A 72,089-nucleotide genomic window follows, 5' to 3' on the forward strand; every position below is an offset into this window, starting at 1 on the left:
TTATTTATTTATTTATGGCTGTGTTGGATCTTTGTTGCTGCGTGTGGGCTTTCTCTAGTTGAGGCGAGCGGGGGCTACTCTTCGTTGCGGTGCGCAGGCTTCTCATTGTGGTGGCTTCTCTTGTTGCAGAGCACAGGCTCTAGGCGCATGGGCTTCAGTAGTTGTGGCACACGGGCTCAGTAGTTGTGGCTCGTGGGCTCTAGAGCACAGGCTTAGTAGTTGTGACGCACGAGCTTAGTTGCTCCACGGTATGTGGGATCTTCCTGGACCAGGGATTGAACCCATGTCCCCTGCATTGGCAGGCAGATTCTTAACCACTGCACCACCTGGGAAGTCCTTCCATTGAGTCTTGCTCCTGCTTGTGTCCCCAGAGTCTAGTGAGGAGCGTGACACCCGGTAGGCTCTCCTTGGATGTTTGCTGAATAAACAAAGCCAGAGATAACTAACATTTATTTAATACTACCTGCCAGGCAATGAGCAAGGGTTTCAACATTATTGCATTTGACCTCTCACAGCAGTTCTACAAGTAAACATTATCTGTGTTTTGAAAATGAGGAAACGAAATCAAAGAAGTAACTTGCCAAGATCACTCAGCAAGGGAAAGAGCTAGGACCTTGAACATGTACTGCACTGCCTTCCCCCAGTGAGAAATATATAATGCTTTTTCTTCATAAGAAGTATAACATTTCTTTTTTCAACAATATCCCTGTTTAGTTAACAGTGTCTTAGAGATACCTCCCATGTTATCCCAGGGAAGGCCAGTATTGCATAGTGGTTAAATTCGTAGATACTGAGAGAGATTTCCTGGATTGGACTCCCAGCTCTGCTTTTTACCATGAATGTGATCTGAGGCAAGTTTTTAACCTATCTGCACCTCTGTTTCTCTGGAAAATCAGGAGGACAAAATTAGTTACCTATGTCATAGGGTTACCTCAAGGATCAAATTAGTTACTATATATAAAGCATTTAGCTTAATACCTGATATATAGTTAAGTGCTATAAAATTTTGCTTGTTCTTTTTATTACTGCATTGCCTTCCACAGAATGTGTGTACTATAATATATTTAATCATTCCCCATGGAAATTTTGTTAGCTGCATATTTTTGATATTATAGACAATGCTTCAAAGAACATTTCTGTTTGTATCTCCTTGTTATATGTTTGTCTACACATTAGTTCAACGATTAGAATTATTGAGTTAAAGGGTGTATGTATGTTAAAATTAATTTTTATCTATTATAGTGCATATACAGCACAAATATCAAAATATGCAAAAGATCATGCAATAAAATTACTTCTTCCCCTTCTTGCTCCCCAGCAACCAATTAGTTCCCCTCCCTTAAGGCAATCACACTTATTCATTCCTTGTGTATACTTTTAAGGATATTAATATGCATATGCCAGTACAAATATGTGTGTGTATATGTATGTGTGGATGCATGCATATGGGCTTTAAAAAATATAAATGATAGTATTCAATACATACAGTTGTGCTCCTAAAGCCTTTTTCACAACAATATATGTTGGAGAGCTTCCTTTGAGGAGAGTTACAGAGTTGCTCTTCTTTTCTAAAGACTGCATAGTATTCCATTGTAAAGGTGTACCATAATGTATTTAATCACTCTTGTATTGGTAGACATTCAAAGTATTTCTAATATTTTGCTATTACAAACAGTACTATAATAAACATCCCTGTCTTTTCACCCACATGCATTTTTAAAATGAAACACTACAAACGGGCCTAAAAATGGCAAGCTGCACGTTTTTTGGGGGTGGGGAGATGGCTGCGTTGGGTCTTTGTTGCTGTGTGCGGGCTTTCTCCAGTTGCGGCGAGCAGGGGACTACTCTTCCTTGCAGTGCGCGAGCTTCTCATTGCGGTGGCTTCTCTTGTTGCGGAGCACGGGCCCCAGGCATGTGCGGGCTTCAGTACTTGTGGCTCGAGGGCTCTAGAGCGCAGGCTAGTTGCTCCGTGGCATGTGGGATCTTCCAGGACTAGGGTTCGAGCCCCTGTCCCCTGCACTGGCAGGTGGATTCTTAACCACTGCACCACCAGGGAAGTCCAAGCTGCACATTTTTAAATGGTGCTTTATCTGTTTGTTAAGTAAATTTACCATACTTTACAAAAATGTTTTCCTATTATGGACATTTAGATTTCCTCTAAGTTTCCGGTATGAACAATAAACTTCAAAGAATATAGAGACGTCTTTCTCATATCTTCAGCACTACTTAAAATTGTAAATTCATTTCTTTTCATTACTCCTGGAAGGAACTAAGTAAGGAAAGTATGTATTTTTTCTGGCAATTTTATTCTCCTTTTAATTTAGTGAGAGATTCATCAGCCTTCTTGATACCAGAGATGTTGATTATAGGGCTTTCAAATTTCTTTTGTACTAACCTATACTTCTGATGCCTTTCAGGGCCTAGAGTCTGGATTGTAAATTCATTCTCTGGCTGATTCCTCCATCATCATCATCATCATTACTCTCAATTTTATAAGTCTATTAAGAGCCTTATAAATAATATCAGATGTTTAATTTTCATCTATCCTCCCAGGTCCCAGTTTCCTGCCTTAATTTATCTAATTTTTGTCTTATTCTTTTCTAAGATTCTTAGTACTTCTCATCTCTACACAAGTGCCTTAGTGAAAAACACACGGATTTTAAAAAAAAAGATCTGGTTTTAAAGTATGGGTCTGCCACATATTTGCTATGTGACCTTTGCTAAGTTACATTCTCTGAGCCTATAAAATGGGAACATATAATATCTATCTTGTGAAATTAGTATTGAATCACATATATAAAGATAAATACATGTATCAGCTCCTACACGCAAGGCTCCTCCTACACTTCACATTCATTATGTCTACTCTTAGAGTAGCCGCCACAGGAGAAATAGGAAGGCCAATACCGCAGACTATGAGAAAATCAAGGAGATGATAGTATGAGATGGATGTGGTGTAGAAAGTCACCAAACTAAGACCTGAGATTTGAATTAGAGGAGCTGAGAGTTGTGGGTGTTGGTAGGTAGTGTTCAGACAGACCAAAAAAGCACGTATAAAGGCGCTGAGGTCAGAAAGAGCTTGGTACAGTCAAGAAATTATAAGAAGTAGAGACATTTAGGACCATACAGAATAAGGGAGAGAATGAGAGCAGATGGGGCCCACAATGGTATTTTGGGAGGCCCTATTGTTGGCCTATCCAATTTCCTTATCTTCTTCTTTCCCAGTAAAGAACCCCTAATTGTATTGGTCAGACAACTGAAGAGCCAAGCCCGGTGGAGTATATTATGAGTTTAAGCCAGTTAGAGTACCCTCATTATCCTCTGCTGGTGACTGGTTTAAGAACCATAATGGGGCCCAGTTTAGACAAATAGGATATAAGGGGAAGTCTGCAGAAGAAGGCCCCTAAGAAGTGTTTTCCTCCCACTTTAAAAGGAGAAGGAGCTAATAGAAGGAAACTCTATCTTTCCTTTCTGTTTTTGGAGATGGTTGTGTGTAGATGTGATTATTGGAGCACTTCCTGCCATCCTTCTGCCATGAGGAAGACACTACTGATACACTGGGGATGGCAAAGGGCTGAGACCTTAAAGACATCTTTAACTGCTGAGCCAACTCTGGAACTGCTTCGCTCTGGACTAATTTACATATTAGATAATAAATACCCTTATTGATTAAGGCGCATTCAGTTGAATTTCTATTCCCTGCTGCTGAAGGTATTCTACTGATTATAGTTGTGGAAGGAGTAAGATCATGGAGAGCTTCGTAGATCATGCTAAGTATTTGAAATGTAATCCTAAGGGTTATGGAGAACCATTTAAGTCTTTTGAGCATGGAGTGACACAAGATAGGATATCTTTTCAAAAGGTCACTTTAGTTGCGATGTGGATAATAGATTGGACAGTGGCAATTGTGGATGCAGGTGGAGCAGATAGGAACTATTGCAACAGGTCACACAAGAGAACACAGTGGTTTAAAGTAAGTGGTGGCTGGCCATGGGAATAGAGAAAAATGAAACAATTCAAGAACTGTTGAGAGATATATTGGAGGCAGAACTGTGATTGGGATTGATTGAATGTGAGTGAAGACAAGGAAGAAATCAAAGATGGCTCCCAGGTGTCTGGACTGAGCTACTAGGTAGATTATGATGCCATTTACTAAGAGAGGAATAAACAACTGGAGGTAGAACAGGTGGGAAGTCACAATAATGAGTTCATTGTTGGCGGTGTTGAGTTGAAGGTGCCAGAAGCAACCAGGTGATTATATCAAGCAAGCAGGTGGGCATTTGAGTGCCTAGAGGAAAGATAAAGAGTTTGGAATCTAGATGGTAACAGAATCTATGTGATTTTTGAGATTCTTAGGTAGGGAATGAGTGATCAGAAGGGAAAAGATCCCAAGACAGAATCCTACGATCCCTAGCACTTAGCTTTTCCATGGAGCAGGGGAGTCCAGTGAAGGAGACTGAGAAAGAAGGGCCAGAAAGAAAGAAGGAAGGCCAAAGCATGTTTCTACAAGGAGGGAGCAGTCAGCACTGACAAATGCAGTTGAGAGGTGAAGCAAGAAAAGGACTGAAAGGAGTCTATTCGATTTATCCACATAAAAGCCACCCACCACTGACACTGATGACGAAGCAGTTTTTGGACAGATAAAGTGGTCAGCTCAGAACCCAGGTTAGATGGCATAATGATGGAGTAATTAAGAAATGAAGACCTAAAAAGTAGAGAATCAGGTCAAGAAATTTGGCCTTAAAGAAGACATAGTGTAGGAGCTGAGGGAAATGTGGGACCAAGGGAAGGTTTTTGTTTATCTTTTACAGGTAGCAATAGCTATCTTTCCTTCACTCCTATACCCAATTCATTAGCAAGCCCATTTAGGCTTTTGTCTAAAATATATCACAAACCTGTCCATCTCTCACCTACTACCCAGATGACTCCCTGGTTTGGGTCATTATTATCCTCACTTGGATTCATTCAGTAGCCTCCTAACTGGTTTCTCTGCTTCCATTCTTATTTTATTCCTGTCTTTTCCAAACCACACAGCAGTGGAATTAAATCAAACATGGCACCTGAAAAAAAAAAAAAAAAAAACATGGCACCTGGAATAAAACCCAAGCTCTTGGTCTTGCCCTGTAAGACTGGGTATGATCAGGACCGTCTCCTACCTCATCTCATGCCATTTACACCCCTGGTCCCTCATGCTCCAGCCCCACACCCTGGTTTTTGTTGTTGTTCTTGCCTTGCTCACTGTTCCCAGAGCTTAGCAAGCTTCTTCCTAAATCTCTGAGTGGCTGACTCCTTTTCATTATTCATGACTCTACTCAAATGTCACCGCATCCAAGAAATCTTCCCTGACCTTCTTACCCTCCCCGCCCCCATCCTCACTCCCTGTTTTATCTTCTTTTTGGCTCTTATCAGCTGAAATGAACTTGTTCATTTATTTATTTATTGTTGATTACTTATGTCTTCTCATTAAAAGTAAAGTCTGGGGAAAACTGGGTGAAGTTTATAGGCTTATTATGTATCATTGTTTGTGTGTATTGCATACGCATATTATATATTACCATGGATTTTTTTTAAATAAAAAGAGCGTGGGGCTTCCCTGCTGGCGCAGTGGTTGAGAGTCCGCCTGCCGATGCAGGGGACACGGGTTCGTGCCCCAGTCTGGGAGGATCCCACATGCCGCGGAGCGGCTGGGCCCGTGAGCCATGGCCGCTGAGCCTGCGCGTCCAGAGCCTGTGCTCCGCAACGGGAGAGGCCACGACAGTGAGAGGCCCGCGTACAGAAAAATGAATAAATAAATAAAAATAAAAGAGCATGAATTTATATATCCAAAAAAAATGTTTTTAAAGTAAGTTCTGTGAGAACTGGGATTTTGTTTGCTTGTTGGGAACTGTGTCCCCATCACCAGAAAGGAGTCTGGCATGCAGTGGGCATTAAAGCCTTATTAAATGCGTGAATTAATAAATGCTATATTTGGTCATAAATATTCAAAAGAGGATGGAGGGGGAATACAAACAACAGCAGGAGATTCTAAGGCGACGAAACTGGACGGGGCGGGGGTCGGGAGGGTCCTAGGATTTTAGAATCCCTGTCCTAGCGTTAGGATTCGAATCCAGGTCCCAGAACTCTTTCCACTACTGCATGCTACCTCTCCATTTATGCAGTGTTGATTACATGACGGAAGTGGTGATTAGCACTTTCTTAGGAGACGCTCGTAGATCATCTTTGTGGCCTATTATGATTACAACAGTGCAGGACCCATAGGACAACCACCTTACAAATGGGTGTTCTCTGACTGCCTTCAAACGGGACCACGCCCTCACTTTCATTCACTTGCTACAGTGGTTCGCAAGGAGGAGGCGGGCGATTGCTTGGAAGACTCACTGCCCGCCCAGGTCCTCAGCTCTGCAGTTGAGGTGTCAGGTTTCAATCCTCCCAGGGCCACTGGACGTCGCGGCGTGCCCGGTGCGGCGGCCGCCTCCGCCTCCAAGCCTAGACTTAGGCAGCGAGCGAAGGCTCACTTCAGACGCGCGGCCGCGCACTCGGCCTGCCGCAGACCGAGGCTGGGTCCCGCGGCGGAGGCTGCTTCGGGGCTGCGCTGGCTGCGCGCTCTGGGCGGCGGCGATCGCGGCTTGGCCGGGACTTACTTCCTCTACCGCAGGACAACAAAACAAGCCGGCTGCAGGCACCGGGCTCTTGGCAACGGTCTGGGCCGTAGGCGCAGCGATGGGCTCCGTGCTGAGCAGCGATAGCGGAAAATCCGCGCCCGCCTCGGCCACCCCGCGGGCCCTGGAGCGCAGGGGGGACCCCGAGCTGCCCGTTACGTCCTTCGACTGCTCCGTCTGCCTCGAGGTGTTGCACCACCCCGTCCGGACCCGCTGTGGCCACGTGTAAGTGCCAGGGGAGCTGGGTTTGCGCGCCCACCCCCTGGGGAGGGCGATGTTAGCGGAGCCGTTGGGGATCGGGGGGTTCAGAAGCCGGCGCTTGAAGGAAACTGCTGCAGGGAGAGACCTGGACCCGTCGAGTGCGGACCACGGGGAAAGTGCCCTGTCGGAAGGTGACACAGGATTTCAGGAGGAGAAAACAGCAACAAGCGGGCCCTGCAGCCGCCGTAGAGCCGCCTCCTCCCGCAGCCCAAGTGCGGAGTCCCTGGGACGGGAATTCCGGGCGCGAGAGCCGCGGGGAGCAAGGGCTTGCCGGCTGAGGAGAGTGCGCTTGGCTGCAGAAGCAGCACCCGCCTGGGCCCAAGGCAGGGGCTCCCGCCGAGCGCAGTTCCCGCTCCACTCGGTTAATCGGGCGGTGCTTCCTTCTCCGCCCGGAACCGGGGTCGGTTTTGTTTTGCTGGCTCTGTGCACGTGTTCTAGAACGCCCGCGAGGCTGGGCTCTTGAGCAAACAAGGATCTGTGCAAACTGTCCTTCCATCCCCACCTCCCTTTCCCAACACAGACGCCCAAACCCCTCAAAGATCAATCAAACGGGAACGTGTAAGTGACTTGCTGTAGTCGTTAGAGTTGAACAAGCCGCCAGGGCTGGGTCTGCGGCTTGAACGTTACCCCCAAGCCCGTAAATGCAGCAGTTAAAAACACAGCCAACCGAGTGAAGGAGGTTGCAGACTACCTGCCTTACGCACAGCCTCCCCACCGCGGTAGGAAGTAGAGATAAAAATAACTGTCTTAGAAACCACGTACACACCAACTAAAACTCGCTGTTAGCGCACATCCGTGGTAGTTTCTAGGAAGAGTTTAAAAACAAAATCCCTTTATAAAATTGGCACGTCCTTAACGTGTGCCTGAGTAGTAGTAGGGGTTGGATCTGTGAGTTTGTGTTCTATTTGCTTAAAAGCTTTCTTCCCGTGGATGCGTGGGTGTGTGACTGTGTGGGTGAGATTGGTGGGGGGCGGGCGGGGGAGGGGATTGCATAGAGCATGAGTGGAAACCCACTTACTGTCTTCTCTGGACCGCTGACTAACTAGTTTGATGAAGCCCCGAGGCAGTAAGTGCTTTCTGGCTTACCAGGAAAAAAGAAGTGTCATAAATCATGAATGCAAGTGCACAAACCGTCTTTAAAAGGACTTAGGTGGTCCTTGACACCTATAGCTTAGTATCTGAGAAGCAGTTTTCAATACTGAAAAGCCCCCCAGAGAGCCAGGGAGAAAAATCTGCAGCCCACACAATGTTTAAAGAAAAAGTGTCCCTGGGCATTCTTTTGTGGCCATATTTTCAGGGCCTGTTGTTTCAGCTCTGTACTTTAAACTCAAGGCTAATTTAGCTCCTGTCTGATTACTGACGTTGTTTCCCAGCTGTCCAGATGTAGCTCATTGACGTAATTCCTCAAGGCCAAGATGGAAGCTAAGATGTTATTGTGTTATATGAAATACATTGATTAGTTCAGAGCAGTAATAACCTCAGGATACCTAGCCTACATTTAAATTTAGTCTGTATTAGTATTAAAACTTTTAGGTTGCACCAAAGACACACAGTGGGCCTCAAGTCTTGGAAGATTTTCTTCAGTAGAACTGAACTGGGCAGCTTTGCTATTGGAGATTGTTATCTGATTGTTTTCCCTGGTTTGGATTTTGAATGCTATAACTTTGTGCAGTGTTTTGCTTCTGCTAAAGAGAAATATAAATTTGCAAAATGTTGAATCCTTTGTTTAATCTTTTTCTTTGTTAGAGTGAATAGGAAACCAGCAACTGGAAAAATAGTCGTGAAGTAGCACAATAAGGGCTGGACAAATTGCCTTCCCTCACTTTACTGTTCTTTGTTTTGACAAATCTATGTCCATTGTTCTGGCCGGGGGCAGAATTTCCATATTCCTACTTTTGGCAAATTTACTTGGGCCTCTTCCACTTTGTAAATGTTAACTGGAGTCCCTTCTGCTTTTGGGGATGGTGAGCCTTCCTAACACCGTTTGTACTTCCTAAATGAATTACTCTCTTCCATTGAACTTAAATTGGAAAATGAGGAAATGCAAATGAAACCTCTATATTATCCCATACTTAAGCTTATTTCCAAACTTGCTGAACTAGGTTGTTTATGCCAATTTCTGTTTATAAACTAGTTTCAAGTCAAGCAAGTATAATATGGCAACATACCTTGAATGAATATGTATATATGTATTGTGATGCAGTAAAACTGTGAGAGCTTCATAGCCACTAACCAGCTGTGTAATCACCACTTTGGTTAATCTTTTTGAATCTCAGCTTCTTCATTTGTAAAATAAGGTGAGTAATGGAATTTTTATGAGTATTTAAAGTGTAAAAGTAGCCATAATATAGGCTAAAAACATTTCTTTTTTTGTTGTTGTTTAACTTTTATTGGAGTATAGTTGATTTACAATGTTGTGTTAGTTTCAGGTGTCAAAACATAGTTTCTATTTCCATCGAAGTCATTCTGTAAAGCAAGCAAAAACCCATGAACAGGTTTTATTTCTTTAAAAAATAATTAATTAATTTACTTTTGGCTGTGCTGGGTCTTCGTTGCTGTGCGCGGACTTTCCCTAGTTGCGGCGAGCGGGGGCTACTCTTTGTTGTGGTGCACGGGCTTCTCATTCTGTTTTCATTGCGGAGCACAGGCTCTAGGTGCTCGGAGTTAGGGAGTTGTGGCTCTCGGGCGCCACAGCGTAGGCTCAGTAGTTGTGGCGCACGGGCTTAGCTTCTCTGCGGCATGAGGGATCTTCCTGGACCAGGGCTCGAACCCGTGTCCCTTGAGTTGGCCGATGGATTCTTAACCACTGCGCCACCAGGGAAGCCCCCAGGTTTTATTTCTTATCTCTATGCTTCTTTTGGAATAAAACTGGGCCACAAAAGATAAGTCTATGACATTTCCAAGATGTCCCAGATAGCCTTACTTTTAGCTTAGTTCTTTTTTCATTTGGTGGACTTTAATTTAAGAAGTTCCATTTTAATGTCTGTTATTTCAAACTGACGTTATTCATATCTCAGTATCAGTTGTAAAAGTAGATTTGGGGGAAAAGACTTCCTACCTCTGCCTTTTTTCTATTAACAGTGAGCTGGGAAAAGAGGGAGTAGATGAGTTGAAACTGCATAAGGGAAACTAAAACGGAATCTGATTTACATTTAAAAGAAATATTCAAGAAATTTGGTATGGTATATATCGAGGGAGACAAAAGTCGAAGACAGAGATACAGGGGGACAGAGTTTAGCTCAGGAGGAAGTTAATGAACTCACAATTAAGCCTGTTGAAAGTACACTAGTCTGATAGGGAGACATCTAAATGGAAATGTCCCAGAGGCACTGGGAAAGTGGGTTTAGGGACACAGCTCAAGGCTGGAGCTAAGGGAGTTACCAGAAAGGGTCAAGAGGTTGAGAATGGGCCTAAGAGAGCTAAATACAAACCAGAGCAGACCATACAGTACAAAGAGCCACATCGCCATAGACCTGAGTTGGGTTGAGTTGCTCCAAGTCACAGAATTTGCCATTTTTTTAAATGAAACTGTTGAAGATAATTCTGAAGTGCTTTCTGGTAAATGGATTAAAACGTTCCATTTGTGGTAAAGTATGAGCATCAAATTCATGGTTCTCTAAGTAGAGTCTGAGGGTTTCCTGATGTGTTTTAAACTGACCCAGAAATAGACATCAGTGCTTTCATTCTTTTTTTTTTAATTTTAGTATATTTTATTTTATATTAAAATTTTTATTGAGGTAAAATTGACATATAACATTATATTAGTTTCAGGTGTATGGCGTAATGACTCAATTTTTGTAAATATTGCAAAACCACCAAAAGTCTAGTTAACATCTGTCAGAATACATGGTTATAAAATTTTTCTTTCTTGTGATGATAACTTTTAAGATCTACTCTCTTTTTTTCCTAATTAATTAATTTATTTTTTTTTGGCTGCGTTGGGTCTTCGTTGCTGCACGCGGGCTTTCTGTAGTTGGAGTGAGCAGGGGCTACTCCTCGTTGCAGTGCGCAGGCTTCTCATTGCAGTGGCTTCTCTCGTTGCAGAGCACGGGCTCTAGGCACGCGGGCTTCAGTAGTTGTGGCACACGGGCTCAGTAGTTGTGGTGCATGGGCTTAGTTGCTCCGTGGCATGTGGGATCTTCCCAGACCAGGGATGGAACCGGTGTCCCCTGCATTGACAGGCGGATTCTTAACCACTGTGCCACCAGGGAAGTCCCAAGATCTACTCTCTTAGCATCTTTCAAATAAGCAATACAGTATTATTAACTATAGTCACCATGCTGTATATTACATCCCATGACTTACTTATTTTATAACACAAAGCTTGTACCTTTTGACTCCCTTTACCCTTTTCACTTACAAAGCCCACAGTGCTTTCATTCTTACAGGAGGTATGCAATCCCAAAGACTTCTTTTTAACCTAAGATTAAAGCTACTTATCCTATTATTTATTATAGATATTTATACATATTTTCTATCAGTGAGGATTCTCCAGAGAAACAACCAATAGGTTATATATAAATATATGGAGAGAGAGAGAAAGAGAGATTGATTTTAAGGAATTGATTTACATTATTGAGGATAATCACTCTACTTGAAGTCAACTGATTATAGATGTTAACCACATCTACAAAATACCTTCACAGCAACATTTGCTTAAGTGTTGAATTAAACTGAGTACTATAGGCTGGCTAAGTTGATACATAAGACTAACTGTCACATCTTTTCAACAGGCTTTTAAGGGTTATTAAAATCTGGTGATAAAACCAAAAATTAGATCATTATCAGGCTTCACTAGAAGACACTTCAGAATTCTCTTAAGAAGCCTGACTATCAGGCAGCATGCACACACCTACATGTTGCTCAAGCAAACAGTAGGAATCCACAGTTTTCTTAAAATTAAAATCATTGTTCATTTAGCTTTATCATTTTAGTTTGCTGTGGGTTGTTTGGTTAGACCCACCATTGCATGGAGTGCATTCGTTTTTTGATCCAGCCAACGTGGCCTGCTCTGTGCTGAGCACACAGACACAAAGGCTCATCCTTTTGGAGTTTGCATTCTTATGAGGAAGATGGACAATAAACAAGATACAGGTGTTAAGTATGTAGTTTGTTATATAGTGTTAAGGATTAAACAGAATCAGACAAAGAAGTGAGATAGGAAGTATATGGGAGTTGCAATATTCGGATATTTAGAGAAGTGCATCTTAAATTATCTGTTGTGAAGAACCTCTGAAGTGTTTTGTTTTAATTTCCAGCCCACCACAGACCAATAATTTTATAAAATAAAAAATGTATTGTAGAAAAATGAAATTAAAAATACCAAAGATAGGGAGTTCCCTGGCAGTCCAGTGGTTAGGGCTCAGTGCTTTCAGTGCCGTGGCCTGGGTTCCGTCCCTGGTTGGGGTACTAAGATCCCACAAGCCATGAAGTGTGGCAAATAAATAAATATAAAATACAAGCCGTCATTTGAAAAATTGTTATTAGATTCAACAGCATAATATTACTCTGTCAGATTCCTATACAGTTTTCTAAATATTACTTCTCTCAATTTCTATTCTTAATTAAGCATGGACTCTTAATAAACAGGGCCTGATTTTGTACAGTGTTGGTCCAGAGGAAAGCAGGAGGTGAGGAAGCTAGTTTGACTGGTGTGGGGACATTTATAAGAAGTTTGCCTTTTCCTCTGAGTGAGGATTTTGAGCAGATTCATGGCTTGAGCTGATTTAAAAGCATCTGTCGGGCTGCTGAGAATAGTCTGTAGCGGGAGGAGCAAGCTGAGGAGATTGAGTTCAGAGGCCACCGTGGTGATCCAGGTGGGAAAGGACAGGACTAGCATGGGGACCGTGGAGGTGGTGAGAATAGTAGGACTATAGACATATCTTTGAAGGTGCCGGTAACACGATGGATTTGTTGAGGAGTGTGGAAGAAAGTAAAGAATCAAGGATGGCTGCAAAGTGCTTGGCCTTAGCGAAGGCTGGAGCCGCTCTGAGATGGGAGAGACTAAGAGGACGGGATGAAGATCATGTTTAAGTCAAGAGTTCAGTTACTGACAAGCCAAGTTTCAGACAACCGAGTGGAGCTGTTGAGTGGACAATTGGATATGTGAGCTTGGAGTTCAGAGGAGCTGGGCTGTAGGTAATAAACTTGGGAATCATAAACATATACTCGATATAAATCCATGGGACTGGATGAGCTCATCAAGAAGTTAAGTATAGTTAGAAAAGAATAGAGGTCCAAGGACTGAGCAGCGGTGCCCACCGATATTTAGAAGCTGGGACATGGGGACTTCCCCAGTGGCGCAGTGGTTGACTCCACACTCCCAATGCAGGGGGCCCGGGTTCGATCCCTGGTCAGGGAACTAGATCCCACATGCATGCCGCAACTAAGAGTTCGCAGGCTGCAACTAAGAGTTTGCAGGCCTCAACTAAGGAACTCGCCTGCCGCAACTAAGACCCGCAACCAAATTAATTAATTAATTATTTTAAAAAGAAGAAGAAGAAGAAGCTGTGACATGGAAGCCAGAAAAGCAGCAGCCAAAGGAGAGGAAGGAAACCCCCAGGTGTCCTGGAGGCTGAGTGAGTGCAAGAAGTATTTTCCGGGGAAGAGCGACCCGCTGAATCCAGTGCTGCTTTAAAGGTCAAGTACGTGATAGAGATGGAGAGTAGAGAAAGCCCTTTCATGAAGTTTAGAGGCAAAGGGAAGAGAGAAATTGGGCAATAGCTGGAAAAAGAAGTGGGATCAAGAGAATTTTCTTTTAAAAGAAGAATGGAATCTTTTGTATGCTGATGGAAATAAACCAATAGTGAGGGAAATTTTGATGCATAGGAGAGAAGAGAAAATTGCGGGGCTAGGATTTACAGTGGGGGGCTTGGCCTTAGGCAGGAGAATGAACAGTTCATCCATTTAAGAGAATGTAGAATATTTAAATGGGCACAGATGCAAGTAGTTGAATTGAAGTAGTGGGAGCTCGTGGCAGGTTCCCATCTGATTGCAACTTATGTTGACATAATATTTGACCTGTGATTTGATTTTTTTTGAAGTATAGTTGCTGTACAATATTATATGTTACAGGTGTATAATATAGTAATTCATAATTATTAAAGGTTATACTCCATTTAGTTATAAAATATTGGCTATATTCCCCATTTTGTACAATATATCCTTGTAACTTATTTTATACCTAATAGTTTGTACCTCTTAATCCCCTACCTCTAAAGTGCCCCTCCCCCTTCCCTCTCCCCACTGACAACCACTAGTTTGTTCTCTATGAGTCTGTTTCTTTTTTGTTATATTCTCTAGTTTGTTGTATTTTTTTAGATTCCACGTGTGATATCATACAGTATCTGTCTTTTTCTGTCTGACTTATTTCACTTAGCATAATGCTCTCCAAGTCCATCCATGTTGCTACAAATGGCAAAATTTTGTTCCTTTTCTATGGCTCAGTAGTAGTCCATTCCTTTTCTTCATCCATTCATCTGTTGATGGACACTTAGGTTGCTTCCGTATCTTAGCTATTGTAAATAATGCTGTTATGAATGTTGGGGTGTGTGTATCTTTTCAAATTAGTGTTTTCATTTTTTTCAGATATATACCCAGGAGTGGAATTGCTGAGTCATAGGGTAGTTCTATTTTTAGTTTTTTGAGAAACTTTCATACCATTTTCTTACAGTGGCTGCACCAATCTACATTCTCACCAACAGTGTACGAGGGTTCCCTTTTCTCCACATCCTCTCCAACATTTGTTATTTGTGTTCTTTTTGATGATAGCCATTCTGACAGGTGTGAGGTGATATCTCATTGTGGTTTTGATTTGCATTTCCCTCATGATTAGCAATCTTGAGCATCCTTTCATGTGCCTGTTGACCTGTGATTTGATTTTAAGATGAAATCATCCAGGCCCCTGATGCTAAAACAAATGTATATAGAATGCTTCCTCCTTCTAATGTACTTGGATAAGCATCACTTAAAATAGGATGATTGGAGTCTTTTGTACCATCAAGACCCAAAACTCTTGAGAGCCGTTGCTCTAACAAAGGAATGCTACTTTCCACCTTGCCACTCCTTTAAGGTCTGGCGCTTAGTAGGTGTTAAGTATTTTGAATTAATGAATGACTCTAAGACAAAATTTGGGGGACTCCCCTGGTGGTCCAGTGGTTAAGAATCCACCTTCCAATGCACGGGACGCGGGTTTGATCCCTGGTCGGGGAACTAAGATCCCACATGCGTACCGCAACTACAGAAGCCGTGTGCTCTGGAGCCCGGGTGCCACTACTGGAGGGAAGCCCAAGGGCTGCAACCAAGAGCCTGTGCATTGCAATGAGAGATTCGTGCCTCAACTAAGACCCGATGCGGCCAAAAATTAATTAATTAATTAATTTAAAAATAATAATAATAAGACAAAATTCGGGGCTTCCCTGGTGGTGCAGTGGTTAAGAATCTGCCTGCCAATGCAGGGGACACGAACAGGTTCAAGCCCTGGTCTGGGAAGATCCCACATGCCGTGCAGCAACTAAGCCCGTGCACCACAACTACTGAGCCTGTGCTCTAGAGCCCACAAGCCACAACTACTGAGCCTGCATGCCACAACTACTGAAGCCCGTGTGCCTAGAACCTGTGCTCCGCAACAAGAGAAGCCACTGCAATGAGAAACCCGCGCACCAAAACAAAGAGCAGCCCCTGCTCGCCACAACTAGAGAAAGCCCATGTGCAGCAACGAAGACCCAACACAGCCAAAAATAAATAAAAAATAAATTTATTTTTTTAAAAAAAAGACAAAATTTAGATACTTTGGTGAGCACAACTTTGGACAACCATTTCATAGTGCCAGCCAGCTGGTGCTATGGAGTTTGAGTCATAGATAGGAGTCCCATGATAGTTTTTGAACTCCTTTTTATAGGGCTACTCATCTGTGCCCGTATTACCGAGAATTTTAGAAAGATGTAATAAGCTGGCCTGAAATTTGCCTCATCTGGTGGTTGGACTGCTCTGTGTTACTTAGCAACATTAGTGTTGTCGTAGGCACATTAAATATTAGTGATCTATTAAATTACGTATTCTCCAACAAACAGAACCTAAATAATGTTGCAGACTGAGTTGTACACCAGGATTCTCTTTAGCACCTGACTACTGGTCCTAGGACCAGCAGCATTGCAGAATCTCAGCCCCCAACTCAAATCTGCTGAATCGCAATCTGCATTTTTACAAGATGCCCATGTGATTTATATGCATTTTAAGATTTGAGAAGTACAGCCTCAGATAACCCTATGTAATTGACAGTAAGATACTGCAAGTTGAGGACAGTGTTTGACGGTTATAGAGAGGCACCCCTCTAAGACTGTAGATTAAAGGAAATAAAATTTTCCTTAGGGGGCTAAATATAAAAATCAACATGTAAAGGAGTGTAGAGATATGCAGAGTCAATTTTTGGAGGCTGAATGATTCCCAGGATGGACTTTGAGCATGACCTAATTGAATACATAAACACCTCCAAGGAAATCTTGAGGGACAGTGGCTAAAGGCCTGTGCTCTAAGAATAGCTGCGCTTGGGACTGTCCAGGCTGATCGATCCATCATTGGATCACTGAAGAGGGAGACTGGTTGTGTGTGTATGTGTGTGTGTGTATTGTCCTATACTGGAGTATTTTAGCCCGAGACTCTCATCCTCCCTTTGAATAACAATTGCAACTCCCCTTATTCTATTTATATGTTCCAACTCCCCAAAGGAGCCCAAGATTTTCATTCACCTTCATATTGGCCTGCCCACAGTGAGGCAGCCCAGTGTTGAGAACATAACGAAAATGTTAGACCGACCACACGTTGCCAAGGGCTTCTTCCAGAACCACATTTAGGGACCACCTCTGGCTACTTATTTTGCCTGTCTAGCCCTAGGCCCCATGGAGTCCCTAATACAGCCCTTTCCTCTTTAATTCTCCTATACTTAGGGTGCAGTTTTCCCCCTTAAGATTGTGTGCATAACTTTACCCAGTGTCCTCAGCAACCCTTTCCCCATTTTCCTCCGATACCTTGCCGCCCTTTCCTTATATGAGTTTTATTGCTAACCACTTAATTAGAGAAACAGAAAGGGGTTAATAAAATAAACAATGGGGGTGGGATAATTAAGTTCCCAGCTGGTTTTAAAGTTCTTAGAGTCATTATCTGGTTCCTGATTGATGTCATCAGAAGCTGCAAACTCAGCAGGGGGGAGGCAAGGGGTGTGAGTGAGCGAGGAGGATGGGTATCTACCGGAAGGGGCACCGACCCATGTGGCCACGTGGGAAATGAGTCCAGAGTTGCAGGAGACTTAGCTTTTCAAGAGAAGCCAGAAATTTGAATTTGTGTGTGAAATCTGATTTTAAAGCTATGACCACTTGTGCTTCCACTGCAGGGGGCACGGGTTCTATCCCTGGTCAGGGAACTAAGATCCCGCATGCCACAAGGCATGGCCAAAAAAAAAAAAAAAAAAAAAAAAAGGCAACAACAACTCATTCAGAATTTTTGAAACATTAAATCGGTCTTTTAAAAAAATGCAGTTGACTTCTATCTTTTCCCTACATTCTCCTAATTCTGATCATGTCTGTTGGATTCGTCATTCTCAGCCACCTTATGGAGGGGGAGAGGGGGACAGACAAATAGGAATTTCTTAGCTCTGGGGTTTATGTTCATTTTTACCCCTTGGGTTCTTCCAGAAGGATACAACACTTATTTATTAATGGGAACATTGGGCCCTGCCCAGAAAATTCCCCTTTGGCCCATTCCTCATAACTGATTTAGTTATTTCAATCTACTAACCATTTACTGAGTAGCTACTCTGTACCTGGGGCTGTGTGGGAGGGACCCCTACAGGATTCTGAACGGTTCTGTGCTGTGTGTATTTCTGTGATGCTCATGCAGTGTTGTTACTGACCTGTCGTCACTGGGGCATTTTTTGTTTAGCTGGGTTGCGTTTTTCTGCTTTATTGAGGTGATACAGTACATAATTGTATACAATCATATAACCACCACCACAAACAAGATCTAGAACAGTTAGTTCCATTACCCTAAGAAGTTCCCTCGAATCCTTTACAGTCAATCCACTCCCCAAACTCCTGGGCCCCAGGCAACCCCATCAGCTTTCTGTCACTGAGCTTTGGAGTCATACAGTAAATAGTCTTGTATTTGACTTCTTTCACGTGGCATAATGGGGCATATATTTGTTGTCATTTGGTATATTGTAAGCCCTTTTGCCTCTGCTTCCTAAATCAATCGTAAATCTGACTGTCCACTTACACCGTCTGCTGCTCCTTTGCTGGGCTAAGCCACCATCTTCTCTTGAACCAACGCTTACAATGGAATTAACACTGGTCTCTGAGCCGTGACTCTCGTACCTCTGTAATCCACTCTTCACAGAGGAGCCAGTGATCTATATAATGTAAATCAAGTTGTATCACTCTCCCACTTAAGACCCTCCAGTGCCTTCCCATCACGCTTAGCTCTGGCTTTGTGGTTGCTCTCCTACCTACCTTACTGTCCCACATATTGCCAGTTACCCTCCCCTGGGCGCCCTGCATTTCAACCACGCTGGCTTTCTGTACCTCAGCAAAATGGTCCCTGTTTTCAGCTGAGAAAACCATTCCCAGATCTTCCCAAGACTGATGCCTTCAATTGTCATCTGAGGAACCACCCATCTTACTGCTCCCTCTGCCCCACCCACTCAGTTTTTGTTGTCAACTGTTTTATTCCTCTCAGAGCATTTATCGTTTGCCAGTCTTTTTGTTTACCTTCTCATTTCCTCTCTCCTCCTTCTAGAACTCTTGAGAGCAGGGACCTCGGGCACTACCATGGTTTCATCTCTGGCATGTCAAACTTGGCAATCATAAGCTATTAGTGAAAATTTCTTTAGTGAATGCATGCTTGTATGGTTGGGTGTGGGGAGACTTGTGCATGTTTTATAAATCTTCATTATAACCATGCAATAACTGTTCTTGCTAAAAGCCACACGAATTCATTTTTTTACAGTTTTGTTTTCTCTCCCTTCAGCCTTATATTATCTTTCAAATTGTTCTGTGCTCTTTAAATTTATTTAAATAATCATAAATGCAAAGTAATCTTTTCCTCACACTGAATTTGGATGCTCTTAAAAATATCATTTTAAAAAATGTTTTTCTCTTCAGATCACATTCTATTAAATATTTCAGGTCTCTCATCCTCCAAGCATTTCCCTTCCCAGTTTTCCAACTAAATTTTTCTGAAAAGTAAAGAAAATTTAAGTCATAGTAAGGTGGTTAATTTTCCCTAACATTTTATTATGAAAAATGTCAAACATACAGCTAAGTTGAAAGAACTGTACAGTGAACAACCATATATCCATACGTATTTCTACAATTGTTAATTTTACCGTATTTGCTTTTACCTCTCACTTTATCACATACCTATCCATCCATCAGTCCATCTTATTTTTTTTGATGCATTTTAGAGTAGGTTACAAACATCAGCACACTCTACCCCTTCTCATATCAGCATGCATAATATTAACCAGAGTTCACAATTTGTTTATGGGATTTGCTAAAGGTAAATTACACATAGAGTGAAATGCATACATCCTAGGTATAACATTTGCAGAGCTTTGACCAATGTTTAGCCCAAACCCCTAACAAGATATAGAATAGTCTCATTACCCCCCATATGGTTCCCTTATGCCCCTTCCCAGCCATCCCCGTCCGTGTACCCCCATAGGCAATCACTGTTGTGTTATTTTTTTTCCCTATCATAGATCAGTTTTACCTATTCAAAAATTTCAAATAAGTGGAATTACACAAGATGTACTTTCTTGTGTCTGGCTTCTTTTTTTAAATTTTATTTTATTGAAGTATAGTTGATTTACAATGTTGTGTTAGTTTCTGGTGTATGGCAAAGTGATTGTTACATATATTTATATATATTCTTTTTCATATTCTTTTCCATTATGGTTTATTACAGGATATTGAATACAGTTCCCTGTGCTATACAGTAGGACCTTGTTGCTTATCCATTCTATATATAATAGTTCGCATCTGCTAATCCCAAACTCCCAATCCATCCATCCCCCACATCCCATCCCCCTTGGCAACCACAAGTCTGTTCTCTATGTCTGTGAGTCTGTTTCTGTTTCGTAGATAAGTTCATGTGTCTGGCTTCTTAGTATGTCTCTGAGAGTCATCCATGTTATGGTGTGTGTCAGTAATTTGTTCTTTTTTATTGCTGTGTAGTGTTCCATTGTAGGAATGTGCCATGGGTTGTTTATTCATTTTCTTGTTGATAAATATCTGGGTTATTTCCAGGTTGGGTCTACTGTGAAAACATTCCTTCTGAATACAGATGGACATATTTTTTAACTTCTCGAGTAAAACGTGGGCTTGGTACTGCAGGGTCAAGGGGTGCCTGTAATTTTGTTTTATCAGACACTACCAGACCAGTTATCCCAAGTGGTTGTAGGTAATTAACTTTTTAAAAGAATTGTTTATTGTGTAGGTAATAAGGTTATATGGTTCACACTTAAAATTCGACAGTGAAAATACCCTTCTTCTACCATATACCCCTTTCTCTCCCATTCCCATTTCTCCAACAGGTAGGTAAATGTTCTTATTCTCTTTACCCTAGATGTTTTTACACATCTGCAAACCTGTAAGAAGCTCACACTCTATACACACTTCTACACTTTGCTTTCTAAGAGGTTTTAGTTTAGAGTTATCTTGTCTCTGTGCCCTGTTGTATAATATATATTAACTAAAGCTGAGTAGCCCTGTGAGGATTCTGATTAGACAATTCAGAAAATGATCACTTGTATACTTTTCATGCCAAGGTGCTAGGGTAAGGATGGTAGATGCTTCAGCTCTCATGACTTGAATTTGATAACTGTACCTTTAAGGAGAGAATGTTCCCCTCAGATCTTTTGAACTAAGCAGTTCTGCAGTCTTGCTTCTGCACCCCAGAAATTGAGACTTGAGGTGCAGCAGCATCCAGTACCTTTCCATGGTAACACTTCTAAAGCTGTGGTTTTTATATACTCATAATCAGTAAGTTCAATCTGTTCCAAAACACCTTGATCTTGATGTGTTTTCTCCAGTTCATAATCACTTCTATTAAAAGTACGGTTAATTGACTAATCTACCGGATTTGAAACTAATATTCTCACATAATGCAACGACATCTATATAATGCTCATTTGAGAGTTTCATGCCACAGATAACACCACTGTACAGACTTAGTCGGGGGGGGGTTATAGGGAGGGACTTGATTTTTAAAACGCCTCAATAAACTGATATAGCCACTATGGGGAACAGTATGGAGGTTCCTTAAAAAACTAAAAATAGAACTACCATATGACCTAGCAATCCCACTACTGGGCATATACCCGGAGAAAACCATAATTCAAAAAGATACATGTACCCCAGTGTTCATTGCAGCACTGTTTATAATAGCCAGGACATGGAAGCAACTGAAATGTCCATCAACAGAGGAATGGATGAAGAAGATGTGGTACATATATACAATGGATTATTACTCAGCCATAAAAACAAACAAAATTGTGCCATTTGCAGAGACTTGGATGGACCTAGAGACTGTCATACAGAGTGAAGTAAGTCAGAAACAGAAAAACAAATATCGTATATTAAGCCATATATGTGGAATCTAGAAAAACGGTATAGATGAACTTGTTTGCAAAGCAGAAATAGAGACACAGACGTAGAGAACAAACGTATGGATACCAAGGGGGTAAGGGTGGGGTGGGATGGATTGGGAGATTGGGACTGACATATATTCACTACTACATATAAAATAGATACATAATGAGAACAGACTGTATAGCACAGAGAACTCTACTCAATGCTCTGTGGTGACCTAAATGGGAAGGAGTCCAAGGAAGAGGGGATATGTGTATACGTGTGACTGATACACTTTGCTGCACAGCAGAAACTAACACAACAGTGTAATGCAACTATACGCCAATAAAAAAATTTTTTTAATGCCTCAAGTATGCTACTTTTCATGAATACTAGGAACTTCCATTGTTGTGGTTATCAATCATAGTTACAAAAACATGTATGAAGTATTTATAAAATAACAGCAGAGGGGCTTCCCTGGTAGCGCAGTGGTTGAGAGTCCGCCTGCCGATGCAGGGGACATGGGTTCGTGCCCAGATCCAGGAAGATCCCACATCCCGCGGAGCAGCTGGGCCCGTGAGCCATGGCCGCTGAGCCTGCGTGCCCGGAACCTGTGCTCCGCAACGGGAGAGGCCACAACAATGAGAGGCACGCATACCGCAATCAATCAATTAATCAATAAACTAACTAACAGAAATGTACCCTAGGTAAAGCCCACTGGCTTATACAGCTACGTCAGTGATCTCAAACCTTTGCTGCCTCTGCTTGTCACTGGGAGGAATTAAAGTGTCTTTAAGAAGACTACAGGGACTTCCCTGGTGATGCAGTGGTTAAGAATCCGCCTGCCAATGCAGGGGACACAGGTTCGAGCCCTGGTCCGGGAAGATCCCACATGCCGCAGAGCAACTAAGCCTGTGCGCCACAGCTACTGAGCCTGTGCTCTAGAGCCCGCGAGCCACAACTACTGAGCCCGCAAGTCACAACTACTGAAGCCCGTGCTCCACAGCAAGAGAAGCCACCGCAATGAGAAGCCCGAGCACCGCAACAAAGAGTAGCCCCCCGCTCGCCGCAACTAGAGAAAGCCTGCGCACAGCAACAAAGACCCAACACAGCCCCAAAATAAATAAATAAATAAATGTATTTAAAAAAAAAAAAAGACTACAAATTTTGAGCCTCTCCCAAAACAGTTTGATGATAAAAATACTACTGTCTTCTGGCTCTGTGACTTGGGCAAGTTTTTATACCTCTCTGAACTTCAGTTTGCTATCAGTCAGGATGAGGAGAAAGAGCAGCATTTAGGATTGCTGTGAGAGCGAAATGAGGTAAAATGAGCTGATGTGTATCAGTGCCTACCACGGGGCTTGGCACCAGTATATTTTGTTTGTGTGTCTTGCGTGTCCCCTGCATTGGCAGGCAGATTCTTAACCACTGTGCCACCAGGGAAGTCCCTTTGCACCAATATTCATCTTCTGTTTGTATTAGCATAAAACTCAAACTGAGAAAGGGGGGAAGACTTTTAGCTGACAAGGAACACAGTGTTATCTGCTTGCTCCTAAATTATGTAAACAAAGAATTCCTGTCAGAACCACAGGTGTTGTATTAGAAATGTTAATTATGAGTTGAGCATTTGGACCATTTGTAATAAATACCCTTCAAAGCTTACACTTTGAGAACCAATTCTTAGGAACTAAAAGAAATGCAAGGACAAATGTGCCTTAGAACTTACAATTAATCACCTGAGGCAGATAGAAGTAAAATACAGCAGGGGAAGAACCTAGGGGTAAGGCAGGAATAAAGACACAGACCTACTAGAGAACGGACTTGAGGATATGGGGAGGAGGAAGGGTGAGCTGTGACAAAGCAAGAGAGAGGCATGGACACATATACACTACCAAACGTAAGGTAGATAGCTAGTGGGAAGCAGCCGCATAGCACAGGGAGATCAGCTCGGTGCTTTGTGACCGCCTGGAGGGGTGGGATAGGGAGGGTGGGAGGGAGGGAGACGCAAAAGGGAAGAGATATGGGAACATATGTATATGTATAATTGATTCACTTTGTTATAAAGCAGAAACTAACACACCATTGTAAAGCAATTATACTCCAATAAAGATGTAAAAAAAAATACAGCAGGGGATTTAGGTCTTTTGATTCTGAAAGTATTGCTCTTTCCAACTGGGGTAGCTGCGGTTGTGGAAAGATAGGTCACTGAATTCTGAGTCAGGAAACCTCAGCTTAAGGTCAGCAAAGTCCAGGCACTTTCTGTAGCTGTGACCTTGCTGATGTAACTTAACCTCCACGTACCTCAGTTTCCTCATCTATAAAGGAAATAATGATCTTTCTTAGGGGTTTATTAAGGTTAAATGAATTAAGGTATGTGGAAGTGTTTTAAAATTTTGTAAATTAAAAAAAGCAGTGTATCAAATTTGAAATTATATCAAAATATAAAGTTACCAAGCGACATTAATAACAAAAACACCCAGGAAGAAAAGGGTAGGAACCTAGGCAGGTCTAGGGTTCTAAATAAAGAGCAGGATAGTCCTATCAAGTTGTTGCTGAATCAGTCTTTATGTCACTCTGTTTAGTATTCATCTCCCAGAGAGAGGGTTTACTTAGTGTGGCCGACATTTGGCGCTCTGCCTTCAGCAGGGGATTATGGGCACCCGGATTGAGGTCCCACCAAATTGTATCTCATATAAGAGGTGTAGTTCTGCAGAGCAAAATCAGGATGCTGTGGCCAGAAAAAGGGGAAATGGGTGCTGGGCAGGCATCAACATCAAGCAGATGCCTCAAGAACAGTGCAGACGTAAGCATCCTCTGTGTGCGTATAAGAATTTTATAACAGAGGCAGAAGAGAATACTTTTAAGAATCAGTAATGGCTGGGCTTCCCTGGTGACGCAGTGGCTAAGAATCCACCTGCCAATGCAGGGGACACGGGTTCGAGCCCTGGTCCGGGAAGATCCCTCATGCCGTGGAGCAACTAAGCCCATGTGCCACAACTACTGAGCCTGTGCTCTAGAGCCCGCAAGCCACAACTACTGAGCCCGCGTGCCACAACTACTGAAGCCCGCGTGCTTAGAGCCCATGCTCTGCAACAAGAGAAGCCACCCAATGAGAAGCCCGTGCACCCCAACGAAGAGTAGCCCCTGCTCACCGCAACTAGAGAAAAGTCCGTGCGCAGCAACGAAGACCCAATGTAGCTAAAAATGAAAATAAATAAATTTTAAAAATAAAAAGAATCAGTAATGGCTAATATACTAGGAATTTTGTTTGTGAAACGTCATTCAGCTGTATGTATACCTATGATATATGAACTTTTCAGTATGTATACTTAAACAGCTTAACTTTTGCCATGTATAAATATTCGCAAATATATATTACATGCTGAGTTAAGAGCTGTCAGCTCATGCTGATGTGTATAACCTATTGAAATGCTCACTTTTACTTCTGTGCACATGTAGCCTTCAGCAGCTCCCATAAATAGGTCAAGATTTTCTGTGAATTCTGTTGACTGTGTTAAGATTTTATCATGATCATCTTTAAGTAAACAGAGAATATATTTCTTGACGTGGAGGACATTCCTAAAGCGGTAGTTTTGATTAGATAATTTCCTGCATCTGAGGATGAGTTTTAAATTATTTTATGAAAACTTTAACGTGTTTCGTATTTTTACCTCCTCAACTTGCTGCTATTTTCTTATCTAACACACAGAATCTCACAGAGCAAAGACCTATTCCCCCCAGCCCCACAGATTTTAAGGTAAAATCGGATTAAAGAAAAGAAAGAACACGTTAGATATCCTTTGAGTTATAGGGGGGTTTTTTGAAGTATAGTTGATATACAATGTTTTGTTAGTTTCAGGTATCCAGGAAAGTGATTCATTTATACACACACATAAATATAGATATAGATATATTCTTTTTCAGATTCTTTTCCATTATAGGTTATTAAGATATTGAATATAGTTCCCTGTGTTATACAGTTGGCCCTTGTTGTTTATGTATTTTACATATAGTAGTATGTATCTGCTAATCCCAAACTCCTAATTTGTCCCTCCCTCCCCCTTTCCCTTTTGGTAATCATAAGTTTATTTTCTATGTCTGTGAGTCTGTTTCTGTTTTGTAAATAATTTATTTGTATCATTTTTTTAGATTCTACATATAAGTGATACCATGTGATATTTGTCTTTCTCTGACTTACTTCACTTAGTATGATCATCTCTAGGTCCATCCCTGTTGCTGAAATGACATTATTTCATTCTTTTTTATGGCTAGCAATATTTGAGTTATAGTTTTCATTCTGTTTGTAGGAAGGCTGTTTCACCACTTTGTCACCTTCTGTTTAAATGCGTGCAGCACACGTGGTGAGAACATGTGGCCCCAGGGAGGTCTTGCAGGGAAGGTAAGAGACTCCTCAGCAGCTGTAGGACGCAGATGGAGCTTTCGTTTGGCAGAACAGCTCTTAGTGTACAAGGTGTCATTAAAATACGGTTTCCATAAGTGAACACCTAGTGGTGGCTCCTTTATCCTGTTAAGGAAAGTGATGTGTTCTTGGTTTGTGTCCTGTAGATTCTGCCGTTCTTGCATTGCTACCAGTCTCAAGAACAATAAGTGGACCTGTCCTTACTGCCGGGCATATCTTCCTTCTGAAGGAGTTCCAGCAACTGATGTAGCCAAGAAAATGAAATCCGAGTTCCAGAAGTGCACTGAGTGTGACACCCTGGTATGTGACCCTGCCTTTGCTCATAGTTACCGGCGTAGAACTCTGAGAAAACTGTTTTGCAGCCAGTCATTTCACCTACGCCTTTGACCTCATCCTACCCCGGCTTTCCAAAGTTTATTGTCTCAGCCTCTCCTCTTCCTTTCCTCTGGTTCCCTACGTATGGGCTGCTGGACAGCAGTCACCTGATGCCCACCATCACCTAATTTTTCAAACCAAGGCTTTCATTGACCACCTCCATTTCCTCTCTTCCCATTACTCCCATGACCCCCTATTATGTGGCCTCCATTCCTGCTATGCTGTTGCAGCCCACCCAATGAATAGCTTTATTTTCAATTCCAGTGGCACAATTCCACCTCTACTGTTCTGGGCTTTGCAGTATTTATCTCTGTTGACCACTTCCTCCTTGTTGCAGTTTTCCTCCGTTGTTATTATGCTAGCCTGGTTAGATCATGTGAGGTCTTAGAAGCTGTGACAAAGATTCTAGATTTTATCTTAAACGCAATAGTGAGTCACAGAAAAAGTATAAGCTTTTGATCAGGTTTATATTTTTAAGATGTCACTCTAGCATGTGAGTGGAAAATGGTTTGGAGGAAGCAAAAGCAGGATTGGTGAAGCCAATTCAGTGGATTTTAGGATAGGTGTTAAGGAAGCTGGGTTAGGGTAATAGCATTAGGTATGGAATAAGAAGTTGTTTCAAGGTGTATTCTGGAGAGGGATTGAAGGAAATTGATAATTAACTGGATGTGGAGGTGAGTGACAGTGAGGTATCAAAATGCTCCCCAAGTTTCTGAGACGAGTAGGTGAAGGTGCTAATATGGCAAGCAAATTTAGAGAAGAATCCACAAAGTTAAGTCTTAGATACATTAAATTTGAACTGCTAACAGAAGGATATTTAGGTATTACCAGTCTAGAGATCAAAAGAGAGATCGTGTACTGAAGATCTAAATTTCTCTAGAGAACCTTTCTTGATTGTTCATCTAAAATATAGCCTGTTACACTTTCTCTTAGCAGTCTGTGCTTTCTCTTCATAGCACTTATCACCATTTGTAATTATGCTTTTGTGAATTTTGAAATTTAATGTCCATTATCCATTATCTCCACAAGATTCCATGAGGGTAAGGACCATGACTATTTTATTGACAGCTGTAAACCCAGCACTTTGAAGAGTGACTGGCACATAATAAATGCTCAATGCATTTTTGAATATTTTTGTAAGACTCAAAAATCTATTCGTGGCTGCCTGATTCTGGAATCCATGCATGGTCTTTGGAGTCAGACATCCTGGGATTAAACACTAATTCTCTCCCTTACTCTTTGTGATTTGGGGCAAGTTATTAATCTAAGTTTTTGTTTGACTCTTTTAAATTGAGGGAAAAGGTAATGCTCGTGTCACAGAGTGGTTGTAAAGGTAAACAACAAAATGTAAGTGGCTTTTAGCACTGTGGAACATAGTGAATGCTCAAAATCAATAGCTTTTCACATTCTTAATTTTACTTTGATATTTTGCCATCATTTAAAATTCAACATGCACAAAATCAAACTCAGCATATTATTTTGTCTTCCAGTTCTTTATCCCATCTTTGGTACCTGTCAGAAATAAGAGTATTCTCTCAGTTATCCTGGGTGGAGATCCCCTTCCTTTTGCACCCCCCTGCATTTCTGATTATTCACAAGTATTTTGATCTTTCCTTTGAGGTATTTCTTGTATCTGTCTCTTCCTTTTGTCAGGAATACTGCCGCTCCTTCTGTAGCCATTTTCAACTCTTCTTACTGTTCAGAGTCCTCCTTACCTCCCTTCCAAGAGCCTGGCTTTAGTATTCCAGTCCCCAGTATCAAACGGTTTCCTCTCTGCTTATCTTCACATCTTTTGTTTGTTTGTTTTTCCTCCATTAGATGATAAGTACCTTTAGCGCAAGCTCAGTGGCTTCTGCTCCTTCTGCCACCTCTGACAGTGGCTTTCACAGTTTTGTGTCTGGGGTAGATGCTCTATGCATTTATCAATTCATCTGTCAGGACATAGTCCCCAGATGGCTAATTTATATGAGGAATGTGTCTCTTTGTTGATCAAGGAATATAAAGAAGAAGAAAGAAACTTTTAAGAAAAGTCATAAGGAGATGAGAGAGCACTGATGTGCAAAGTTGGATGTTAAAAGTTGTAAAACAGTCTGTTGGGTTTTGTTTTTTTTTTTAATTATTTTATTTATTTATTTTTGGCTGCGTTGGGTCTTCGTTGCTGCGCGCGGGCTTTCTCTAGTTGCGGCGAACGGGGGCTACTCTTCGTTGCAGTACGTGGGCTTCTCATTGCGGTGGCTTCTCTTGTTGTGGGAAAAGGGCTCTAGGCACGCGGGCTTCAGTAGTTGTGGCATGTGGGCTCTAGGGTGCAAGCTCAGCAGTTGTGGCGCATGGGCTTAAATGCTCCGTGGCACACGGGATCTTCCCAGACCCGTGTCCCCTGCATTGACAGGCGCATTCTTAACCACTGCACCACCAGGGAAGTCCCAAACAGTCCGTTTTAAGACAGATGCCTAGATCGGCCCTAGCTTTTACGTCTTTTTAGATGGATAGTTATAAAGCAAGGATTTGTTCTTACTTTTCCATTTGCTTTTTTTTTTTTTTAAATTTATTTATTTGTGGCTGCGTTGGGTCTTCATTGCTGTGTGCGGGCTTTGTCTAGTTGCGGCAAGCAGAGGCTACTCTTTGTTGTGGATCGCAAGCTCTAGAGTGCAGGCTCAGTAGTTGTGGCACATGGGCTTGGTTGCTCCGCGGCGTGTGGGATCTTCCCAGACCAGGGATTGAAACCGTGTCCCCTGAATTGGCAGGTGGATTCTTAATCACTGTGCCCCCAGGGAAGCCCCCCATTTGCTTTTATTTTTGTCTTTTGTGACAGTTATAACTGTTTTCTTGACATGGTAGATTTCATGTCTGAGGTTTAACTTCCGTAGCTTGGGCAAAATGAAGCAGGGTGGGTCGGCCACCTTACAGCTGTACAGAGCTTCCTTTAAGCACAAGATCTTATCAGAGTTTCTAATGACACATTTAGTAGAGTATGTGTTATTTAGCAACAGATCCCTCATGGTTAGGAAATCTGAATGTATATCTGGAAGGACAAGGGCTCTTTATTCTGCCTTGATAAAAATGGACTGCAGTAGCTGTCCTTTATGTTTGCTCTTAATGGGGCCATTAAGTATACTGTATATTGTGAATTCATGTAATACTACTGGATGTATCATAAAGCCATGGTATTTATATCTTTCCCTGAAGCACAGGGTTTCTTTTTACTTACTCTGGACATCTCTAAAATCCATCTATTTATTCTTTTTACCTCTCTTTGTTTTTCTTTCTCTCTTTTTACTTTTTTTCCTTTCCTTCCTTTTGCTCTTTTTCCCCTCCCCTTTTTCTTCCTTACTTCCCTCTTTCCATCACCGATTTAGGTAATAGTATCCAAAAAGAGTAAATTTGATTTAATATACATCTTTGCCCTTTAAAAAACTTATACTTTGTAGAAGAACCAAATTCAAGAACTCAGCTTTTGGATCTTCTAGTTGTAAGAAAATTTTAAAATAGTGTTTTCCTTGGGACTTCCCTGCCAGTCCAGTGGTTAAGACTCTGCGCTCCCAATGCAGGGGGTGGGGGTTCAATCCCTGATCGGGGAACAAAGATCCCACATGCCACGTGACACGGCCAAAAAAAAAAAAAAAAAAACTATTTAAGATAGTGTTATTCTTGATAATGCCTTAAATTGGTTGTACTATTATCATAACTGCATCCTTTTAATCAACTGACCCCACACTATGACCTTATTTGAAATAAGGAAAGCAATACAGCTGGGTCACAAAAGACTTCATTGACTGAAATGAGCCCCTTTTCAACAGTGAGCTTATTTTAATCTGCTTCTATATAGGTTTGCCTCAGTGAAATGAGGGCACACATAAGAACATGTCAGAAGTACATAGATAAGTATGGACCACTACAAGAACTTGGAGAGACAGCAACAAGGTTTGTTTCAGTACAATTTAGTTTAATGCTAAATTTGATATGCTTATAGAGAACTTAATGAGCCAGAAAGCTTAACATTTTTGTCCTGAAAATATGTATGCAGTTATGTTTTGGCTTCTAACCATAATACCTATTATTGGTAATCATTTGTTAATGGGAATAATTACAAAAGAATTTTGTTCTCTCTGCTTTAAAAACTTTGTATGGGGAGAGCCAACTGAACACTGGAGAGATTGTGGAAACTTCCTCAGACAAGTTTATATGGAGGAAGATACAAAAATAGAAAACAGAACTGTTCAATTTCTGCTAGGCTGTATTTTGTGACTAATAGAGTCGTGAAGTAGATGATGGTTTAGAGGTTGTTGTCTTTACTTTTCCATCACCTCCTCTCAGTTCCCCCAACTCATTCTCTCTCATTTTGCTGGTTTCTCTTTAGAAGGGACGAAGTGACATCTCAGTATGTATTCTAACAAGAAAGAACAGGCGTGGGGCAGGCATTCTGAATCCTATACCTGTTTTCTGGGTAATCTTATATGGGGCTGGAGGAAGGATGGAGGTGGCTAGTAGGTGTAATGGAGGATATTGATCATTAATTATTTTTTCTTAAAAAAAAAAGAAAGAAAATTAAGTTATTACTCTCCTGATGGGCAGAGGAATTAAAAAGTTTGGCATCTGCCTCTGCTAAAGAAATAAAGAAATGATTTGTGTTCTCCTGCATAGGGATGATGGTTTTGAAACCATTAAATCTTCTTATGAACGCAGCAATCCAAAGAGGTATTCAGTATAATTTCTTCTTTTCTCCTGAAGATAAATGTTAGTTCTGCTTATTTTTAAAAAACGCATGTATAGCCCAGGGATAGATACCCAATATTTTGTAATAACCTATAAGGGAAAAGAATCTGAAAAAGAATATATATGTATGAGATATATATAACTGAATCACTGTGCTGTGCACCTGAAACTAACACAACATTGTAAATCAACTGTACTTAAATAAAAATGTTTAAAAAAAGAAAATATACTACTCAGAATGTAACTTAAATTTCCTAACCCAAAAGTCTAAATGATCACCCCATTCCTCTCGTTTTACTAGAGATTACTTTGCAAATGTACCTTTTATTATAGGATTATACCATTCTGTTAAATTGTAAGTGAGTATTTTAGCTCTAGGCAGAGTATGAATTCTGTATGGTTTGATTGTAAGGTTGATAGGCTTTATGAAAATTTTAAAATATACAAAACCTAATTTAAATACTAATTTCTCCTGCTAGTTAGAATGAAATAATAAAGAATTGAAATAACAGAAAATGAGAAGCGTTGTTGATTAATCAGTATTACAGGATAGATTAATATTTGCATTTAAGATAGAAATCTTTGCTTTATGGAAGAACTTACTACATAATTCAAATTTTAAAAATTCTTATGCAGGGAGCTTGTCCAGAATACAACTCTTGGGGAACAGGAAGTTATATCTACAATGGAAAGTGAGCAAAAAATTCCAAGTCTCCCTATTGTCCCTAAGAATTTAAGGCAGCACTGTGCAATGGAAACATAATGCAGAGCACATATGTAGTTTTAAATTCTCTAATAGCCATACTCAAAAAAGTAAAAAGAAACAAGTGAAATTAATTTGTAATATATTTTATTTAACTGAATATAGCCAAGGTCTTATCCTTTGAACATGTAATCAATATACAAATTATTGAGATATTTAACTTTTTTATGTATATATAAAGCCCTCAAAATTGAGTGTGTGTTTTATACTTCCAGCATATCTCAGTTTGGACTAACCCAGTAGACACATACCGAATGACTAGTCCGTTGGACAGCACAGATGTGAGGGACAGATACTCCTAGGTGTGCATAAGGATGTAACAAGGTAGTTGCAGGCCATTTTCCATTCTTCACTGGATGCTAATACTGTGAGTTGACACCTTTAGTTATATATGCCAGTGTTGTTAGATATGCTGCTAGTAGGAGAACAAAGTAACACCCCATTCAGATGTTACCTGATTTAGGAAAAGGAGGAAGTAAAAGAGACAGAAGACGTAACCTAGGCACATCTGGGTGGTTTGTTCCTCTGTTTCTCAGTTAATGGGGTGCTCAGATTGTACTTCTCTTCCAAAGAAAATAAAGTGCTTCAAGTGCACTATAACTGATTCTCTATCCTGCCCCTGTGAGGTTACAAATTTACATTTCTCATGAGAAAAAATTTAGGCACCAAGATTATTATCAGGATTGGAAAAAGAACATCAACTCAGAAAGAATGAGGACTAGAAACTAACTTACATTCTATTTTTTTACCTCTAGTTAAGTGACTACTGTCTAATTATCAACAATTTCAGTAATGTTTGTATTCTATGTAATTTCCAGGTGTGTATGTCCATTTTGTCAGAAGGAATTGGATGAAGACAGCTTGCTGGATCATTGCATTACTCATCACAGATCAGAAAGGAGACCTGTGGTGAGGATTTCTGTTACTATACATTGCTGCAGTGTCTAAATTTGATACACATTAGAAAACGTGGAGTCCTAACCACTGAACCGCCAGGGAGTTCCCCTTTTAATTTTCATTTTTGTATAGTTGAGAGGTAAGGCAGGGTGATGATGGATACGTCATCGTTTACTTAGCCATTTTGCTATTTTAGAACATTTGGATTGGTGACAATTTTTAGGATTTGCATTCACATTCTTGTACGTTTAAACTTTTCCTTCTAAAGTACTTTTTTCCTAAGAGGAAATTCCTTAAATTGATATTTCTGGGACCAAGAGTGCAAGTTTTTATTAACTCTTGCAATGTGTTCTAAATAGTTTGAGTCAATTTATACTTGTGTCAGCAATTTATGAGTAAACCACTTTCACCTTAACCTGGGCAAGATTGTGTACATTTATTTATTTATTTAAAAAAACTTTTTTTGATTTAGGAGAGTGTCTTGAATTACCCAATAAGAGAGTTTTTTACACAGTAATATCCTGTAGCATATTTCTAACTCAGAGAAAAAGGACAAAATATGATCAACAAAATCAGAGTAGAGGCTGTTCTTATATGGAAAGAAATTATAAAATGATGGTATGAACACAAATGTATGGACTTTTGAGTGTTGTACTTATAAGGGATAAATTATGCGTACACTTATTTTTAACTTATCCAGGCTTAACAGATGTAAAATGATACCTTGAAGTTTTTTTAATTTTATTTTAGTTTTATGTTGTATATGTGTACATGTGTATATATGTGTACGTGTGTTTTTCATATATATGAGTTTGGGGTTTTTTTAATTTGTTTTAAGGTTTGTTTTTTTTCCATAAAATCCTTTCGGAAAGTGGATGAAGTTGAAATGTAAGTATATTAGATAGGTGATTGATGGAGAGATAGCTAGATAGCCCTTACGACAATCCTATGAGATAGATATGATTCTTATCCCCATTTTACAAGTGATAAACTGAGGCTCAGAGAGGTTAAGTCTTACGAGCTAAGTCTCATAGCTGGTAAATAAGCAGAGCTACAGTTTGAACCCAGTAGTCTAGCCTCCAGGGCATAGACACTATGCTCCACTAGCAAGTTCAAGACAAAAGTCCTCCCACAGCACAGTCAAAGGAATTTGTTATTTATCCTAATGGCCCAGAGGTTTGGTTCTTGGAATGGCTAGCTAAGAGCTTGGTATGTGTTGGGGCAGCAGAGGAGGTTGTCATGGGCTTTTCCTGCTCAAGTTGCTCTGTGGGAGGAACTGGGCTAAGGAGGTGTTTTATGATAGGTCCCTGGGGAACCGTCCTAGAGGAAGCTTGAAGAAAGCATTAGGATGGCATAATAGTGACTACCATTTACTGAGTTCTGGGTGCCTCTTTGCCTTCTAGCAACCCTATGAAGGAGATATTATCGACACAGTCTGAGCCCTGACCAGTAGTGCCCGGGGTGCTGCTCTGGCTGGAGGAACACTAGGCACTCTGGACCATGGGCCGCATTACAGCATCCCTCCAGGGAGGGCCCCATATTTGTCCATCCATTGATACTGTGTACGTGCTCCACAGAAGTCCAGTCCACATGCCGCTCAGTTTGGCCATCAGATTGAAGGTGGCCCATGGAAACTGGGTCTTCTATGATTTAGAGGTCATAGAGGTCACTGAAGAAAGCCGACATAAGGACAGAGATAAACCAGGAATCGTGGAATTTAGTAGTTAAAATGCCTAGGCTTCGCTGGGGCAAAGTGAGAGTAGCATGGACATATATACACTACCGAATGTAAAATAGTTGGCTGGTGGGAAGCAGCAGCATAGCACAAGGAGATCGGCTCGGTGCTTTGCCATGACCTAGAGGGGTGGGATGGGGGGGTGGAGGAAGGCTCAAGAGGGAGGGGATATGGGGACACGTGTATGCATATGGCTGATTCACTTTGTTGTGCAACAGAAACTAACACGGTATTGTGAAGCGATTATACTTCAATAAAGTTCTATTAAAATAATAATAATAATTTGTATATCTGGAGTTATATACAACATATTATTAAAATTAATCCCACCTGTTTCCTTTTAGTTTTTGTAATGTGGCTACTGAAACAATAAAATTATGTGTGTGGCTTCTGTCACATTTCTATTGAACAGCAATGCCCTGGGGCGGGGGGAGGAAAGCCTAGGCTCTGGAGGAGATAAGCTTTGGTGCAAATCGCAGGAAATCCCATTAACCTCTTTGCCTCTGTTTCATCCTTTGTAAAATGGAGATGATGATGATGATGATGCCTTTTTCACAGGGCAATAGCAAATGAGTCAGGTGGTGATGCTGGGTTACTACCATTTTTGCAGCTGTATCAAATCAAGGCTAGAGCAGATTTCTCAGAGGAAGCCAGGTACTCTCACAGTTGGGGAACCCAAGCTGGGAGAGGTGGAGGAGGTGAAGTAAATTTTACCACAAGACCAGGATGCTATCAAGGCCTTCAGGCAGGAACCGATTGCTCAGAAAAGCCATGGTTCTGTAATACACCAGGGCTGTGTAAAAGTGGTCTCTGGAACAGAAAACCTTCAGGTTTCCTGTGTTAGTGTTTCGTGCTTAAGTGTAGAAGCTTAAGACACATGCACTCTGAAGCATCTAGTGCCACTAGAAGTCCGGAAAAACCCTGTGGTTAGAAAAAGGCTGGATGCAGATACTGTGGCAGGGCTGGGGTCACGTGCTTAGGGATCCTCTGGGGGCACGTAGGTGAAAACACCTGGTGGAATCCTTGGATGAGGAGGGCTGAGTCCAAGGCTGCTTCTGGATTGGTGTGGAAGTTAACAAGGAATTATTGCTCTAAAGGACTGAATTGCTGGGTTTGCCTTCAGATAAGATCAGTGACATCATCTGACTTACCAGATGTAAGAAGTTTCAGGGCGGTTAGAGATTTGGGCAAATGATTCTGCCTTCCAGATAGAATTAGATAATTCAGAGATCCAACCACAAGCAACTAATCTTTTCTTTCTGAGTTGCTGAAGCAAACAGGGGTAAGTAAGTTATGAACCTCAAGGAATTTTGACTGTTCTCATGTGCAACCTTCAGAACAGCTCCTTTTTGTCACACAGTAATTATATTCTGCCATGTTTTTTTCTTTTTGAAAAATTATATCTATGGAATATTGGACTCAAAAAAGGCACATGACACACACAGCATGCTTCAGATTGAATTATGAGACCACTCTTGAGAGAAATTTAATATTTTATCTTATAAAGGGAAGACGTTTCAGCAAGAACCACACTTTCTGGCTCTTCTCGCTTTCCAGTGTTTTCTTTCACTGGTTGGTTCTTTTTTTCGTGTGCTTCCTACCCCCCCCAACCCCCCCCACCGCCCCACCCCCGCTCTGCCCGGCATGTGAGATCTTAGCTCCCCAACCAGGGATTGAACCTGCGCCCCCTGCAGTGGAAGCGTGGAGTCTTAACCACTGGACCGCTAAGGAAGTCCCCACTGGTTGGTTCTTATTTATCCTTTAGAACTCAACTTAAATTGCACTTCTCTGACACCCAAATTAATTTCAGCTCTTGCTTTTCTCCCCTCTTTTTTCTCACTTATCACAATTCGTTAATTGTGTATTTGTGTCTGTCTCTCCCTCCAAATTATTAGGTTCATGAAGCCATAGAACTTAATTTCTTTGTTCAGCACTGCATGCCCAGCTCTTGGCAGAGAACCTAGCACATAGTAGGATGTAGTGATATGAAAAATAGGATATTTTAAAAATCATATTTCCATTCACACAGGTTCAAAGGTAGCCTTACTTTCTGCCTTGATCCTGAGGTTCATTCCTTATGGGAAGGGACAGGACTTCAGTTGGTTTGGAATTAAAAGCTGTAGTGACAAGAGCCTGAGCCGTCATTCCCACAGCAGTTTATTTCCGTGGGTATTCAGAATATCTGTGGCTGGACTGGGCAGTGGGAGCGTATATGCATAAACGTGTTAGAAGGAGAAAATCTTCATTAGATATGCTTCCAAACTCGTACTAAATTAGATGTGTCATCTGGTACCTTAAGTTTGGTTGCATATTTGTCTATAATTATTTTCAGTGCATGTCTCTTTTGGCATTGGATTCCGTTATCTTTAATTTCTTCCCCAAATGGTATTTACCATTATATAGAAAGTGTCCTGTAATTGGCTGAGTTGCTGTGGGAGTTAATCGAAACCACGGATAGAGCTGGGTGTCCATTGTAATAGATGCTCCAAAGGATTGAGGTTAGTGGTAGCTTCTAATATGGTGGCTGTTATTTGCCCATTGCGTTCACTGTCATATAAAGTCCATGCCGAGGTTAGACCAACATCCTTTTTTTTTTTTCAATTGAAGTACAGATGATGTACAATATTATATAAGTTACAGGTGTAGGTATACAATATAGTGAGTCACAATTTTTAAAGGTTATACTCCATTTATAATTATTATAAAATATTGGCCATAATCCCAATATGTGGGATATATGTTGTAAAATATATCCTTGTAGCTTATTTTATATATAATAGTTTGTACCCCTTAATCCCCTAGCTCTTAATCCTCTACCTCTATGTTACCCCTCCCCTTCCCCTACTGGTCACCACTAGTTTGTTCTCTATATCTGTGAGTCTGCTTCTTTTTTGTTATATTCACTAGTTTGTTGTAATTTTTTTAGATTCCACATATAAGTGGTATCATACAGAATTTGCCTTTCTCTGACTGACTTATTTCCCTTAGCATAATACCCTCCAAGTCCATCCATGTTGCTGCAAATGACAAGATTTCCTTTTTTATGGCTGAATAGTATTCCACTGTGTGTGTGTGTGTGTGTGTGTGTGTGTGTGTGTGTGTATCATATCTTCTTTATCCATTCATCTGTTGATGGACACTTAGGTTGTTTCTATTATTAAAATATTTCTTGGTCTCAGCTCTGTTCTCACTATGTAGGGGTCTCAGGGTAGATGGAGTGCTATTTTGGGATAGCCATGTTGTCAATTAACCAAGATAGCTAGAACGTAAGGAAATCATTAATTATTATAAAGCAATAATAATTTAGATGATGTAATTTTATTTAAAATAAGACATTAAGATTAATTGAGTAGAGCAGAATTTTTAAATGGCCTTATTTATAGAAGTTGAGCATATTGAAACTGGGACTCCCCCCTCCCCAATCAAATAATAAGACAGAAAAGAATTATGTAAAGATCTCATTTAAATTTAGAGAAAAACATCATCCAAGCTGATAAATTAGACACTGTTATAATATGAAAAGGACATTGGATTGTCTAGTAGAGGCCTAGATTCGAGCTCTGATACTTGAAGTGGTGTAGATTTAAGCTAATTTTTTTCCTCTCTGAAATTGGGTTCATCAACAAAATAAAGATGATAATTCACTGGGTTTCTGTGACAATCAAGTGAGAATACCACCTCATTTATTGCCTAACATATACTTGGAATTCAGTAATGATTCTGCATCTCATTTTTCAAAATGAATACACAAAGAAATACGATTTAAAAAAAAAACCTATGTTAAGACGTAATAAAGTGGTATATATTAAAAGAAAGAGTCATTTATATTAGCCATTTGAGAATTACAAATTAAAACCATGATGAGATACCACTACATGCCTATGAAAACAACTAAAATAGAAAAATGTTGACAGTAACTAATGCTGATGAGAATAAGGAAAAACTAGATAATTCACTCATTGCTTGTGGGAATGTAAAATGGTCCAGCCATTTACAAACAAAATAGTTTGGCAGTTTTTTACAAAGTTAACTGTAACACTAACCCAGCACTCACACTCCTAGAAATTAATCCTAGAAAAATGAAAATATGTTTACACAAAACATCTATGCGCACATGTTCATTGCAGCTCTATTTGTAGCAGCCCAAAACAACAAATGTCCTTCAAAGGTAAATGGATAACTGTGGTACATCCATACCATGGAATACTACTCAGCAGTAAAAAGGAAGGAACTATATTGATGCACTCAACAATTCGGATGAATCCCAAGGCCATTATGCTTAGTGAAAAAAAGCCAGTCTCAAAAGTTCTGGAGAAGAGATCGGTGGTTGCCAGGGTTTGGGAGAGAAGAGGAAGTTAAGGAGCAGCACAAGGGAGTTCTTTGTAGTGAGAGAACAGTTCTGTATCTTGATTGTGTCGGTAGTTACATGCATTTCTATATGTGTGATAAAGTTTCATAGAACTATACATACATACCCAAAAAAATGAGTTCATGCAAAAAATGGTGAAATCTAAGTCAGATGTTGTCTAGTTAATTGCCGATTTCCTGGTTTTAGTAATGTACCACAGTTATGTAAGAAGTTACCATTAAGGGAAGCTGGGTTATTGTGACATGGTACCTCTCTGCGTTATTTTTGCAATTTCTTGTGAGCTTATAAATATTTCAAAATGCAAAAGTTTTATTAGAGAGCCATTAATGGCTATTAAATTAGGAAAATATGTATAAATACTAACACCTGATGCTGGTATTATTATTTGATGCTGGTGTATTATAATCTGTATTGCTGGTGGCAGTGTAAAACTATAGAGTAATATATATTATGAACTGTGAAGTTCGTAACTTTGACCCTCTAATCTCCATTTATGGTCATGTATCCTAAGAAAATAATGCCCCCAAAAGTAAACAATATAGATACTATAATTTGTAATAATAGAATATCCACATACCAAGAAAATGTCAGTATTCCAAGAGGTAGGTAACTAATTAAATTATGGCACACCTACTGACTGTAATATTGTTTAAATGATAAAGTGATAGGGACTTCTCTGGTGGTACAGTGGTTAAGAATCTGACTGCCAATGCAGGGGACATGTGTTCGAGCCCTGGTCTGGGAAGATCCCACATGCTGCATAGCAACTAAGCCCGTGTGCCACAACTGCTGAGCCTACGCTCTAGAGCCTGTGAGCCACAACTACTGAGCCCTCGTGCCACAACTACTGAAGCCCATGTGCCTAGAGCCCGTGCTCTGCAACAAGAGAAGCCACCACAATGAGAAGCCCGCGCATTGCAACAGAGTAACCCCCGCTCGCCACAACTAGAGAAAGCCCTGTGCACAGCAACAAAGACCCAATGCAGCCAAAAATACATAAATTAATTTTTTTAAATGATAAACATATACTTTTATATACAAGAAATGCATGTGAAGAAATAAGTGCAATTTTATTTCTTTATGTTGCTTTAATATTTATACAATTCTAAAACAATACCAAGGTATGGCCAATAGATTCATAAAATTAAAATTCATTTTGTTGAATGGTTATTTAATTTTTTAATTCTGACAATAATGATTATTTAAAATTCTGTCTTGAACTCTTGATCTTGTTTATTTCCAGTTCTGTCCACTTTGCCGTTTAGTACCTAATGAGAATCCAGGCAGCTTCAATGGCAGCTTAATAAGACATTTGCAAGTCAGTCACACTTTGTTTTATGATGATTTCATAGTAAGTATATTTTCTTACTTTTACATTATGTTTTTATGCTGTGTTTAACTTACCTTTCTTAATCCAAGTGAGTAAGATTGTAGAGGAAAAAATGTATGTGTAGCTAAAATGTTAAGTATTAGCATTAAGTAGAAAATCATAAAAACATGCTGTTTTATAAACTGTTAATAGTAAAGTAGTTACCTGCCTTAGACAAAATCATTTCCTTTGTGATGTAAATAATTAGCCATTGTGTAAAGACCTAGATTTCACTTTCACATTATTTTAATTTCTACTCTAGTGCCTCCCAATATATGTTAATAGTTATAATTTTTATGAAGTTAAAAACTTATATAGCTGAGAGGAAATCATATCGGTAAGGAAATGGCTCAGAGAATTTGCGTTCATTTTATAATATACTGAATGGCTAGTAACAGACATGACATTATCAGTGTAGCGAGACACACGGGCTCTATTTTTAATTTAAATTCTATAAAACACAACTCTCGGGCTTCCCTGGTGGCGCAGTGGTTGAGAGTCCGCCTGCCAATGCAGGGGACACGGGTTCGTGCCCCGGTCCGGGAAGATCCCACATGCCGCGGAGCGGCTGGGCCCGTGAGCCATGGCCACTGAGCCTGCGCGTCCGGAGCCTGTGCTCCGCAACAGGAGAGGCCACAACAGTGAGAGGCCTGCGTACCGCAAAAAAAAAAAAAAAAAAAAAAAAAAAACCACAACTCTCATGTTTATTGGACTTTTTTAAACGTTAGAAAAATTTATTATGAAAAAATTTTAAACATATACAGAAGTAGGATAATATAATGAACCCCTGTATACCCATCAGCTACCCATCAATAACTACCAACTCATGGCCAATCTCATTATATTAAGGATTTTTTTAAGATGAAAGAAAAATGTGGTATAGTATGAATAGTTCTAATACTTACAACCGTAGTTTCTGTTATCAGAAATGGTAATAACAAGCAAAAGGTTAACATAGCCTTTTTTCTATGCATTGTCATGTGAGAGTAATGCTTTGTCCCCTGAGTCCCTTTCAGCAAAGGGTATTTGCCTGTCATGAGCGGGAAAATCACTTATAGCCGTGTTCTGAAATAGTACATTTTATTGTTACGTTTATCTAAATACATGAAATGTTAAGGGTTAAATTTGAATTTGCATATAATTTTCACATGATTTTGACTATTTTTATACAATTTCAAGATGGAATTTAATAATTGTTGAAGATTGTCATTGGAAAATTTTCTCCATGCATTCTGATCTGCCCACTATGATTATCCAGGTTCAACACAGGGAACCTGGGTTCTGACCTGGGTTTCAGTAACAGCCCTGTCACAGCTGTGTGACCTTAGGCAAGGTATTTAACATCGGAGCCTCTGTTTGTTCATTTGTTAAGTGAGGAGAGCAAAGTACATACTGCTTCCAGAAGCTCTTGTGGGAATTAAATGAGATAATGCATGTAGAGTGATTTGCAGTTAGGGCACAGATGTTAGGCAAACTGGAGATGGGGAGAGGGTAAATGGGAATATCAGGACCACTTGAAGAATCAAACAAACCACACTACAGAGGCTTCATGTTCTTTCCTCCGTCTCTCAAATAATGTCTTTTCTGGCCACCAAGACACACAAGCCCGCAACAGAGCCATGTGTTCTCATTTTTCATAACACGTAGGGGTTCCTCTTTATCTTTGCTCCATAAGACGTTCTAAAAGCCAGGTTGATTCCATGCCTGTCTTGGCTGTTCATGTTCAGTCCATTCTTCTCAAGATCATTCAAAGTATGACCCAGGGCTGGTCAGGAAGAAGCCACTTTGATGAGAATACTTTACACCCACTCAAAACCATATTCTTGGATGTGGAAGTGAGGTTGAAACAGTGTTCTTTGTTTTGATTTTTTGTTTCCTAAACTACCAAGTACTATGCTAGGCATTTAATGCAAATCATCTCATTTTATTCCTTGCAGCAACTTCTGTGAAGTGAGTACTGTATCATTATCCTTGCTTAGCTATGAAATATCTGATGCTTAAAGGTTAATAAATTGCCTCAGGACAACCTGGCATTGAGTCCAAATCTTGTGCTCTGCTGTGCTTTATAGCTTTCCTTTGGATTTCATTTATTTGCTTTTATGTCTTAGAGTGGACTTCCAATAAAGATTTTATTTTATTTTTTTAGTTTTTTGGCGAAGAGGAGATGGATTGCAGAGGATGGGGCTCTTAATACTTTTTGCTCTATTTATAGAATGTGCTGACCTAAAGTTTTGAATTCCGTTTCGACCATAGGGAAGCAAGGAGAAAGAGCGTTTTGTTTTCAACCTTTTTTTTTTTTCAAAACTAGATATTCAGTAGTACTGCTGGGATTGATGAGTCCTATGGGAATGTCTTAACTTTACGTGTCTTAACTATTACATGTCTTATCTATGGGAATGTCTTAACTATTACATGTTTATGTGGAGCGTAGCACTCTGACAGGATTCGTACTGTTGACTAAAAGCTACTAGTTAGATCAGATAAAAACTTTAAATTCCAGATCAAAACTATTTTACTATGACTGTAGCTAGTTAATTGATAGGCAGTAAAAATGAAATAGAAAATGCACAAGCCCCAAAGCAAAAGTCCTGGGTTCTATGAGTTTTTGTGGAAACTTGGACTAAATTCAGGGCTTCACTTTGCAAAATGAGGCATTGTCTTAACTCTCATCCTCCAATTTCTGAAAACTGTCATCTCTGACTGTATGTTTCTAATTATTTTTCTTTATTGTAGGATTTTAATATAATTGAGGAAGCTCTTATTCAAAGGGTTTTAGACCGGTCACTTCTGGAATATGTGAATCACTCAAACACCACATAATTGTATTAAAAGAAAAGGGAAGGAGATCATACAATTGCACCATTTTTTTCAAGATGCTGCTTGAAGAATTGGAGGGAAACTGTCAATGTTTGATGGGCAAAAAAGTGTACAACACAGTTATATGTTTGTCCATGTTTATTGTTATACTGCATTTTAAAACTGCTTTCATTTTGGTGGTTTAGGTCTGTTTTACATTCTTGAGTTTCTCAGACACTTAACAGCAAAAAAAGTCTCCATCAGCCATTAATACATGGAAGAGAACATAAGGCTGAGTATGTGGGTGAAGGATCTATATTTGCAAATTGGATGACATTGTGTGTAATGCTACATATTGATAACTTCCCTCATGGTTGGTCAAATAACTAATCTTTGTTCTATGGTGAGTGAAACAAAGTGTGGTCATTCAAGGAAATGTGAAATCTCTTCTAGAGTTCACGTTCTAACCGCTAATAGAATAAAAGGAATAACCTTGTATGGAGTAGGAAAGGAAAATTTTGGCAGTTGACAACATCCATTTAACCAAATTGTATAACATAATACTGTAATAAAATAAATTTCATGTTAGGAATGTATACTTAATGCTTTGATTTTTTATAACTATGCACACATAAGAATTTGATTTTATATTTTTCAAATATTTGTAGCTTATTATTTAGAAATATTTCTATAATACAGGCAACTTCTTAAGAACCGTCAGCTGATATTTACAGTAGAAGTATTCACATCCATAATTTTTAGTGGAAAATCCTAAGGGCTTTGATTTTTTTTAATTTTATCTTTTAGGAAAATTATAAAATAAACAGAAATACTGAAAACCAAACAGAAAATATATAGCTTATTACATTCTCATAAGGAAACATTCTTTTAGAACTCTGCCAGTCACCTTCGATGTCTTCTATGTGTCCTGTCACAGTTAACAAACCTCTTCCCACAAAAGTAAACACTACATTGATTTTAATAGTACTCACTTCCTTGCGTTTCTTTCTTAGTTTATCCCCCAAGTGTGTGTCTCTACACACTAGCTTTTAATCTTTCTGGGTTTCTCCTTCTTTCTTTTCCTTAAAATTTACCTACAGAAGAACCTGGTTTTATAAATTTCCCACTGTCTATATTTTGTTAATTGCATACTCATGGCACAATTCAGCATGTTCTTCTATCCTCTGGATATTGACACATGGATCCAGAGATCTGAGCAGACTCAGGTTCAACCTTTTGGCCAGACCATAGATCATGGTGTATTCTTTCAACAGAGGGCGCAGAATGTCTGGTTCCCTCTTGGGATGTCAGCTGAAATTGATACTCAGTGTCTAGATCCATTGATTTGTTGTGGGTTGGAGAATATTCTATCATTTCTTTTTCATTTATTAGTTGGAACAGTTTTATAAAGAGGTGTTTCCCCATATCTACTATTTGGTTAACCAGTGGTCAAGTTCATATAGGAAAGGGAAAATAAACTTGAATTTTCCCCTTTATTTACCAAATTTCAAGATAATAAACTTGTTTTCTATCATCCTCTGTAGATCACTTTTTTAAAGTGTTGTGAACTCATGGATTCAAACATATTTGATAGGCTTTAATCCATTTCACATATTGCCTTATTAAAGCCCAAATTGTCCTATCTTTGGTCATTGGGGGCCTTATCAAGTTGACTCTGAGTCCTTTTGACACTACTCTAGCAGTCTTTACCGGCTTCCTTGTAGTCTCGTATGACAGACTATTCCAGGCTCAGCTTGGATGTTTCCTGCCCCAGACCTGGTATCAGCCATTTCTCTTAATGAGCCTGGTTACTTTCAGTGAGAAATAGTGCTTCAGAACTGTAATTGTGACTGTTAAGTTCACTGTGGCTATATTGGTCTTTGTTTCTAGGAGAGAGCTAGGAAATATCCTTTTTTTTAAGATAAAACACTTATTCATGAGTTTATTTTGATACTTGCAAATCAAATTAAGTACTACAGGGTTTTTGCCTAGTCTTTTCTATTACATTTGTGTCTCTTGTTTTTCTCTACTGAGAATCCTGGTCTTCAAGGACACAGGAATATCCCACAATTATTTGTTTCCTTCATCTACTTTATGCATGCAACAGTCTCAGAATAATAATACTAATAAACCATCACCAATATGATAGCTGGTACAATTAAAAATGTTTTTCATTTGTTCTCCCTAATCTCCTATTTTTTAAAGTTGTACTATATCAACATTTTCAAGGAATTCCCTGGCGGTCCAGTGGTTAGGACTCTGTGTTCTCACTGCCCAGGGCCCGGGTCTAACCCCTGAACGGGGAGAACTAAGATCCTGCAAGCCGCATGGCGTGGCCAGAACAAAAAAAAAAAACGTTTTTTTGTTTTGTTTTGTTTTTTTGCGGTACACAGGCCTCTCACCGTTGTGGCCTCTCCCATTGCAGAGCACAGGCTCCAGATGTGCAGGCTCAGCGGCCATGGCTCATGGGCCCAGCTGCTCCGCGGCACGTGGGAACTTCCCGGACCGGGACACGAACCCGTGTCCCCTGCATCGGCAGGCGGACTCTCAACCACTGCGCCACCAGGGAAGACCAAAAAAAACGTTTTTTGAGAACCTATTGGTGTAACATACAATACTCTCTTCTATCCCCCATTTAGCTTAGTTCTTCAAGTACCTATATGTTTAGTGCTTGCTACAACTCCTTATTTGATGGCTCTGTTTTTCATATTTGGCTCTCTAATGACAAATCCAGGACATAAAGTAATATTTCCATCTTGAAGGCAAGCAAAGAAGCTACGAAGATGCGTGATTTCAGCTCCTGAGGATAAAGTGTTACTTGGTTGTGGTTAGCTTCTTAACTGTAATCGTCTATAAACATCTTTGTTCCTTACGCGTAAATGTAGTCATAGCCATGTTCCCCAAAATTTTCTATAGTAAATTATCCATTACTTCTTAAAAACCTTGCTTACCATTCTGCCATCCACCGCAAGGTAATCAGAAAAACGTAAAGCTGGGTGAAACCTAGGGGCCATATTTCCTCCCTTTTAGATACTAGTTTCAAGCTTGCTTTTCACAGCTGCTAACAAGTAACAACAGATTTTTAGTTTCACCACCTCTCTTCCTACAGTTTGGATGGCTCAACCAGTAAAGCAAAACCTATTGGACAACAAGGGCAAAAGGAGAGGAACTTTTAAGAGGTAATCATTAGATTGAAAATATAGTCCCGGAAGAATAAAAGAATATATTTCTGAGTATTAGTACTCACTATCCAGAAAATAAATTTTTGTTAATTCCAAGCAATACAAAAGGCATCTTTAAATCTGTAAAACTTGAAAAAAACTTCAAAACTGTATTTTGAGTAAAGCTTTAAGTCACCTGCCACTGTTAAACCTCAGTGCAGCAATTCTACATCCTGTCCCTGGATATCCCTTATGATAATTTTGGCCCCTATGAGACAAACCAGGTGCTGGCCACCTGAATTATTTTGCCTTTTGAATTATTTTGAGTTCTAAAATAGTGAAGTGCAACTATTATTCATTGTTTCACTGTGCCTTTAAACTTTTATTAAAAGGAATTTGTAATTCATTGTCTTAAAAAACGAAAACCAATATTTGAAGCTGTTGACTAAGCAAAAATTTTCACTCCTTTTTTTTAATAGCACCTCAAGGTGCCAATTTTTTAAGGCCTTATGAGGGAAAAACTGATTGACATATTATTCTTTAAAAGCTAAATTCTTCTAATCCTACAAAAACCTATGGAGATTTTCCTTTTACTTTTTTTTTTTTTTTTTTTTTTTTTTGCGGCACGCGGGCCTCTCACTGCTGTGGCCTCTCCCGTTGCGGAGCACAGGCTCCGGACGCGCAGGCTCAGCGGCCATGGCTCACGGGCCCAGCCGCTCTGCGGCATGTGGGATCTTCCCGGACCGGGACACGAATCCGTGTCCCCTGCATCGGCAGGCGGACTCTTGACCACTGCGCCACCAGGGAAGCCCTCCTTTTACATAATTTTTTCACCCAAGTTTCTAAAACGTATATTTAGAAATTGGATTGGGAATCTACGGTGAAGATAGTTCCAGGTCAGATCTAAAAGATCCTGGCTCTAATGATGTTACTTTATTACTTTTACTGGGTGCTAAGTGTCCTTTGTTTTCAAGCGAGCTTACAACAGTTACTGAACACATTTAACATATAATTAGTACCTTCAAGTAACATTGAAATTATTTTAAAAAATCACTAAGAGATTCATCCTTTTATTATTCAACTGCAAAAAATAAATCTGTATAATGATCAGAAATTAAAATGTACAATTCCTTTTCTTCTGTAAATATGTGTTATTGTGAGAAATAAAGAATGGCAGGACCATTGCTTTCATTAAAATATCTACTGTGTCTGTTCTTAAACATGGTTCTTGATAATTTTTTACATCTAATACCCTTTTATGCTTTTAAACCTCATATGTTGTTTAAATTGTCATCATTCAGCAATATCTATCATGAAAATATACTTTCATTTAGGCCAGTAGTTCTCAAAAGGGAACAATTTTGCCTCCTAGGGGACACTTGACATTGTCAAGACATTTGGGGTTGTCATAACTGTGATGTGCTATTGCCCAGGATGTGGATCAAAGCCAGGGATGCTACTCAACATTCTACAGTGCACAGGACAGCCCCTCACAGCAAAGGATTACCCTTCCTGTCAATAGTGATGAGGTTTAGAAACCCTGGTTTGAGTCAAGGTAAAGCTGAGCATCATGGAGTTATTATTGGCTCTGCTTCCAAGGGACTCCATTGAAATTTAAAAGGCAAGATGAAGATGAATTTTGTATCTCTTATCCCTGCTAAATACATACTAAGTTTGGGGTGGCTATAGCTGTCATATGTACCCCAGTTCAGAATATACTAAAACATAGGAAAGTTTTTTTGGATTTTTTCACAAGAAGAGGATCAGGCCAGATCACAGGTCTTAATAGCATGACCTCTGATGACTGTTTGCTGAGTGACATCCTAAAAGATACCGGGAACCCAGAATGGTTTGGGAAGACTTACTTTCATCACTTAGGTTAGAGTTATTGAAGTAAATACGGTAAAATGGGACTTCCCCGGTGGCACAGTGGATAAGACTCCGTACTCCCAATGCAGGGGACCCAGGTTTGATCCCTGGTCAGGGAACTAGATCTCACACGCATGCCACAACTAAGGAGCCCTAGTGCTGCAACTAAGGAGACGGCGAGCCACAACTAAGACCTTGCGCAAACAAAAAATAAATAAGGTAAATATATAACAGAGGGACACCTATGTCTGAGATCCTTGAGGCTAAGAAATATTTAAGCTTTTATCTTATGTCTAGAAAAATCATCTGGTATTTTATTTTAATTTTTTTTTTTTTGCGGTACGCAGGCCTCTCACTGTTGTGGCCTCTCCCGTTGCGGAGCACAGGCTCTGGGCGCGCAGGCTCAGCGGCCATGGCTCACGGGCCTAGCTGCTCCGTGGCATGTGGGATCTTCCCGGACCGGGGCACGAACCCGTGTCCCCTGCATCGGCAGGCGGACTCTCAACCACTGCGCCAACAGGCAAGCCCTCATCTAGTATTTTAATCCTGCAGGCTTCAGAGAAGACCATACAAGGGTCTTGATTAGGGCTAATCATTGCCCCAAAGCAGCCATTTAAAAGGCCCATGGAACTTACCTGGTGGTCCAGTGGTGAAGAATCTGCCTTCCAACGCAGGGGACATCCGTTCCATCCCTCTTCAGGAAACCAAGATCCCCCATGCCGTGGGGCATCTAAGCCCGTGCTTAGCCCAAAACTACTGAGCTCGTGAGCCTCAGTGAGAGAGCCCACGTGCTGCAACTATAGAGCCCACGCGCTCTGGAGCCCAGCGCTGCAACTAGAGAGAGAAAACCCGCATGCCACAACTAGAGAGAGAAAACCCGCATGCCACAACTAGAGAGAAGCCCGCGCGAGGCAATGAAGAGCCCGCGCACCACAATGAAAGATCCTGCATGCCTCTATGAAGATCCCATGTGCTGCTGCCACTAACACACAGCACAGCCAAAAAATAAAATAAATAAATTAAATGTTTAAATAAATAAATAAAAATAAAAGGCCCAGTGGGGACTTCCCTGGTTGTCCAGTGGTTAAGACTCCACGCTTCCATTGCAGGGGGCACGGGTTCGATCCCTGGTCGAGGAACTAAGATCCTGCATGCCATGTGGTACGGCCGAAAAAAAAAAAAAAAGGGCCCAGTGAAGGTGAAACAGAGATTCGTCAAGATAGATTAGGTCATGCTTCGATTACAAACAACCCCCAAATCTCAGCAGTCACCCAAGGTCTACTGTGGATCTTGGCTCTTCTCCAGGCAGCTGTTCTCCAATCTCAGAATTCTGCCTTACTTTGATCTCATAGCATTTGTATATGACCATGTGCCTCTCCAGCCACCCCTCACCACAACGGACTGGAGAATAGGTTACAGAGGTCATTTCCACTCACATTTCATTGGCCAAGGAAAGTAATGGCCACACGTAATTTCAAGGCATTGGAGAAGTGCAATTTCAGGTAGAAGAGAACTGGATTTTGGGATATAATATTAATGCCAACCATGGAGGTACAAGCCGAGAAGAGCTGACAGAGAAGCAGAGGTCCATAGGGGAAAAGTCTTAAAAATATCTTTGAAAAGGAGGGGTGAAAGTCAAAATGAGACTGGGTTTTTAAAAACAGGAAATAATATTCTTTTTTGCCATGGTAATTTTTTCATTAATTTTATTCACAATTGGGGATCAGTTTACCAAATGAAAAACCTGTCCATTTCTCAAACATAAGACAATAATTTCTTTTTTGAATCATTTTTCTTATTTATTAAAAGAAACACCAAGTGCATTCTCAGTCTTTACCACTGTATTTTCTCAGTATACTTGTGTACCTTCATCAGAACCACTTGGGTTACTTGGTATAACTGCATTTTTCTCAGCCCTCGCCAGATGTACAGAATTAGAATGTCTGAAATTCTGATGGATTCATCAGCAAGTCATCAAAATACATTCAGATCTATCAATTTCTCACTGTCTCCACAATTACAATTTTAATCTAAACCATCATCATCTGTTTCCTGGATCCCTGTAGTAAACGTCCGGTTGGCCTCCCTCCACTTATAGCAGTATGGACCATTATCCATAGAGCAGTCAGAGAGATCTTCAAAAGCATAAATCTGATCCCACCCCCTTCCCACTGCTTAAAATGCACCAAGGGCTTCCCATTGTTACTTGAATAAAATCTAAACGCCTTTCCATTCCCTTCCAAAGTTCCTCATGATCTGGCCCCTGCCTATCTTTCCAATTTCATCTCTACTCTCTCCTTTAATCCCTACGTTTCAGCCACACTCGTCTTTAGGTTAAGCACACACCAAAATTAGTGGTTCCTGCACCTTGGCACCTTCTATTCCTTCTGTTTGAAAAGCCCTTTCCCAGAGTTTGACATGGCTGCCTTCTAATCTTTAACTCCCAGATCAAATGTCATCTTCTCATAAAGGATTTTTCTCATAATTCTAGCCAATGTCATTTCCCCCTTTTGTCTATTACCCTATTATAGTTTCTTCTTAACTGCTATTAGAATTTGAAATTAGCTTACATGTTTATTTTTATTGAGTGTCTCCCCTCTCTAGAATATAAATTCTTTGAGTGCAGGTATACACCACTAATCTACCCAACATCTTAATGTGCATCTTAAGACAAAACCAAAAACAGTGGCACATGGTAAGTACTTAGTAAATATTTCTGCTAATCTATCATTATAGTTATGATGATATAAAAACATGTAAAAACATAATGTTTTTATCACATGGAGTTCACAAGAGTGATAAAAAATATTAAAACCCTAGTAATCTAGCTCAAAGTCTTCATGAAACCAAGAAGTGTAAATTAATTCGTTAGTAAGAATACCTCAATATTTTTTTATAGTCAGCTTAGCAGACTATAAAAAAATACCATAGGCTGATAAAAAAGATTGAAATAATGCCATTTGCAGCAACATGGATGGACCTAGAGATTATCATGCTAAGTGAAGTCAGACAGAGAAAGACAAGTACCATATGATATCACTTATATGTGGAATCTAAAATATGACACAAATGAACTTATTTACAAAACAGAAGCAGATTCACAGACATAGAAAACAAACTTAAAGTTGCCAAAGGGGAAAGCGGGTGGAGGAGGGAAAAATTTGGAGTTTGGGATTAGCAGATACAAACTATTATATATAAAATAGAAAAACAACAAGGTCCTACTGTATAGCACAGGGAAATACATTCAATATCCTATTAAAAAAAATATCCTATAAGCCATAATGGAAAAGAATATATATATATATATATATATATATATATATATATATGTATATATATAGCTGAATCAGTTTGCTGTACACCAGAAACTAACAACATTGTAAATCAACTATACTTCAATTTTAAAAAAAATACCGTATGGGAATTCCCTGGTGGTCCAGTGGCTAGGACTCCAAGCTTTCACTGCTGAGGGTGTGGTTCAATCCCTGCTCAGGGAACTAAGATCCCACAAGCCGCAGGATGTGGCCAAAAAAGAAAAGAAACAAAAAAATTACCATAGGCTGGGTGGCTTAAACAATAGACATTTATTTCTCACAGGTCTGGAGGCTGGGAAGTACAAAATCTAGGTGTCAGCAGATTTTGTTATTGGTGAGGGCCCTCCTTCTGGCTTGTTGATGGCCACCTTCTTGCTGAATCCTCATGGCAGAGACAGTGAGCTCTGGTCTCTTCCTCTTCTTATAACAGTACTAATCTGCTCAGGACCCCATCTAAACCTAATTACCCTCAAAGATCCACCTCCAAATACCATCACATAAGGGGTTAGGGCTTCAGCATGAATTTTTGGGGACACAAACATTCAACCCATAACAATAAGTATGCAATAATATAAATATAAATAAGAATAGAGAGAAATAGCTAGTAAAACACACATATAAAACATGCAAATACAGTAATTAAAGATATTAATTTGAACTCTATAGTGATGTATTATTTTTCTATCTTAACACAATGTCTGACATAGTGTAAGCTCTCAGTAAATATTTTTTGAATCAGTCTATCAGCAAATTTCTCAACTGATGTTCCCCCATGCAAAGAAGATGTGGAGGAACTGGCACACTGGGATGGTGTTAGTGGTAGAATTTACACATTACAAAGCAACTTGGTAGTGGCATCTTACCTCTCCTTATAATAAATTTCATAATTTCTCTGAGAAGACTTCTTTGAGCTATCCAAGCAGAGTCAATCACACCATCCTTTATATCACTAGACCACACTATCTCTGGACCACACCTCCATTGCTATAGATACCATATTATATTTCTTTGTTTATATGACTGATACTCATGAGATTGGGCATTCCTTAAGGGCGAGGGTTACATTCACAGGACCTTACTAGAAACTCAATACATGTGTCTTAGTTTGCTAGGGCTGTCATAACATAACACCATACACTGGGTGGCTTAGACAGAAATTTATTTTCTCACAGTTCTGGAGGCTGGAAAGTCTGCCATCAAGGACCTTCAGGGTTCAGTTTCTGGTGAGGGGTCTCTTCCTGGCTTACAGACAGTCACATTCTCACTGTGTCCTCACATGGCAGAGAGAGTGAGCAAGAGATCACGTATTCTAGTGTCTCTTCTTATAAAGGCACCAATCCCATCATGAGAGCACCACCTTCATGACCTCATCTAACCCTCATTACCTCCGAAATGTCCTGTCTACAAATACCATTACATTGGGGATTAGGGTTTCAACATATGCATTTGAGGGGGACAGAAAATCAGGCCATAACAATATGTTTGTTGAACGGAAAAATGAGTGGTTGACAAGTGGATCAGAATACTCATGTTAGCTCCTCAGTATATCATTTCCTCACTAATAAAGTCTATATGGGGAGCAAAATTATAGTAAAAAGAGCAACTTTATGTCTGAATTTGCTCATCACTATTTCCCCAGAACTTAGCACAGTGCATCTATGGGCACTCAATAAATATCTGATGAATAAATTAGTGAATAAATTGTAGTTTGAGAAGCATAGGCAAGATGTTCTTAACGAATAAAGTCTTCAAGCCAGATGCAGCTCTTCTTTTTAGAGATAGACTTGTCAAGTGAGCCAAACTACTAGGCAGCTTCTCTCCTAGACAGAGTTTTAAAGCAGTGAGCAGTCCAGTAACATAGCTCCTACGGGACAAGCAGTATTATTTCACGTTCATTCGGTGATATTAGAGGTATTGCACTAATTCTGAAGGACAACTGTACATTGTATTTTACAGTTGCTGAGTTTAACTTGCTCCAGATTATACAGTGTAGCAATTTGCTGCAGAGTTACTGTAGACAACTAAATAAAACCCAGGTAATCAGATAAAATGAAGGAAATGTTTAGTTCTTATATCTGCTATATTTTGATATGCCTCTAAATGTATTTCACCTTGTCCCCTTGACACATCCTTAATACATGCAAGAAGGTCAAAGTCTTATATATAAAATCATACTATGCTTTGACAGTATTTCAAGAGCGTGTTCTCCAGAAATTTCAGTCTCAAGGCTTTTTGATTTTAAAACTACCTTAGGGGGATTCCCTAGCGGTTCAGTGGTTAAGACTCTGCACTTCCATTGCAGGGGGCACGGGTTCAATCCCTGGTTGGGGAATTAAGAAACTGCAAGCCAAGTGGCACGGCCAAAAATTTGTAACGAAATTTTTTTTCCTAAAGTAGTCAAACTCTTAGAAACAGAAAATAGAATGGTTGTTGCCAGGGGGCAGAGGGAGGGTGAAAAGAGGAATTATTCAATGGATATAGAGTTTCAGTTTTGCAAGATGAAAAAGTTCTAGAGACCTGTTGCATAGCATAACAAGGTACATATAGTTAACACTACTGAATCGTACAGTTAAAAATGGTTAAAATGGAAATTTTTTAAAATTTATTTATTTTTAAAATTATTTTATTTATTTATTTTTGGCTGCATAGGGTCTTCGTTGCTGCACGCAGGCTTTCTCTAGTTGCGGCAAGTGGGGGCTACTCTTCATTGCATTGCAGTCTTCTCATTGTGGTGGCTTCTCTTGTTGCGGAGCATGGGCTCTAGGTACGTGGGTTTCAGTAGTTGTAGCACACGGGCTCGGTAGCTGTGGTGCACGGGCTTAGTGGCTCCATGGCATGTGGGATCTTCCTGGAGCAGGTCTCAAACCCATGTCTCCTGCATTGGCAGGCGGATTCTTAACCACTGCGCCACCAGGGAAGCCCAAAATGGAAAATTTTATGCTTTTTTTTTTAACCACAGTAAACAAACAAACAAACAAAATTGGTATGTGCGTAAACCAAATACCAATTTATATGCCAAATATATAGTTCCATGCCTCCCAGTTTGGGAAATTACAATTGTTGGTGAAATTTAGGAAAGAAGTATCATGTCACTGGTGAAGCCCTTGAGGTTTCAAAAATAAAGTATTTAAATATAGAGACTGAACAATGCTTCTCCCTGTTGCTTTTGTTTCCCCACCCCCAGGTCTCTCTCCAGACTTCTGATGAAACTTAGAGCACACAGCTTTGTTTGCTTGTTTTTTCCCCCATTTGCAGTTGTACATTCTCTTAGATATTTACTGATTTGAGTTGCCAGTCTGAGTTAGCATCACTTCTTTATAGGAATTTTGATGGAACGCTTAGGACGAGAAGGCAGTTCTTGTTTTTGTTATGGGTACTGTTGAAACCGAGCAGGATCCTGTGGGACCCTCCCAGGTACAACAGCCTTTCTGCATCTCCCCATTTCTTGTTTGTAGGAAAAAGACTTCAGCCTCTTAGACCTGCTTTGAGTTCCAAAGGGCAGATTCAAACTGTTACTAATCAGGGAAATGAGGGAATGCAGAAACAAAGGAAAAGCAGTCAGAAAGAATAGTGCAGCGATGGGGTAGATTTCTGGTTCCTCCTAGGGGGGGATATGCATAGCAGTCTGGTATATATCTCTGAGCTCTTCTACAGAAACTAAGGCCCCCATTCAGTGTGGAGGATGGTGACTTCAGGCTGGGCACAAGCATGTGGACACCAGAATGATTGGAGCCAGAAGGCTGATAATTTGGATTCCTGGAACGCCACCCTGTTACCTTACCACCAACCAATCAGAAGAAAGTCATACACCCTGCAGCCCTCCCCCCAAATTTTGCCAATAAAAACTCTTCCCCAAAAACCATAAGGGAGTTTGGGCTTTTTGAGCTCGAGCTGTCCGTCTCCTTGCTTGGCTCTGCAACAAACCTTTCTCTGCTCCAAACTCTGATGTTTCTGCTTGTTTGGTCTCACTGTGCACCAGGCACAGGAATTTGGGTTTGACAACACTGTTGTTGTTTTTCACACTAAATACCCTGAGCTTAAATAATTTCGCCTTTGGGGACCACCAGGAGGGAAGAGTTTGCCTGAAGCAAACTAGAGGACAGACTTCCAGCAAGTTCCAACAGCATGGCGCCACAGTGACTTCTCTGCCACCCTGTGAGCCACAGCTGGGCCCTTCTCCAGCAAGGTCTGGACAAAGGTCTGGAGGTGGAGGTAGAGTCCTTCTTTGGGTACTCTATCTCAACCCTGTAATATTATTTTTTTTCTTTTAAATACGGAATGCATCATGAATTCGAGTGTCATCCTTGCACAGGGGCCATGCTAATCTTCTCTGTATTGTTCTGATTTTAGTACATGTGCTGCTGAAGAAAGCACTCAACTCTATATTCTTTAGAATTCGCTTTTTTTACTTTAATTTTTGTTGGAGTATAGTTGATTTAGCATGTGGTGTTAGTTTCAGGGGTCCAGTAAAGTGAATCAGTTATACATATGTCCACTCTTTTTTAGCTTCTTTTCCCATATAGACCATTACAGAGTACTGAGTAGAGTTCCCTGTGCTATACGGTAGGTCCTCATTAGTTTTCTATTTTACCTATAGTAGTGTGTATATGTCAATCCCGATCTCCCAATGTATCCCCTCCCCCTTTACTTCTCATGTTAATCCCCTAGTAGTAGAGTTAAAAATTCTTCATATTAAACTTTCTCTGTTCAAATGATTGTTGGTTCAAATCTCTTTCCTGATTGGACCCAGACTGAAAATCAGATACTGTTAAATTTTCCTGAGTACCTTCAATAAAGTACAACAAGAAATTTGCATGCTCTCATTGAGACTTTCCTGGATGCAGGTGGAGAAAAAGAAGAATTGGAAAGTGAGAATGCTGAGGTCCAACTCAAGAAAGTAATCATCTGCTGGACCAAAGTGAAGAGCTCAAGTTCCCTGATTCACTTCCCTTTCTGTGCGTAAGATTACAGCGTTGACTGAGAAGGGGTGAGATCCTGGCCACTGGGGAGGAATGAATGGAGGATTTGGGGTACCCTGCCTTGCTGAGCTGTACCACAGTGCCACGCACTGGCTCCCCTCCTGACAAACAGGAAGGCAATGCCATGGCAAAGTATATTGGACTGGAATTCAGTCTGGGGGGTAGAGTGATATTCTAGAAGACAGAGAGCAAGAGTTCTCTGCCAGCCCAGCCAGTTTCTCCATCTACACTGTCCTAAGACAAAGTTTGTCAAACAGAGTGCCCTGGACGTGTGTTATCCCCAGAGTTGCTGCTAACAAATAGAAAATCTGAGGGTCGCCCAGTCGTGTCTTCAATTTAGCAGCCCCATGACCTGACACATTTTTTGGTGTTTACTGTGAGGAAGTTCCCCTAAAATGAAACTGATAAACAGATGACTACAGTTTTATCAGAAATGTAGCACCAGCAGAAACCCAACCTGTGACAGGCCTGTGATTCATTAAAATCAACAGGGCAGCATTTACCAAAATTCATCAAACTAGATGATCAAAGTAGGTGCATTTTCTCATACATAAATAATACTTCAATAAAGCTGATTTTTAAAAATAAATAAAAAGTAAAAAAATCAATAAGGCAGAATGTCCTAATTCCTTAGAGTCTCAAGAAGAGTCTCATTTTGGTACCCCAATACCTTTAACAAAAAAATGAATTGCAAATGAGATAGACGCCTTCCTTCTCCTTAGACAGGCTAGTCTATGCTAATGTCCTTTTAGGTGTTCCCCTGGCAACAGTAATTATCCCAGCAGGTAATATCGGAGAGCCAGATTCATTGACAACGGGATTCTCACCACTCTCAAGTCAACCATGAGACTCAGTTGTTCTCTGCTTTGCTTCATTAACTCTGTCCAACAGCAGACGGTACACATTCTATGGTTCCTTCTCCTTTCTCCATGTTCTAAATGGAAATTCTTATTGTAGTTGTATTTGTTTTGCATTGTGGCACATGAGAGGTGGTTGATAGGGATTACATTTATGATTTAGCCTAAGACTGCAGGATGGGACTTCCCTGGTGGTCCAGTGGGTAAGACTCCAAACTCCCAGTGCAGGGGACCCGGGTTCGATCCCTGGTTGGGGAACTAGATCCCACGTGCGTGCCTCAACTAAAACCTGGCACAACCTAAATAAATAAATAAATATTTTAAAAAATTCATTACTATATGCAGAGCGTGAGAAAGCAAATGTGGCAAAATATTAATTAAAAAAAAAAACACTGCAGGATGATGAGATATTAAAACTGGACCAGGGGAATCCCGTGGCCATCCAGTGGTTGGGACTCTGAGCTTTCACTGCCAAGCGCACGAGTTCAATCCCTGGTGGAGGAACTAAAATCCCACAAGCCCTGGGGCACGACCAAAACAAACAAACAAAAGCAAACAAACAAAACTGGACTAGATTAAGACTCAACTAAAGGAAGAAGTAAGAGATATTGCACTGGAAAAAATAGTAGTCTTGTGACATTGCCTCTAGAAGCACAGCTGGAAGGGGCTTTAGATTGTCTCCTTTTGAGGAAGTACAAATGCATATGTATTGAGGGGGAAATGGCTGGAATAATTAACTTTAAGAACAGAAAGAAGAGTGGTTATGTTCTGAACTGTTCTTCTAGTTCCCTAAAAATTAGGCTTTGTTTGCTTTTAAAAACTGGGGTGAAGCTTTTGCCTCCACTGTTATACTAGAACTAATCTTGTAATAGTTGCCTTTGTCCTGGCTGTGAGCCCAGAACCGAACAATGCACAGAAGATGTCAATAAATGTGTGAAGTAAATGAAAGGAAAAAGAAAAAGGGAGGAGGAGGAAGGGAGAAGGTGGGTAGGAGGACAAAGGACGGGGAGAGGGATCTTTTTCTTCTATAACTTTCTCTCAAACATCATCAAAGAAAATTTGGAATGTGAGTTGATTTGTTGAAATCTCTTGCCATTTCTGGTCTAATCTATAGCTCTGCCTCTGAGGACAGCATAGTTTATCCAGTGAAACAACTTTAGCTGCATTCAGAATATGTTTTTCACTGCTGGCTTGCTCTCTACAGATTGGCTTTCTACGCCTGGGGAAGGAAGGAGGTGGCTGCCCCCACAGCTCCTGTTAACATACCTTCCAAGTTAATGTAAGCAGATAAATAAGGGGGTCTCCGGAGAAAGAGAACCAGGAACTGCTTTCTTGACATAAGAGAAGCCATTTTGGTCTCAGACATTTTGTGATCTGAGCCTGGCCACAATGCTTGCCCTTGAACAGGTCTCAGTATTAATGATCATAAGGGAACAAAGGAATTCAGGAAGAGAGAAAAGCACAGTGATAAAACAGAGTCCTAGTTCCTCCTCAAGGGATATACATAATAATATATCTTTCAGTGCTGAAGGAACTAAGCACCCCCCCCACCCTGCCCCGCCCTGACCAGGTGCAGGATGGAAGAAATGTGATGTTGACCCTCTTGACTTCAATCAACTAAATCTTGGACTCTGTCAACCTTTGCCCCAGTTCTATGCTGAATTCTCTTCTGCTCAAGCCCCTTCACGAATATGCATGTACCCTTAGCTTAAAACTTCCCCAATTTTGCTGTTCAGGTAGACAGTGCTTTAGGAGACATCCCTGGTGTTCTCCTTACTTGTTGCAAGTAATAAGTCCTTCCTTCTCCCAACCTTTGGCTTGGTTGGGTCTATTGGCTAGATACCCACCAAGAGGCGAACCCAGTTTTCAGGCAACATTAATGTACTTAATGGAGACTGACTAGAATATAGGGATCTCAATTCCATATTCTTGAAACTGTGACAGTCTCAAGTTGGGACTATACACACCTCTATGTTAATCGATTTGTAACACGGAGGTTTTACTTCACAGGATACATAGGCCCAATGGGGTTACTAATAGGAATATTATTTAAAACGACAGCTGTATAATAGTACATAAAAATGCTGCTGATATGGAATTAAATGTAAGGTAAATAGCATGAAAATGCATATTTATAATGACATTTATGAAGGAGTTGAAATTTAACTATCCCAAACCGGGGTAGACTAAAAAGGTGAATTCCTTTATTTTCTATGTTTAATTAGATCTCACTTTTGAGTTTCCATTTGTGCTAATTTGCAGAGCTATGAGGAGAGAATTTAAACTTGCAATGGAAGTAACTCAGTTCCTTCTCTTCTGGGAAGTAGAACCACTTTTGCAGTGTTTCTTTCTCCTTTACCTTCCCCTTGTCCTTCTAAAGTGTTGATTCAGTTAGGAAAATGGGTCAGGGTCCAGTCAGGAAAGAAAGCTCTCAATAAGTAGTTCAAAAGAAAATGTTTAATACAGAAAATTAATTACAAAGATGTCAGAATTGCTGAAAGACCAAGTGTGATAGCAAGGCAAACACAGAAGCCACTGAGAAAAGGCAGGGACTGTCCAGCAGGAACCAGGATCATAGAAGGAAGGGTGGTCTCCCAGAAGCTGGAACTGAAACAGGAGGGAAGGAGGCAGGGGACAACCTTTGAAAGAATGATATAGCCATAGGACATGACAGAAACTGCTTAGAACTAACTAGATCCAAGATGGCAGAAGATTTGACTTCCATTGGACTTTGAGCCTCGTTATATGCTCATTGTAATACATTAGCGTAAGCTAAGTGACACACACACACACCAGCACCAAGACAGTTCTGAGGCCAACCATCAAAGATCAAAAAGTGGGTGGTGGCCCAATTCCTGGAAATCTCCACCCCTTCCCCAAAATAGTTGGAATAATCCTCCCCCTCATTAGCCTATGAAATTATCCAGCCCATAAAAACTAACCATGCCATATTTCTGTGCCTCTCGCCTTCTGAGATGGCCTACACTCTGTCTGTGGAGCGTGTTTCTCTCTAAATACATCCACTTCTTACCTATCACTTTGTCTCTCACTGGATTCTTTCTGTGATGAGACATCAAGAACCTGAGCTTCGGACTTCCCTAGCCGTCCAGTGGTTAAGACTCCTCACTCCCGATGCCGGGGGTCCAGATTCATCCCTGGTCGGGGAACTAGATCCCGTATGCATGCCGTAACCAAGAAGCCTGTATGCCACGACTAAGAAGTCCCCATGCTGCAACTAAGACCCAGAGCAGCCTAAATACATAAATAAATTTAAACAAAAAAGAACCTGAGCTTCATTAAGTCCTGAGACCACGTGTGTGATGTCGATTAAAAGATGGTGGGTTCAAGTCCCAATCTGAGGTCCACAGTTTCAGAAACATGGAAGAAATGAGGCCACTGCCAGAAGCAAAGAGAGGGTAAAATTCTGTCACCCAATTGCAATGCGTGTGTGTAGGGGGGTGTTTCCCATATGCTAAACAATTCTCAGATGTCAGCTGAGAGTCCTACAATTCAACTCAATTCTGATACCTACCTGAATATAGTGCCAGATCCCACAGGTTAAGGGGTCAGTCCTACAAGACTGCCCATCCCCCTGCCCACTTCAGACACCAAATCAAAAGTCCAGGTTGTCACCTGTGCTTCTGACCCATTAGCTATAAATCAGAGGTTCCCACTACTCCTTACTTGGGTTTGATTAATTTGCTAGAGTGGCTTACAGAACTCAGGAAAGCAGTTTACTCACTAGATTACTGGTTTATTATAAAAGGATATGTACAACTCAGGAACAACCAGATGAAGCGATGTGTAGGACTAAGGATGGGGGAAAGGATGCGGAGCTTCCATGCTCTCTAACCAGGCCACTTTCCTCAGTTTCCATGTGTTCACCAAGTCAGAAGCTCTCTAAACCCTGTCCTTTGGGGTTGTTACATAGGCTTCATTACAGAGGCATCATTGAGTAAATCGTTAACCATTGGTGAGGGAACTCAAACTCCAGCCCCTCTCTCCTTGGAGGTCTGGGTGTGGTACTAAAAGTTCCAACCCTTTAAGCACTTGGTTGGTTCCTCTGGAGACCAACCTCCACCTTCTGGGGCTTTCCCAAAGTCACCTTAGTAACATAAAAAAAGATACCTTTACTGTTCTTATCAATTAGGAAATTCAAAAGGTTTTTAGGAGAGCTCTGTGCCCAAAACAGGAACAAAGACCAAATATATATTTCTTATTATAAATCACAGTATCACAGAGGGAGAAATACCTTGACTTCTTCCTTCCTTCTCCCTTCCAGTTTCTCTTCAATGCCTCCCACTGGCTGAATATAGCAAGAAGTCAGTTGGTAAGGGAAAATGGGATACAGTTTGCAAGGGTTAACTCCAGCAATACAGAGCAGAATAGAGGACTGAGGGGGGCAGGGCAGGGGGAACAGATCTGGTAGTCATTAAGCAAATACCTAGCTCAGATACTCTGAGCTACAAATAACAAAAGAGCCAACTGAGAATGGCTTAAACTATTAGAAAGGTTTAACAGGAGGTAGGGTAGGGAATTCCCTGGCAGTCCAGTGGTTAAGACTTCATTGTAGGGCGGTTTCAGGGCTGATGAGATTAATGCTCAATTACATCAAGGACCTCCGTTCTTCAATCTTTCAGCTCCGACATCTTCAGTCCTTTGGCTTATCCTCTGGCTTGTTCTTTTCATGGTTTCATGATGGTTGCAGAGTTTCAGGCAGCGTAGATAGACAGAAAAACATCCAGAAGTAGCATGGAATTGTTTATTCCTATTTGTTTTTTGATCAGCAAAGGAAAGCACTTGCTGAAGCCCCTCAGAAGAATTCCTGTCACACCTCCTTGATCATAATTGAGTCACAGGCCCAGGCCTAAATGTGTAAGAAGAAATAACCCATCCAGATTGGCTCATCTCAATCATGGGTTTCCCCCTTGAGCTGAGAATAAGGGTTACCTCCTAAAAGATAGAGCTGGGAGAAAAATAGAAGCTACCTAAACAAAAATCATGATTTGTTAGAGCGGGGGATGGAAGTAGGATTTATGAATGCTTGTTGGGAATTCCCTGGTGGTCCAGTGGTTGGGACTCTGTGCTTTCACTGCTGAGGGTGTGGGTTCAATCCCTGGTTGGGGAACTAAGATCCTGCAAGCTGTGCAGTGCGGCCAAAAAAAACTGCTTGTTGATAGGAACATGGTGCCTATTATGGTTTCCCTTTCACATTTTTATTCACTTGAACTCCTTCTTACTTAGCCTTAGGCATCCATCTGCCTGTGTATGTGTGTGTGCGCACGCACGTGCTGGGGTGAAGAGGGGAAAAGAAGAAATTAGTATTAATTTAACAGGAATGTAAAGAACTTTGCTTTTTTTTTTTGGAAAAAAGAACATTTCCAAAACAAGCTTAAACAATTAAATTATATGCCTTCAGTGAATAGGTTATTTATGTACATGATCAGGAGTAATATTGAAAATATTTGGACTTCCCTGGTGGCACAGTGGTTAAGAATCTGCCTGCCAGTGCAGGGGACACAGGTTTGAGCCCTGGTCCAGGAAGATCTCACATGCCGCAGAGCAACTAAGCCTGTGCGCCACAACTACTGAGCCCACTAGCCACAACTATTGAGCCTGCACTCTAGAGCCTGCGAGCCACAACTACTGAAGTCCGTGTACCACAACTACTAAATCCTGTGCGTCTAGAGCCTGTGCTCCACAAGAGAAGCCACTGCAGTGAGAAGGCCCCATTCGCCGCAACTAGAGAACGCCCGCGCACAGCAACAAAGACAGCCAAAATCAAAGTAAAGACAACCAAAAATAAATAAATAAATAAAATTTAGAAAAAAAATTAAAGAAAAAGAAAATATTTAACAACTGGAACCAGATGGGCACTGGCCATTCAGAACAGACTATTGACCAATCAGGGGCCAGGCTGAAAAGGACTAGAAGAGCTGCACCTGCACGGCTGCCAAGCAGCTGAAGGTCAGCACCGCACATGGTACTAATTTAAAAAGACACAGAAGGGTAGACAGTGAAAGATAAGCCTCTCTTCTATTCCATCTCCCAGCTTCCCCGTTCACTTCTTCAAAGGCAGTCACTTTTACCAGTAAAACTTTGAAGGTTTTATACCAAGACAAATCCAGGCTTTGTAAAGAAAGTAATTAATTTTCTAAATTCACTTATCTCCCCCTTTAGTATGTTAATTACCTGGCTTAGTAGACTTGACTGAAGAGTTTTACATATGGGAGCAGCACCCAATCAACCCAATCAGCCATAAACAGCAAAGGGAAAGGTCCATTCTTTCCAGTCCAAGGGATTGTGAAATAAAATCCATATTTTATGGCAAGACAAAAATGTAAACATAAACAATTCTTCTCTGACCTTTGGCTTCCTCTCTCCCACCACTGTGCATCATGTATCTGCATTATGCATCGACCAAACCTCCCCCATCAGCAGGAATACCTGTTGAACCATAAAGAGTGATGTTCTCCTTAGCATCAACAAGACAACTCCTTAAAAGATAACGTTATTCCTTGAGCTTGTAAGGGGTCACGTGACCCACCACGATGACATGACACTTAGATCTGGATTATGTAAACTGTCAACAATGTCATTTGATGTACTGTCCTCTGTCTCAAAAAACTTATAAAACTGTGCCTTGACTTCTAATAGGCAGAACAGTTCTCAGAGCTTTTTGAGATACTCTTCCCAGGTCATAATGCTCAAATTTGGCTCGAATAAAATTTTCCATTTCTTTCTTAGATCGACTGATTAATTTTCATCAACAGGATTATGGTTGGAACAAAAAGTTGAAGAAAGGTGTGTTAGGTTGAGAGGAGAGATGAGCGCTGGGGACAAGGCCTTGAACCGGGCAAGACAGGCCAGAGTAGCCCTCACCATCAGGTACCAGCAGCACAATGCCCAGGACTCATTGCATTTTAGAGAGCAGCCAAAATTATCTTCTCTGCAGAAAAGTCCAGCAAGAATTCAAAGGTGACCTGCAGGTCCAAGATTCCCCAGTCGTGTCTCAAACTCATGTCAGCTACCCTTTGTCCTTCCTCTTATTCCAGATGCCATTTTGAGTGGAGCCAACTGAGGGAAATGGACTATTAACAGATTGAGTGTTTTAACCTAAACTTAAAGGAAATGTTTAAATTATTTCAACAGACTAAGTTTATAAAGCTGGTCTAACATTTAGGGTTTTCCCCCTATGCCCCCAAACTGAGGAGGTTTTATTTACACAGCTGAACGTAATTGGAGTAAATCTGTGATGCTGCCATAAAAATATCAAGTAGTTTTTTGTATGAAATGCTGCCAAGACAGAAGATTGTGTCTTTTGGCATTTATGGTTTATTTTTCTAAGCTTAACTCTCAGTGGGTTACTACATTTTCCTTATACCCACATTTTTGATGTATTTCCACATATGGCCAACTATATGCTTACATGTATGTCAACTGCTTATTTGAGTCTCAGAGTATATGAGAAGTAATACAAACATGTTTGGATTAGGGCATGAGTAAGGCTGCCATTAGAGAAAGAATGAAGCAAGTAAAATTATAAGTCACAAAATTAATGTTCTGGTTAAGGATTCTTAATGAGTAAAGGGAAACATTCTAGTAAGCAGAAAATACCACTTCCTAAAGTGGTCAAAATAAGTAAAATATGATTGGGAATATATTATTGAAAATGTGAAATTTGGAATCAAAGAATCATTTTATAAGAGAATTTGAAAAGCACCTGGACTACTGCGATTAAGTACCCGCCCTCACATCAAGCACTCTTCCTCCTCCCAAGAAATCTGAAGCTAAAATTAGCCTTCTTGCTCTAACTTGTTATGGAGGAAAGGAAGAAAAAAAAATACAAAATGTACTTTGGTGGTGGAGGGAATTCGCTCTTCATTGGACAAATAATTCAGTGAGTATTACTCTAGGAACTGTCATTTAAAGATGAACATTAAGACCCATTTCCTCCATGAGGTTTTCTCTAAGTCCATACAAATCCAATCGTTCTTCTTCCTAGCCTCATTATAGTCACTGTTAATGAAAAATTTAATACTTTGGCAAATACCATTTTTTGTCTTTTCATTTTGATAGATATCCAAGAGTATAAATGAATTGAGAGCAAAGTTCATGACACCTGCATAACATCTAACACAGTGCCAAGGACACCGTAGACAATAAATGACAGAATTGAATTAACTAGGCCTTTCAATGGCTTCTATTTATGATTCATTTTGTTCATAGCGGAAAGCTTTAACAAAGCATGGTAATGACACCTTTTTCTTTTCTGAAGCAAATTGAGGATGCTTTATAATGTTCTAGATTTCTTTAGCTCCATTCATGTGGTTGTGACCTCACCTTATAGATCTATCAATTGTGTGGATATATCTCGGAATTAAGGGCCCATTAAAAAAAAAGAAAGAAAAAGAAACATTTGGGACTTCCCTGGCAGTCCAGTGATTAAGACTCCGCACTTCCACTGCAGGGGGCACAGGTTCAATCCCTGGTCCGGAACTAAGATTCCCACATGCACCATGGCCAAAACCAAACCAAAGCAAACAAACAAAAAAGCATTTAAATTATTGAATAACGGTGAAATGCCTAGGTTCACGCTTCCACCTCATTCTTCTTCAAAGCTGTCAACAAAACAAAGGTGTTGGTGAAAAACCGCATCTGCGACTGTAACTTGTCACTCACACTGTGTTAAGGTCTAAAGCTGAAACCCTCTCAAGGGGGCTTTAATTTTTCCTCTCCGAAGGATTAAAATCCCATAACGGATTATTACATAACACACCTTGACATGAATCAAACATTCTGACAAGGGCAACAATAAGGATCAAATATTTACTATCATGTAATGCTATTTTTTGAGGAAAAATTCCTGAAAACCCCAATGTATCTGATAGGAGTGGCTCGAAAGGGGATTCCTGCTGTAGAGAAGCTGGGGGTACAGTGAACACCCAGCTGTTAACGTGAAAAGCTGCTGCATACGTCACAGGCCGTTTGCCACGGAGGCCGCCCTCCACCCCCTCATCGGCCCCGCGCTCGCCGCCTCATGTTCGGTGACCAGCGGGGCTGGCTGCAGGCAGCGCGATGCCACGAGAGAGCAGCTGAAGGGGGCGGTGGGATCCACGTGCACCATGAGCCTCGATCCCGGCCCTGTTTAAGGTCGGTGAGCCCAGCACACTCCGCCGGCCACTCCGTTCCAGGCCTCGGCGGCGAAGACGGCAGCGGCTGGACAAGAAGCCCGAGGACGTCTCCCGGCTTCTCTACCAACACTAGCCCGTGAAGCTGGCTCACCTAAGTGAGCGTCTACTCAAGTGGAGTGTAGGGTCGGGGCGGGGAGCCGCGGAAAACCGTAGGTTGCGGCCGAAAGCCGGCTGCGCGGGTGGGGGGCTCGAGGAGGGGGTGGGGAAAAGGAGCCGAAAGGCCGGGGAAAATGACGCCGGCGGCGCAGAAGAGGGCTGAGTCGCGACTGCCTTGCGGAGCCAGGTAAGGGAGTGGCCTCGGGCGGGGTCGCTCTTTCGGCAGCTGCCTCCCGCCCAGCGCCGCCTCCCCGTCCTGCCCCGGCAAGAGCAGCAGCCAGGCGATTTACCCTCGCCCGGCGCGTGCGGCCGTAACGCCTCGGCTTTCTGTCCCGCCTCGCCCCGTCCCGTCCCGCCCCGCCCCGCCCCACCCGGCCCGGCTCCGCCGGGCCCCGCCCCTCCAGGGCCCCGCCTCCTTCCTGGCGCGAGCCGCTTCCTGACGCGATTCCCCGCCCCCTCCTGGTTCACGCAGTGAGTCGGGCCCCGGGCAGACGCCGCCACCTGGGCCGCTGCCGCCGCCATAACCTCGATCCCCCATCTCCCGACATGGCCGAGGAGCTCTCCGCGGCCACGTCCTACACCGAAGATGATTTCTACTGCCCCGTCTGTCAGGAGGTGCTCAAAACGCCCGTACGGACCGCGGCTTGTCAGCACGTGTGAGTAGACGCCCCCTCCCCCGCGCGGAGCCGGGTGGTCGTTTAGGCCCCTCACCCCGCCCCGGACCCTGGGCTGCGGCCTGGCGGGAGCCGAGCCCGCCACGGCCTCCCCGGGCGCCGCTCGGCGCCGAGGGCCCGTTTGCGGCCGGTCGGAGGCCAGGCCGCCCTCCCCCTTAACTCCCGGCCCGCTCCCTGCGCCTGGCCCCTCAGCCGGAGCTCCCGGGCCCCGGAGCTGCCTCGTTGCCGCGCCCCCGGGGCAGTGCCCGGGGCAGTGCCAAGGCCTGTCCCCGTGGCGTCCTCGGGCCCCGAGGCCCCTGTCTTCTCCTGCAGGCCCGGGAGGAATTGCAGGGAACGTGGAGCCTTTTTGTTTCCTAGCAACCTGAGTGAAGGCTGGGGTGTCGAGTGTCAGAACCGGCCGGAGGTGCCCGCACGGCCCGCTCGCCCGGCTCCCCGACCCGCCCCGCTTTCAGGTCTCCCTTTTCCTTTCAGAACGTTGGCCCATCCTTTCCAGATCGAGGAGCTCTCTTCTAACTTAACCTTTCAGACCCGCTTCACAGACCACCTTTGAAAGTGTTTCGATGCGTTCAAAATTCAGTGCAGGTTGGAATGACCTAGAATGGGTTTGCTTCCCTCATATGTTAGAACTGACAGGATTTCCGGGTATTGAAGTGATAGTTTCCCTTTGTTTTACTCTTCTGCTTATTACTTGATTACTGCAAGGGTGGAGATGAGAAAGATAGACCGCTGTTGTGAGGAATGAACTGAAATTAAGGCAGTAATCCTACGGGTGATGGAGAACACAGAGGGATTCGGTGAGGTGGCCTGATGCTGTTAGGAAGAACTTTGATAATTAATATAGACTCGTAGGGTGTCCATAAGGGTTAGAAGGAGCCCTTCTGGTAAAGGTGTATAGCATTTCTGACACACCTAGCTGCTGATCAGAGTCCCTGGGGAGCTTTTTAAGTAAACATGCGAATTCCCAGGCTCCATTACAAACTTGTAAAGAATTTCTGGCAGGTGAGGCTTGGAAATCTATTTGAAAAAGTACATCCAGGCTTGAAAGTTCTGTGTGCTTACAAATAGCTGAAAAGAGTCGAACAAGTTTCTAAATCGATTTCTCCTTCGACCTTTTTTTGGGGGGGTGGTTCTATAATTTTGTAAAGAATGGATTGTTGAATTTGGGGTTCGTTTTTTTTTTTTTGCGGTACGCGGGCCTCTCACTGTCGTGGCCTCTCCCGTTGCTTTTTTTGCGGTACGCTGGCCTCTCACGGTTGTGGCCTCTCCCGTTGCGGAGCACAGGCTCCGGACGCGCAGGCTCAGCAGCCATGGCTCACGGGCCCAGCCGCTCCGCGGCATGTAGGATCTTCCCGGACCGGGGCACGAACCCGTGTCCCCTGCATTGGCAGGCGGACTCTCATCCACTGTGCCATCAGGGAAGCCCGAATTTGGGGCTCTTAATCACAAACTTCCTTACAGTTGTTTCTTGAGACCCACTCTTTTCACTCCGATCCCCAGTCTTCCCTGCACTGTTGTCTACCTTATTCCTAATGATAGTGGTTGTGTGAGCCCAAGAGTATGTGACTTTTCACCATAGAAGTTATGCCAGTTATATTTTTGCCGCTTACGGGAGATGAATGACAATCTTATTCCTTTATCATTTGGTGCAACAAATGCAGATTGTTAGAAAAATATCTTGAGATGTTTAGGGAGCAGTGTATACTTTTAGTCTTTAATCTGTTAGTGTTTATTATAACTTGATGCCTTTTCTGTGCTTGGGCTGGCAGTGGGTGGAAGAAAGGGAGGGAAGGGAGGGCACAGTGAGGCAGTAGGTCTTTTCTGGACAGAATCATTTCAATTACCTGTTAGGTGATTGACCTCATAGAACTCATTGTAATCTCTAGTTCCCCTCAAAATTCCATGCAGTTTGCTCTAGTTCACTTCCCTTGTGAGACATTTTATTAAATCAAACTGTAGTTTTGGCTTGACGTCAATCAAGGCTGTGGAAAAGAGAGTGAAGATGATTGTTGAGGACTTTTCTTAAATCACCTCCCTGGGCTGGGATGTGAAAAGAAAATATGGAGTAGGTTTTGTTAAGAGAACTGGACACTTACTACTCACCCTCCTCCATCCCCTCCTTTACCAGCATTGTCCCCTCTCAAATGAACACACAGTTGGTCTAAGGTTCTGGCTAAACAGTTAATTAAGGTGGAGGGAGAAAAAGTTTTCTTTGGAAGGGGTGGTAATGGTGGAACAGGGTATTGATTGGGAGGAGTTTGGTGGGGAAATAGAATTCTGTTTTAAATAACCTAGTTTAGAATGTCATTTGCTTTTCCCTTTTCACAGAGGACAAACCTGTGCCTTTAAACAAATTTATATTTAGCTACAAAATTAATTTTTTGTTCATGAATAGTGAGAGATGAGGTGATAAGAGCTTTCAGCCCCTGTGCCATTTCAACTGCAGTGAAGGATTTGCCCATTCTAGTAAAAGGAGCAAGTTCATTATCACTAGAATAACTTTACCAAAATATAAATTCTCATTTAATCCTCATTCATTCCTTCAAACAGCAATTGTCGGATGCCTTCTGTGTGTCAGTTACAGGGAATACAAAGTGCTCTTTCTCTGGGACTTCCCTGGCTGTCCAGTGGTTAAGACTCCGTACTGGTTCAATCCCTGGTCGGGGAACTAAGGTCACACATGTCGTGAGGCCAAAACAAAACAAAGTGCTCTTTCTCTGGAGAATGTTAATAGTCTAATGGAGAAGACCTATACATGAATGTGATTGGTATGGAAGAAATTGAGGAGGAGAATTTATGTGAGCCTTGAGAGCAGGTATCTAAATTAGCCTATGAGTTTAGGAGAGATTTCCTGGATGAAGTTATACTTTAGGTCAGAATTGGCATTCAGGGATTGTTGGGGAATACCCTGATTAGGTTTACAGCATATGCAGAGGTGAGGAGGGGTTAAGATACAAACTGTATCCCGATTACAAAGTTTGGCCAAAAGATTGAGTGTGGTAGAGATGGAGCTTAGCGACATTGGCAGGAATTTACTGTGTAAGCCAATTTGAACTTCTTCCTGAAAGCCATAGAGACCTACTGAATAATTTTGGCAGGGGAGCAGCATGATCACATTTAAATTTTAGAATGCTTACTAATTACTAGCCTTGTCTAGCTTGGTACTGGTGAGACTAGTGAAGAGGTCATTCATTGCTCTGTCAGAGAGAAACGATTAGAACCTGAACCAAGGTAATGATAGAGGGAATGGAGAGAAGAGATTCCTGACATTTTAAGGAGATTGTGTAAGATTTGATGATTGTATGTCCAGTAGTTAAGTGTATGTACGTAGATCTGGAATACATGGAACTAAAGCTGTGAGTATGGATGTAGCCCCTGGAGGAGGAGTATAAATTGAAAGATAACAGAGATCTAGATAGAACAAAGTGCTGGAGAATATATATTTAAATGTAGAGTGGGGAAAAGAACAGCCTGAGAAGGAATGGACAAGAATAGGAAGAAAACCAAGATAGAGTGTGACGGGAAACCGAGAAGAATTTTAAGGAAAGGTAGTCAGCAGTGTCAGATGCCTTAGAGTGGTCAGATGTTTTGAAAAACATGTAAAGATGAATTAAGAATATGAAAGTTGAGCAGGTGTGTTTCAGAAGGTACAGACTGGCATAGTGGTAAGGTATTTATCTCTTGTTTTTTTTCCCTTTGTAATCTTCAAAGACTCTTTGAACCAAACCTCCCTTCTCTATTTTGAATGGTTAAAGAAATAACTCTGTACAGTTAGAAGTAAGCTCTATCACAATGAAAATTACATATAATAACAAGTTGATGCCTTGCCAGATTGTTAAAAATGGAAATCTAATCTGTTTGCTTCGGGGCCTATTTTATTTTTATTTTGTTTTTTGGCCATGCCAGGTAGTGTTCGGGATCTTAGTTCCCCAACCAGGGATGGAACCTGTGTTCCCTGCACTGGGAGCGCAGGGTCTTAACCACTGGACCACCAGGGAAGTCCCAGGAAGCATCTTTTAAAATGAGCTAATATAAATCAGCCTCCACTTCTCATTAAGCACAGATTTGTATGATTCTTTATTGACCTGCTTTGGATTATCCAGTCCCTGAATTTTCACTTAATATTTCTTACAATTTGAACACCTTTATTGGTATCCTGTTTGGACAGTCATGCTCTAAATACATATTTTCAAAATATCTTCTTTACTATGTACTTGTTATAAATCTGAAAGCCAGGCTTATATGGTTTCTTGCTGATATAATAATTGCTGCTCTAGGCCATCTTTTTTTAAAAATAAATTTATTTATTTATTTTTGGCTGTGTTGGGTCTTCGTTGCTGTGCATGGGCTTTCTCTAGTTGTGGTGAGTGGGGGCTACTCTTCCTTGCGGTGCGCGGGCTTCTCATTGCGATGGCTTTTCTTGTTGTGAAGCACAGACTCTAGGCATGCGGGCTTCAGTCGTTGTGGCACACAGGCTCAGTAGTTGCGGCTCGTGGGCTCTAGAGTGCAGGCTCAGTAGTTGTGGCTCATGGGCTTAGTTGCTCCGAGGCATGTGGGATCTTCCTGGACCAGGGCTCGAACCCATGTCCCCTGCATTGGCAGGCGGATTCTTAACCTCTGCGCCACTAGGGAAATCCCTATTTGTACTTCTTATCACAGTTCATAATCATAATATTCTTGGGATCAGACGATTTGACTGATGCCATTCTCACCAGTTAGACTGGAAGCTCTTTTTAACAAGTTTTAAAAATATTTATCTATTTATTTTTGGCTGCATCGGGTCTTAGCTGCGGCACATGGGATCTTTCGTTGCAGCACACGGGCTCTACATTGCGACACGCGGGCTTCTCTCTAGTTGTGGCACGGGCTTAGTAGTTGCAGCGCACAGGCTTAGTTGCCCTGCGGCATATGGGATCTTAGTTCCCCGATCAGGGAGATCGAACCCACATCCCCTGCATTGGAAGGCA

At 41.2% G+C, this 72,089-nt stretch overlaps 2 protein-coding genes and 1 non-coding gene across 4 annotated transcripts in view; 2 read left to right on the forward strand and 1 right to left on the reverse strand.

Moving 5' to 3' along the window:
* Positions 1 to 6,138: 6,138 nt before the first annotated feature.
* RNF125 (ring finger protein 125) lies at positions 6,139 to 45,079 on the forward strand. 2 transcript variants are annotated; one of them, XM_027127692.1, is made up of 6 exons: positions 6,139 to 6,884; positions 26,108 to 26,261; positions 30,163 to 30,257; positions 32,631 to 32,733; positions 33,548 to 33,597; positions 34,113 to 34,474. In XM_027127692.1, exons 1-6 carry the CDS (start codon positions 6,721 to 6,723, stop codon positions 34,153 to 34,155), a joined length of 609 nt encoding a protein of 202 aa, XP_026983493.1. In that variant the 5' UTR covers positions 6,139 to 6,720; the 3' UTR covers positions 34,156 to 34,474. The 2 variants fall into 2 exon arrangements, with proteins under 2 accessions (XP_026983493.1, XP_026983491.1); XM_027127690.1 differs by lacking the exons at positions 33,548 to 33,597; positions 34,113 to 34,474 and adding exons at positions 40,057 to 40,164; positions 42,916 to 45,079 and having other exon boundaries at positions 6,307 to 6,884; positions 32,631 to 32,721.
* A 10,513-nt stretch (positions 45,080 to 55,592) lies between these two features.
* On the reverse strand, positions 55,593 to 55,699 carry LOC113631379 (U6 spliceosomal RNA). Its single transcript, XR_003437296.1, has one exon. It is a non-coding gene; the product is annotated as a U6 spliceosomal RNA (small nuclear RNA).
* An 11,219-nt stretch (positions 55,700 to 66,918) lies between these two features.
* The window catches only part of RNF138 (ring finger protein 138), a 43,370-nt gene continuing 38,199 nt past the window's right edge, over positions 66,919 to 72,089 (forward strand). Inside the window, exon 1 of the mRNA XM_027127693.1 lies at positions 66,919 to 67,107. Within this exon, the coding sequence (XP_026983494.1) occupies positions 66,998 to 67,107 (110 nt within the window). The 5' untranslated portion in view covers positions 66,919 to 66,997. The remainder of the gene's footprint in view (positions 67,108 to 72,089) is intronic.

This window comes from Aethalodelphis obliquidens, unplaced genomic scaffold, assembly GCF_003676395.1.
Source record: "Aethalodelphis obliquidens isolate GAN/ISIS:26980383/991018 unplaced genomic scaffold, ASM367639v1 scaffold32, whole genome shotgun sequence".
Taxonomy (NCBI): Eukaryota; Metazoa; Chordata; class Mammalia; order Artiodactyla; family Delphinidae; genus Aethalodelphis; species Aethalodelphis obliquidens.

Excerpts from the sequence above, each read along its gene's own strand:
- RNF125 (XM_027127690.1), top strand. The coding sequence starts at position 6,721 with ATGGGCTCCGTGCTGAGCAGCGATAGCGGAAAATCCGCGCCCGCCTCG. Across the intron at positions 6,885-26,107 it reads CGGACCCGCTGTGGCCACGT|ATTCTGCCGTTCTTGCATTG; the intron begins GTAAGTGCCAGG and ends TGTGTCCTGTAG. Across the intron at positions 40,165-42,915 it reads TGTTTTATGATGATTTCATA|GATTTTAATATAATTGAGGA; the intron begins GTAAGTATATTT and ends TCTTTATTGTAG.